Source organism: Amblyomma mixtum, chromosome 4 (assembly GCF_055824585.1).
Source record: "Amblyomma mixtum isolate Tamu chromosome 4, ASM5582458v1, whole genome shotgun sequence".
NCBI lineage: Eukaryota > Metazoa > Arthropoda > Arachnida > Ixodida > Ixodidae > Amblyomma > Amblyomma mixtum.
Window position 1 is genome coordinate 35,396,244 of NC_143015.1, and position 72,089 is coordinate 35,468,332.

The 72,089-nt window shown below is 46.8% G+C and overlaps 2 protein-coding genes, 1 long non-coding RNA gene and 1 pseudogene across 4 annotated transcripts; 3 read left to right on the forward strand and 1 right to left on the reverse strand.

Annotated features, from left to right (window-relative positions):
• The first annotated feature begins 3,624 nt into the window (after positions 1-3,624).
• On the forward strand, positions 3,625-12,458 carry LOC149346114 (A disintegrin and metalloproteinase with thrombospondin motifs like; annotated as a pseudogene). Its single transcript, XR_016292055.1, has 9 exons — positions 3,625-3,736; positions 4,804-4,881; positions 4,966-5,093; positions 5,152-5,195; positions 7,011-7,119; positions 7,816-7,965; positions 8,222-8,354; positions 11,450-11,572; positions 12,361-12,458. The product of XR_016292055.1 is annotated as an A disintegrin and metalloproteinase with thrombospondin motifs like (transcript).
• Positions 12,459-17,784: 5,326 nt separating this feature from the next.
• On the reverse strand, positions 17,785-20,960 carry LOC149346115 (uncharacterized). Its single transcript, XR_016292056.1, has 3 exons — positions 20,925-20,960; positions 18,812-18,869; positions 17,785-18,071 (listed from the first exon to the last, which is right to left on the reverse strand). It is a non-coding gene; the product is annotated as an uncharacterized LOC149346115 (long non-coding RNA).
• A 25,021-nt stretch (positions 20,961-45,981) lies between these two features.
• LOC149346116 (prolyl 4-hydroxylase subunit alpha-2-like) lies at positions 45,982-48,779 on the forward strand. Its single transcript, XM_089585350.1, has 2 exons — positions 45,982-46,953; positions 48,285-48,779. Exons 1-2 carry the CDS (start codon positions 45,982-45,984, stop codon positions 48,777-48,779), a joined length of 1,467 nt encoding a protein of 488 aa, XP_089441476.1.
• A 2,246-nt stretch (positions 48,780-51,025) lies between these two features.
• On the forward strand, positions 51,026-52,265 carry LOC149346117 (uncharacterized). The gene is made up of 2 exons (XM_089541257.1): positions 51,026-51,069; positions 51,233-52,265. The coding sequence occupies exons 1-2, from the start codon at positions 51,026-51,028 to the stop codon at positions 52,263-52,265; spliced, it is 1,077 nt and encodes a 358-aa protein (XP_089397383.1).
• The last annotated feature ends 19,824 nt before the right edge of the window (positions 52,266-72,089 follow it).

Consider the following 72,089-nt stretch of genomic DNA (forward strand, 5'->3'; position numbering starts at 1 on the left):
CAAAGACCCTACTGGCCGCCTTGGACGTTGGGCCTTGCGCCTTCAAGAGTACAATTTTTCAGTAGTTTATAAGTCTGGCCAGTTGCATCGAGACGCCGATTGCCTGTCCCGTCATCCAGTCGACCCGCCAAGCCAACCTGAATGCGACAATGACGATTTCGTGCTCTCTCTTTCTGACTTTTCCAACATTTACCGTGAGCAACGCCAGGACCCTCAGCTTCGCGAAATTATCAGTCGCCTCTGCGCCGATCGCCATGACCCTGCCCTTCGTTTGTTTGTGCTCCGCGACGGCACCTTATACCGGCACAATATGCGACCTGATGGCCCTGACCTTCTACTAGTCGTCCCTCAGCACCTACGCAAAGCCGTCCTTGAACAGCTTCACGACGTTCCGACAGCGGGTCATCTAGGCGTCTCTCGCACATATGACAGTGTGCGCCGTCGGTTTTTTTGGCCAGGCCTCTACCGCACAGTCCGCCGATACGTGGCTGCTTGTGACCGCTGTCAACGCCGGAAAAAGCCATTGGTTTTACCAGCTGGACTTCTGCAGCCGATCGACATCCCCATAGACCCCTTTTCTCGCGTGGGTCTGGACCTTCTAGGGCCTTTTCCGCTCTCCGCATCGGGGAACAAATGGATTGCGGTGGCCACTGATTACACCACACGCTACGCGGTCACACGAGCAATACCAACCAGTTGTGCAACCGATGTCGCTGCTTTCCTCCTCAACGACGTTATACTCGTCCATGGAGCTCCCCGCCAACTGCTCACCGACCGTGGCCTTTGCTTTCTTGCGCGTATAGTCGACGAGATCCTACGGTTGTGCAACGTTCGTCATTCTTTCACGACTGCCTACCATCCACAGACGAACGGGCTTACCGAACGCCTTAACCGGACATTGACTGATATGCTGTCTATGTACGTGTCTGATGACCACCGCGACTGGGACATCACGCTGCCATTTGTGACATTTGCATACAATTCGTCGCGTCACAACACTTCCGGCTACTCCCCCTTCTATCTTCTATACGGCCGTGACCCTCTGCTTCCATTCGACAGCCTGCTCCCTCCAGTCGCCACTGCCAGCTCATATGCCCGTGACGCCATAGCCCGAGCTGACGTTGCCCGCGTTGTTGCTCGCAACCGACTCACAGCCTCCCAGCACTCCCAGAAACGTCGCTATGATTCCTGTCATCGCAACACCGAGTATTCTTGCGGCTCTCTCGTGCTGCTTTGGACCCCAGCTCGCCGCGTTGGCCTCTCGGAAAAACTTTTGCCACGATATACAGGCCCCTACCGTATTTTACGACAAGTGACTCCAGTGACATACGAAATTGTGCCCTTGCATCCCGCACGCCATACCTCCACACCTCGCACTGAGACGGTCCATGTTGCACGCCTCAAGCCGTACTACACGGACCCTGGTGTGGACGCTAGTACGCACCGGGACGGTGCTTTTCAGCCGGCGGGGTAGTGCTACATTAGGCGGTGCATGCATAAGGAAGGAAGAAGAAGAAGCTCTTGAGTTTTTTTTGTGAAGAAAACGACGGTCGAGCAGTGTCGGCTGGTGCCTGCAGTAAACGCCTGTGGTTTTAAAGCCCTGTTTTCCGTGTCCGCTTTCTGCAATCCCAAGCGGAACTACCCCGTAACAGTATTATTAATAACTTAATAAGAAAAGTATTATTAAGTTTGACCTTGCAACGCTGAACAAAACAAGACATTTATTATCATGGTGAAGAAATTGGGCCAATTATACTCCTTGAGCGGCTTCGTAAGTTTTTTGCGGGAAGCAAAGCATCCTCATTTCAATGACATTTGTTTGCCTTAGGAGGCACCAAATTGATTTCAAGTATTTCAATCAGCCGCATTCGTAATCCACAATCTAGAAACCAGCGCTTCTTTTACCTTCAGTGAGCACGCGAAGTGGAAATAAAAAAAATTATCAATATTCACCAAAATATGAAAATGAGCCTAGCGGTTAAGTGATCCCTTTTTTTATGTCCTTGTAACCGGTATTCTTGACAGGCACACCATTCAGTGCATAGTAAACTAGAAGGCATCTCTCCTCAATGACTGTCTACAAGTGGGAGAGTTACAGGCGTTTTCCTGCAACACGCCATTCAGTGTCATGCACCTGTACACTGAATTCAATTTGCACATTTTCACGCGTATTACTCCTTTGGAACCTAAAGATAACAATGGCTCAGGAATTGCTTCCTTATCGATCCAATTATATCTGCCAGCATTAGGCAAAGAAGAACCAGTCGAAAAACGACATAAGGATTCCATAGAGACTGAAAGTTCCGTACTCAAAAACACAATACACTGTGTCAAAGCAGATACGCCTGTCGTAGGATGCGTATTTGTATTGCGTTGCAGGGTAGGCTCTCGACACCACAGAGTTGGCCGTGTAGTAACTACCCATAAAAAATGCCTTGTGAGTCTAGTTGGTCCATTGCATTCTCAGAGTTCTTCTAGCACACAAAAAGACGACATGTGAAGGCCTGTCCTGTCTTTCTTGCTTTCACTTGTCGTCTTTTTGGGCGCTAATAGAATTCTCATAATAGCCATAAATTTCTCGTAGCGCCAAAGACAGAGCAGCACAAAAGACATTTTTGTCATTATACGTGCCTCTACCTGAGCCAACGACCAGTTGCGCAACATTCGGCGTCGGATTTATCAAGACGTCAGTGGATCACAGGACGAATAGATCCTGGCATGCTGTTACAGTGTGCTCGCTACGTGGCGAAGAAGAGGGTCACCCGATGCACTTTTCACAAAAACTTCGTGAATGTACCCGCGAGCGCCAGTGATAACTGCTTCAAGATACGCAGTTGCGGACCCTAGATGAGTGAAGAAAGCGCGATTGGCGACAGAATACCGACGTGTAATCTCGGGGTGTGGCGAAGATGAAGCGCGCCAGGGTCTCTGGTTGCGCGCTCATAAAGCCCGAACCTCCAGACGCGAGAGACAAGATCAAGCTCGTGGTCCTCGAGCGTTCCAACGCTAAGTTAACTGCAATCCGATCGGGTTTTCATCTCTGGCTAGCGGCAAACCTGAAATATTCCGTGCTTTTCTGTGGTACATCTGCGCTTAGCCGCATTGATCATCACTAACTTAATAATTAGGCAACAGAACCTTGGTAGCCACGGGGTAATTTTTAACGCCACTGTGTACTATACGGACGATCTTGTCGCTATGCATTGCAGGCTATACTTCCAATTTGCAAAAATTGAGAGACAAGGACGGCACATCAGTGATGTAATGTCTGGTTTATTTTTGTGTCTGTTACCTTAGACAACAGGTTCTGACACTCAGAACACGTCTTCATGGTTTCGGTCCTTGCTTTCATTGTGGTCGTGAAGAATGATTACTCAGTAATGAACCCAAGAGCTTAAGTGATTTTCACCATCACAAAATGCAGATTTACTAATAAATTTGTGCTCGGCAATGAACACGCAAGCATCACTACAGCTACTACAGTGCGTTGTAATCACGCTGACCGTTGACTTTGCTGCATTGCAAAAATGTATTCCTGCGGAATTGTTGTCTGTAAGTGGTTTTGTTCAGCGTTGCACAACTGCCGAGTAAACAGTGATGTATCCTATTTTCAGGTGTGAATATTTCAGCTAGTGTGTTCTTTTATTACGACTTTGACTACGAAATGGAGGCCTACCTCCGAGACCAAGGAGACTGCAAAGACATTGAGCGCTACCTCAAAGCTCTTTTGAACAGCGTACGTATGCTTGTATTCTGCACACGAAACTATGTCCCGCGAACTTACTTGCTTCATTGCAATGTTTCGATATATTTGGTTCTTCATCTTTCTTTCTACCCGAGAGACGAAAAATCTCCTATCTGTGCTTTATATCTTTTTAAATTATATCGCCGTGCCATCATTCCCCTTAAGCCCTCGTTAAGTCCGCTGCTGGGACCACTGCCGCAACGCCGAAAGTAAATCAAATGCGTTTTGCCCAAGTCAGTATCACACCGTTGCTCTTAATGTTTTAAAAAAACTGAAACAGAGACGCCGCCCCCCCCCCCCCCCCCCCGGAAAAAACATGATGTATTATTGTCTTATTATTATCTTCTTTACCCTACACAATTATCGTCTACTATAAAATGCTTTTCCTCTAATAAAGTACATGAATTTTTGAAGCAAAAGCTTTTACTGCGGGACCTCGGGCTTCAATCATGGACCACGTAAATGAACTTCAGCTGAGTTAGAGCTCAACCCATGAAAAAGAGCAAAAGAAATTAAATCAATATTCATGACTGGGAGTCAAACCCCCGGCTGCTCGAAAAGACCTCCTTCAAGGGCTGCTCGGCGATACCACTAGAAAAAAAAACACTAGGCTATTGCCGCAGCCAGCGCGCCTCACGTTAAACTGCGCCATACTCTCGCACTGTGCACTGGAGAGCGTCGTTTTCGTCAGGTTCCATCTAATGATGATTATGATGTCCTCAGGCTTAATGGCACATACCGATGATGGGGGATTGGCCAGGGTGCATAAAACTTCCATCTTCTCCGTCCCGCGGCACTGCCTGTTCACCGTCGTCGTCTACGTAGCATAAATCCGTGCTTTCGCTCCGATTCGAATGTAATATGCATTCTCTGCGCTTTTTATTGTGGACTTTCTGCCAAAATACATAATATGCATAGCATGTTCCAGCAGGAATATTTTATCATGATAATGAAAACATTGCGCAGGTATTTATTCCTATCTGACTGCAGTCGCAGTGCATATGATGGCGGCACAATTTTTCTTCATGCATTACAGCTACTGATGGCATTTCTTGCAGGCCGAACTTCGGTTTAAACCTCTAGAAAACGGTTCGGTAAAGCTATTATTTGGCGGTTCCAAACTCCTATCAAGCCATGTGAGTGCTTCTCATATTCATAATCCCTTCCATTCTAACAACTGCATTCGCTTCTACCCTAGTAACCGTCCCTTTTTCTTCTAGGAAACCCAAGATATCAGAGTGTTGGAACAAGGCTCTTTGGTCGTGTCTACACTTTACCTGTTCAAACGATTCATCCAGTACCACCTGCCTCCTCGCCCCGTCGCTGATATATACGTCTATATCTCAAAGTAAGCCGACCGTTCTATCTTCGGCTTCTTACCCAATTAACCATGTGTGTCTTTTCAGCCGGACTATGATATCGGAATATGATGGCATGAACACTTCCGTAGGTGAGTTCAGGAAGCATTTATTCATACAGTTCAGTTCTCGTTTTTAATAATATTGATAATAACCTATAAAAATGGCTTTACATTCTGAAATAAGGTGATTCACTACTGAATAGAGGCCACACTATAAGCCCCGGTCGATTTAAAGTGCAAACGCTCTATTGCTTTGTCAGTCTGCTGGGAAAATGGCATAGTATCTGGTAGAATATTAATCTCTGCCAGGAAGCGCTGTGGGCGTAGTTCATTGGAGATGCTACCTAATTTAACAAGAGTTGTTGTCGGGATAATTGGTCAGATTCTTAATTCTCCACATGTTTTTTTGTGCAAAAAGACGACACGTCTTGTCCATGTGTCGCCTTTTTGCGCAATAACCTTATGGCGAATGAAGCAAGCTAATTATTACCAATGGTGAGGTCAAACTGGCATTTGACCTCACCGTTCACTGTCGGCATGAAATCAGTGCAAACGTTCCAGCGTTTGGAGTGGAGATACCGCCGATTCTGCGGCCATGTGGCAGCAGCGACTCTGCACGCAGTGTGTAAAACACTGTACCTATATAGGCTGTGTCTTTACAAAGCTTTATTTTCTGCGAGGCCGGAACGTCTCAGTGAAATATGTTCTACATAGCCTAAGCATTGGCTTCAAGTATTTCTTTTTACTTCGGAACGACGTTCACTCTATTCGTCTAATCATAACGATGAGATGGTCTATTTTTTATGCTTCTCTATACTGGAACCATTATACACCGTTTGTAAGGTTCCCCTTGTTAGAACAGTCAATCTGCGAGGAGTGCGTTGATAGTAAGCACCTACTTGTCACAAGTCTGAGAAAATTCTACCCGGCTTTATGCCATTGATATATACACCCTTTATGTCCTCGTATGTCTTCCGCCTTTTGATACGTTCAAACTTCAACTACTCCTACAGCCTGGGAAGTTTTATTCTTGTGATTTTCTCTTATCCCCCATGGCATTATTCAAACCTTGGTACTCAGCAGTAGTTCCTCTACATACTTTTCAATTAGAAACTTTGACCGGTACAGCCGTTACAAAACCATTCTTCGCAGATAAGTATGATATTAGGCGGAAAATGCATAAACAAGACATTGTTACAAAGGAAGAGAGCGTTAAGTCGTAGAGTGAAAGAGGACCGACCACTGGAGGCATAAACAGCGCGGTGCCTAGCGTATGCACAAGAAATCGCGGAATATTTTCAGGCCCTTATAATTTGATTAACAGCGCAGGCAAATGGTGGCATCACCATTCTTTCTCTGCGATCATATCATATCTGAGTGTGATGGGGAGTTCCTTAAATAAGTTTCAGTGCCCTCGTCTAGAATATCATTTATTTATTAGGCCGCCGCGGTGGCTCAGTAGTTATGGTACTCGGCTGCTGACCCGAAAGACGCGGGTTCGATCCCGGCCGCGGCGGCCAAATTTCTATGGAGGCGAAATTCTAGAGGCCCATGTACGGTGCGATGTCAGTGCATGTTGAAGAACCCGAGGTGGTCGAAATTTCCGGAGCCCTTCACTACGGCGTCTACAATAGCTTCAGCCACTTTGAGGCGTTAAACCCTGATAAATCAAAACAAATATTTATTTATTACTTCGAATGTTGCATGCCTTAATAGGTGGCAGTTCTTTCCGGTGCCCTGATTTGTGTTTTTTGTTCAAATCTAGTAGCTTCCCTAAATTGTGATACATTGAGTCTCTCCGAGACGTTAGATCTCCACAAACCGAACAAACCTGTTTGATCTAATCTTCATATAAATTATGCATATGCCAAAAAGGTAACTTCATTGATAACCTCTTCTTTTCAGGATACGCGTATGAGTCAGGAGCTTGCTCAAATGAGAACGTCGCGGTGGTGAAAGATAATGCTGCTGCTTACACTGGCTCTTCTGCGCTGGCTCAGAAGATTGCCATACTGTACGTACGAATGTTTTTATTTTACCGATGCGATGCCTCATTCACAATAATTCTTTCTTACACTGAGAGACCCTGAGTCAAGCTATTTTACCGAAGAACGTTTTTATTAGCACGCGATATCTTACGCCCCATTTTTACACCTTACCACTAGGTAACACAATAGGCAGTCTATTTCGGAAAGCTCACGGGGGTTATGAAAATAGAGAAGAGAATGTTTCACTTGTTTGCGACGTGTTTTTGTGTCCCCAGTTGACTAGTAGACTAATGCAAGCCTCCGTGCATGCCATCGGGCTCCGCGAAAAGGTTACCGTGCTATTTTCTCGGGTATATTGAAACATAGGGTGACCTCGAATGCGTACGCATTCACAGAAACAGAGACAGGGCGAAGTTCAGTGTGAAATTGTCTCAAATTATGCGAGAAGCAAGCCTTTCAATGAGAGCCCAAATCTTTCTCAAAAATCTCAAATGGACGCTCCAATGTTGCACTTCATGCAAATGGCTAGAGCTGCATGCTTGCTTCCATTTGAGCTTTTGTACAATTCACACCACCGCTTGGCAAAACGGGGCAGTATTCCGTCCTTACAATTTTTGTAACTACACACTGGGCATTCTTTTAATCTGAGCAGATGCGCGCACCACTGTTCAATATGCGCAGCTATGCGGCACACTAGTACATAAAGTGTTTATCTTCCACAGGCTCGGAGCGACATGGGACGTGAACAGAACTGAGAAAGGCTGCATGAAGGAAGACGGTTATCTCCTCTCTACGTACAATGCCTCTGGAAAGCACTACAACATGTCTAGGTGCAGTCAGCGAGACATGCTTGCAAACATTACAAATAAAAGGTACGCCTCTATTAACACCGGCATCTGCTTAAGCCTGTGCCTCTTTATGGGCTTTATATTTCACATTTGCCTATTTGTAGTAGTTTAATGAGCTGTTCGCAGGTATAATTATCTGCACTTTCTTCAGTCGATTGCAGTTTATACAGGTAATTTCTTTGCATTGCTGCTTCCTTCAAGACTAGTAAGGTAGTACGAAATTATTTTTCCGCACGGTATGATTTTAATACTGTACGGCTGGGGGATGTGTGTCTTTCAGAAAAACAAACCCAACCTGCCTCAACCAGACCGAAATAAAGCCTCAGAGCAAGAAGCTGCCATCTGAAATGTTCCAGTACCGGGAATACTGCAGAGGCTACTTTAACAAGGACCCATACATGCAAGATTGCTCCGTAAGTTCCGGCTGCTTTTTGGCAACCTTCTTTTTTTTTCGTTTACTGCTGAAGTTTGCAAAAGGATTATATTTCTTTCTTGCACTTCATGTGAAAATGCTGATAGTTCTGCGGTCACTGGCGAACTACGAATCTAATTCGTTTAAACTCCTCTTTTCGACGAAGATTTCCTTGTGCCAGGCAGCTAACTTTTTCTGCCCGTTCTGCTACAGTGCTCTGAAGAACACAACAGAGCCCTTTCCCGTCTTTTCTGCTCCATTCTTCGATTAGTACGGGTGCACGCTATTGTGTTTATTGCTGAAATCTTTCATTTGAAGTTATGTGACTGCATTATAGCCATCATATATAGCCAAGAAGACGCAGCACGTCCTCGCAGCAATGCATTACATACCGACCAAAGCTGTACGATCGACTTCCATGATATGGAACAGACAAGGCAACCAGTTTGCGTTACCTCAAGCATCTACGGCAGGATGGCTTCAAATATGCAGTTAATTAACCGTTCATTCTCACAGCTTCTTGCTACAGCGACCTGTATTTTCGCTCTTTAGTCCACGGCATACAAAATAAACGCAGGTTTTCAGGTGCTGCACATCGCCTTAGCCTCAAGCACCAGTCAGTCATTTGCGCGAAGTTAAGCTGTGTTTTCAAACCTGCCTAATCTGATATTCCTATGGGTTTTGTCACTACATGATCAATACCCTCATCGTCGCAGGCACAGCAGGTCAGTGGGTTATTTTTGCCCCCCGGGTTGATATTAGCCCGAAGCTCTTTATCTGATCCGCTGTCTCTCAGTTCGGGGCGCCAAGCCTTTCACACGAACTGTCGTCTCCGACAGCAGGGGAACGCCCTAATCTTTCCTTCTGTCTTCGTCAGAGCATTTCCTTCCATTACCCTAAGGAAGCCCTCATGCAAGTGGTTGTAAAAATTGTGTTCTGAGTTGAAACTGCCATATGCACGCCCAGTTTGCGCAGAGTGAGACGCCTGCTAAGTTTCGGAACCGCTACCTTCTGCCACGTTTGGTTATACGCTCCGTATTTCATAAGTAATATGAGTCTGAATGACTTTTCACATTGATAATACTAAAAAACAAGGTGCTGTACACATTGGTTACGCATACATTGTGTTAATGAATACCTGAGATAGATTTGCTTGATATTTAGCGTCAATGGTTGAGACGCGGAGGACAAAACAAGAAGTGCAGGCTAGAAAAAAATGATAGAAATTTACGTGCACTAAAATGATTACGGCGACAGGATGCGTTTTGATCCGCACATCTGAACTTTTCGGGCGGTTTCGCTGAACTTACGAGGTGAACACGCCATTATCATGGTTACATTTATTCTCGAAGCACTTCAAATCAACTGCGAGCCATCAGGTCTTTTTGTCCGATTCGTAGTCCACTATCCTTAGCATCCTGCACCTCCACTTAGGCCGTCCTGCGTCTATCCCATCTGAACCATAAAATTTTATTTCGTGTCCAAGATGGTCTTTTCAGCGGCATCCATCACTGACATAGCAATCCTTTTCTGACTAGAGAGGGAACGAAAGCGAGAGGATCACAGTCATTTCTCGTAGATGTATTCCTCTAAGTGTCAGTCCGGGAGTAGGGTTCGACTTTTAGACTTTTAAACGCACTTGGTTTAACATTAGAAAAGGAGCTTCACAGCGCCACGCTTTAAGCTTCGTCCTGCAGGCTTATTGCTTATCTCTACAGCAGCAAAGCTGTTACTAAACGCTTCGCTTGAACAAGCTTTCTCGTCTACTTCGTCACCCTTTGTCAGAGAAACCTTTTCAAGAATTTGCCCACAATGTCCTCCTATTTGCTTCTAGGCGCCGCGCAAGGAGGAAAGTGGGAGAGGAGAGTACGACGGTAGCGTGAGGGCAGGTTGCGCGGTGACCCATAGCAACAGAAAGGCGCGCGCCGTCGTCTGCTTGCCGATGACGTCATCGGTAAGGCATTCGGCGAGCCCGTCGAGAGGAATGCCAGTTGTGGCAGCCACTCGCTCAAAGATGGCGGCTGAGAACTGCGCACTGCCGTGCGCTTACGTGAGCAGAGGCTCAGCGGGGGCGGACTGCCATGCGCTCTGCTCATGCAGAAACAGAGCCGCTTCGTGCGGCACAGCGTGTTTCATGTGCGCTCGCCTACGGTTCAAATTCCACAATATCTGCGCTGAAAAATCGCGTCACCGAGAAGAACCACAGTCGTCTGGCAATTTTTCGCTGACGCGAAATAATGCATGATCAAAAGGTTGTGGGAGACCTCATTCAACCTCTCAATAGTTCGAAAGCAGAAAGAAAACACAGAACATTCAAATGCGCAACAAGTAGGCCGGACAAGATGGGCGCTGAATGCCAACGCTTTTTTTTTTTTGTCGGAACGCAGAAAATGTCAAACGACAATGACGAAATTTCTTGCGAACACTGTACAGTTCAAGCGGGTATATGAATATGGCCAACGTGTATGGTAGACAGTGACCGTCCCGCTATCCAGTGAGGCTGTGTTCATAAAACTATGAGCGCAGTAAACCATTTTACACTTCGTGCGAGTCGTGCAGTGTTGTTCTGTCGGCAACGACGAACGCTCTGACATCCACTCACGCAGTGAGGAAGCATTTCCAGTGCATGCTGTGCGAAAACATGCTTTTGTCCCAGCAAGCCGCGAGGGACACAGACTTCCGATTTGTTATGTCAAAATCAACCGATTACACTACCGCAACCTAGTGCTTCTCAACATCATCGTCATATAGGCACTACTTCTGTGCAGATTTCGCCGCGAACATCCCACTGTTTTTTTATCGCCAATCTTATGTGTCATCGACCTTGCTGCATTACATATTTCTATGATACAATGCAACAGTGGAATAGAATATGATTATTAAGGATGTTTCTCACATTAACGATGTTTCTGAGCAAGTGTTTTCAAGGTGTAGACTTATCGGGATAAAGTCTTAAAGGGATAAAAATATTGCGCAAGAGCATAAAGCACAAAAGAGGCCTCAAAAAGTAGTTTTAAAAAAGGGATAATTCAAGTACTAATGAACATATACGCTCTCTAACACTTATTTGTATTCTTCTTTCTTCCTACTCTTCAGAAAGAACAAAAGGCCACTGCACATTTAGGAGTATGCCGATCGTGCTGTTCGAATACCACCCTTCTTTACCAACCATACATCGATATTGTCGCACCGGATGGAACGAAATGCGGTGAAACGCAGGTATGCTGATTCATCCAGATAAATATGCTCTATTCTGTCTTTTTACAAAAAAAACCTCCGTCATGTAGGAATATGCTCTGCTCTTTTCGGGCATTGTAAGGTTACCTAAACCTTAAGCCCTGCGTTTAAGACTTTGATATTTAATATCACACTTTGAGTAGCGGACTTTCTTGTAGTTTTCAGGAAATTAAATGAGTAAACATTTATGGCCATCATTTCTGTTCAGAACGCATCAGTTCAAGGCATTAACGTTATTGACTGGAATTATTTCTTTTTAATAACCTGCCGACAGTGGCGTTGGTTGTCGATTTCTCTACGAGCTTTCAGTTAGCTCAGCGGTTTTCATTTTGAATATATATTATTGATTACAAAAATTTGTTTAAGGTTTTTTTTTTACTTTAATCTGCCATTCGACCCTTCAACATGTTATGTACGTTTTGTAAAAAAATATGCCGCCCTAGAGGTTTGCTTTTAAGCATTGTTGGAAAGGCATAAATGAGTCTCAGGTTTCTCAGGAGTGGGTAACTGTTATTCTCATCGTCGAGGTATTTTGAACACTCCAGAGAAAAGCCAGCTTCACGACGTGGATCGCAAGTGAACCTCAAGGGCTGTACAATAATGGGAACAGTTGCACATGGTACACTGCGCAAAGAACAGACGTGGTCTTTTCTCTCAGTAGACGCAGCCATTAGAAATCAATTTTGGGCAAAAGTGTGATGTTTCTATCAGTGCTTATCTCTTGTCTTCTACCTACGTTTAATACACTGTTCTTTGTCAAATTCTTACAGATTTGTATATCAGGAGAATGCGTCATCGATCCTCGCACATTGGGATACCAGAATGCGTCTCGTGTGCACCAGTGACAGCTGTTCCGACAACTTCATAAAAACATTCACGCTCTAGAGTATGAAAAAAATAATCGTCGCTCCTTACATCGTACCTTCCATTTGCTTCGCAATATCACTTTATGAACAAAATAAATCGCCTTTCAAATATTGAAAACTTATGAGCACAATTGAAATTATTTACGGCACCTGCATTTACATAGAGCACGTGTCTCTTCTGTGCATCTTTTTTGAAGCATTTCACGTGGTATTGGTGTTTTTAGCTTAATTTGCCAACGCTGCTTTAGAAGATTAAATTTTGATGAAGCACATATCGAAAGTCAGCCACATTATACTTTTAAATTGCGACACCAATGTCGAAAGACCTACAACGTGGCCTTCAGGTTTTGAGGGCTTCATACTGATGGGTGTCTCGCACCTCGAGTTGTGGCCAAAAGTACATCCGTGTCCAATGATTCTGATCAATGCTGATAATTCTAGACTGGAAAACGTGAAACAAAATTCAGGATTAATCCCTTAGGATCGCATGCGTTTTTCGGCTTTAGAACAAAAAACGCTTAAGAACACACCTTAGTAAATCTCTTTTTATTTTTGAATCATTTATTTACCTTCTGGGCCGTTTAGGTATTACACACAGAAGTGGTAAACATGCGCGAAGAATACAATACAGGGTGTTTGTTTAACCTAGGCGATGAAGGAGCGCAAATTTTCAGGCTTCAGATCCAGAGATGGAGACAATGCACGCGAGCAGGTGGTTTCAATCTCCGATGGTCTTGGAGAGGAAAGATTGAAAATTCTGCTTAAGTCTGCAACTTGAAATGCTTCTCTTAGTCAGTTATCAGTGCGTGATGATACAAAATTTAAAGCAGTAATAGCACTTCGTTTCAGTAATTCATAGGCGTAATATATTTTGTAGGAAGAAAGTCTAGAAAGATGACTCCGTATGGAAAGATCTGGAAGGTCTAGTGTTTTTTTTTTCTTAAGTGCGACGCTAGGAAAAGAAGAGCAGTTAGTCAACATAAAACTAAATAAACAATTTTAAACTGATTCCAAAGCTTGAATTAGGTGCCCATGCGGAAGACTAATATTCTATCTCCGATCGAACGCCTGTTATCACAGTAGTTTTAAATTTTACCTTCGATGGAATGAGTGTTTTAACAGAAGCCGTTTTAATCAAACGACTGCTTTAACAGAAGTTGTTTTAAGTTCTACTTTCGATCGAATGACCGACCGCTTTAACAAAAGTAATTTTAAAACAACGGAAGCAAGCGACAAGTTAGACTGATGAGAACAAAACATGAAATTAGCATTGTTAGCTATGTTTTTACATGAGTGTTCTATGAGGGGTCACTGCTAATGATTACTTCAAGATACTTGTAATACAAACAAAGGTTATCGGGGCGCCATGCAGGACATACGTCTGAATACCGGCTGAGCCAACAATAATTATATACAGGGCGTTTCGCCCAAGACATTACACATTTTTTATAAATATGCTTTTTGAGTTATAAGGGCGTTTTTTTTTTTGGAATAGCATTGTCAGCGGCTAATACATAAGATTTGAGCTAAGACGCGCTAATAGCAGGCAGGTTAACTAGTAATGAATACTTAACTTTTTAACTCCTATTATTAGGCTACTTATTTTGTTAGAGGACTGTAGACCACCATAAGTAATTTCAAAATCAGTTTTTCGAATTTCAAAAACGTGGTTACCCACTGCGCTACGGCCCAATAAATTTTTCCTGCCTCGCGCCAAAATACGCGCGCTTTTGAGAAACTTGTAGGCAAAGCAACACCTGAGGATGACGATGTCTTCGAAATTCTAAAAACTGATATGGATGTTAATTACGGTGGACTACACGCCTGTTAATAATCAGGAAGCCTAATAGCAATAATTAGAAAGTTAACTATTCAATATTACTTAACCAACCTGCTAGTTAGCAGTTGTTAGCTTTGTTATGATGTACTACAGCGCTCGCAATGGTATACCTATAAAAGCGCACTTCTAATTCAGGAAGTCCACTTTTTAAAATTGTGTAAAATATTAGGTGAAACACCCTCTATATTATTTTTCTTTCATTTTAGGCTAATAGCTTGTCGATTTATTGTTCTTTGTATACGTCGACAGATTTATGCTCTGAAAATGAAATAATTTCTTCTACACCCCGCCGCCGCGGTGGCTCAGTGGTTATGGGGCTCGGCTGCTGACCCGGAAGACGCGGGTTCGATCCTGGCCACGGCGGTTGAATTTCTATGAAGGCAAAATTCCAGAGGCCCCTGTACTGTGCGATGTCAGTGCACGTTCAAGAACCCCAGGTGGTCGAAATTTCCGTAGCCCTTCACTACGTCGTCCCTCATAGCCTGTGTTGCTTTAGGACGTTAGACCCCCATAAACCAAACCAAACCATCTACATCCACCATTTGTAACAATCCATTTGGAAAATGAAGCCCAATCAGACGACCAACGCGTCTTTTGCCTCATTTGTCTTCAGAGACGAGTGCATGAAGCACTGTTCAGTCCGGTGTTTGGATCGGATGTTTTTAATTTTCGACCTGAAATTGAATGAACAACATTAAGGAGGTTAGAGCTGCAAACTTTATTAAACTAGGAACTTTTCAAGGCTGTTTTGCGCAATATTTTTGTTTGGAGACCACTTGGGTGTTTCACGCCGTAGGCAGGAACGCGTTACCTGTACTCCCAGTCACGCCTCGAATCCTCTAAGACTGTACCATTTGACCACTAAAAACTAGAAAAATACAAAAAATATGGAAATATGGCAAATAGCATCGACATTCATTTAAGATAGATAAAAGACGAAACTGGCCTTCTATAACAATATTCGTCCAGTTATGAAAGAGTAGATGGTTTACAGAAATCGGATGTGTTTTTTTATACGTAGACCAAAGTCAGCGCGAGCATTTCCAAAGCAATACCTCTCTTGGAGTTCGAAATTTCACCTTTTTACATTTTTAGGTGCTGAGCAATGACAGCATATTTTAGACATGCCTGCAAAGGTGCCTAGATTGCAATTCTTCACTTCAAAATAAGCATCCTTTCAAACAAAATAAACACGTTTTTGCTTCTAGTCTACGAAGCGTGTCGAGAAGATGCCTGGATTGCTAGCTGAAAAAAAAAATAGCATTTTATAGCAGTGAAAATTTTACTAAGTCAAAAATCCGCAACATGGGCGCATGCCCCGAGCAGCCTTCATTATTTTTTTCGAGACATGAACTTTTTTTCTCGAAATTATGTTCTGATGTGTTTTTCTACATGCCCCGTAAGCATTATATATTTTCCCATCATGATTAAAATTATTTATGGTTTTGGGGAGTTTACCGTCCCAAAGCGATTTGGTCTATGAGGGACGCCGTAGTGAAGGGCTCCGGAAGTTTCGAGCACCTCGGGTTCCTTAACGCGCAGTGACATCACACAGCACATGGGCCTCCAGAATTTCGCTTCCATAGAAATTCCACCGTCGCGACCAAAATCGAGCCCGCGTCTTTCGCGTCAACAGCCGAGGGCCATAACCACTCAGCCACAGCGGCACCTTGATTAAAAATGTGTGCTCGATATGTGAGTTCGAGTTCTTGTGAAAACGCCCTCCGGGAAAAAAAAATTGGCAGTGGCTTAGCTCTGGTTAAGCCTGGATATACAAGCAAATAGCTGCAGTTATGCTTCGTTTGACGACATGGCTGTCGCAGTTCGCGCACAATGCACTGGGATCACCCCGATAGCTGTGTAGATTATGAGTCAACTCCCTCGCTACCACTTCTGGGCCTTCTTTTCTTCCTTCCATGGCGAATGTCTGCGCCTCTTCTACGGCCACCGCCGCCGCTCACGCGTGCGTTTTCGCAACGCCTTGCGAAAGAACCTTCTCCTCTTGGGACGGCGGCGGAGACCGCGCAGCAGCGGCAAGGCGTAAACCGGTGGCGAGGAGGAGAAAGGAGGGGGTGGCGAGGAGGAGGAAGGGTGCGCCGCGGCGGCGCCCGGGGGTGGCTCACGCGAAGCGCGGTGTTGACGAGCCTAGTGAAGCTTTTCGCTTTAAAAGCATCGACATGAAGGCGACTTCTTCGTTGTCGTCATGGTGGCACAGAGCTTTCCCATACAACAGTGCGGTGCCATGTCGAGTACTTAACCACCCCGCGACCATTTCGCGCTCTCTACCGTTAACTAGCCATTATCGTAAGGGGACACCTACCTGTGTCTGGCGTCCTGTACGCCCACTCGCTTGCGTCCGCAGCGAAGCTTAAGAGCATCGACGAGGTCAAGCCTCAGGCACCTGGCGAACTTGCTACGATACGCTAGAAGACCTGGTGACACGCTCGTATGACCAAACTTCTGACTGGGCTTCAAACATGTTTGATCATAGATGTTCTGAAAATCTGCATACGGCCCGCGTATCACACTCTTGCACGTTCATTGCACCTAGTTATAAATGATAGCGATATTCCCACTTTGGGGTTGTTGGGATGAGTTGCTCTAAGCTATTGGAAGCAAGCCGCCAAGCTCACCTGCTAACCTCCATAAACTGGTCGCTGGGTCTGGCTGGGTTTCGTGTGGACTTTGGAAACACCTAGGATTAAACTACTATCAACGCTTCCTTGACAATGCCATTACTGCTTGCTTTCCACTGCTTATTGTAATGACATTCAATAGTTAGCAACTAGGTCCTAATACTGCAGACAAACGAATGTTCAGCTAGGTGAGTATGTTCATTATTTGAAATTTCAACACCATTTTAAAATATATTTACGCCTATCCTGTAATTTATACATCGGGCATTTTAAATTTTGCACATATTAAGAAAGTGTCAGAACAGATCTCAACCCCAGTTTAAACTACCTTTACGCCGATCCTGTGAGATATAGATCATGTATTTTATCATTTACTTTGCCGGTAGCTGTTTGCATGCTTCGCACAGCATCGAAATGAAGTGTGCTATAGAAGCACCATAAACTCTTCGCTGTGTCGTCAGTCATTACTCCTTCATTCCAACCGTATAAGTTATCCCCGTTTGTTCGACCAACCTGCTCTCCCAGACCGGCCTGCTTACGCGCTCCAGAAAAGGCGCTTGCGTGTAGCCTGCGTAAAGCTTGTCTCTCATTAGCCTACTGCCAGTATTACCTTCGTACGGCTCCAGATATATCAAGAGACAAACCAGGAGTGCCGCCAGTTCATGGTCTTCTTAAGGAGGATGCCTGTTAACCTCTTCTATTGCCCGAAGCGCGCATACATAAACTCTTGCGGTCTGGACTACCACCATATCCCGAATGGTTTCAGCAGACTATCCTTTGGACGCTAAACTATAGCACAAACTCTGTAACAGCTAGTACACTGTCAATGCACTGAAGGGAGCCAAGATTACGTTGTCACAAAGAGAAAATTTATTTTGCCTTCCAAACTCGCTACTATAAATCATAGATACGCAATGTCATTGTTGACTCTCCTTAAAATCGCGGTACTAGTGTATATATGCGCCGCCGCAGCATGCATTAATTCTCCATTAATTAAAAGCGGAAACGCCGTAGGCTGGCTCATTCTTTCTGGTTGGGTTCAGGTTCGTTGTTCCGTCCGAGGGCGCCGGCTGCCAGTTTCACCACGGTGCCGAGTAATTCTCCGGCATTCACCGCCGGTAGGGCGACGAGAAGCGCCACTGTAATGGACAGCACGTAACGTATAGCTTGTTATGCCCAGTCGAAAAACACAACAGAAAGATTTCCGTCGTCACAATAGAGTTTGTGCAATCTTTTTGGCCAAGTTATTGTAGTATCAATAGAACTTTTTGTAGCAACAAAAGAATTTTGCCCAGTTACTACAGAAAATTACTGCACCACTACAGACAACAAAAAATTTCTACAGAAAACACAGAACTCCTATAAAAAATACTAGAAAACAACGTAAAAATATCTCGTTATCACAAAAACTCAAAATGTTTTGTCGTTTTTTTTTTACACAGTCCTGATATGCACACGATATGCACATGCGCCGACATGTACAGCGTGATTATCGCTGAAGGCAACAAAACCGGTGTAGTGTACTTCTGTGAAACGCTAATGCACCATTCAGCTCTTGAAATAGAGCAAGGCCTAAGCGCAGTTGCTCCACTGCAGAGGCAATACTTGTGCTGAAGTACAGCAACGTCGACTGAGAATCCACCTAAAAACCATCCTGTGCTGACAATATAATCTTTTATAGCCTGCTGCGCACTCTATCCGAGCTTTACAGAAGTTTAACGACTGTACGCAGCAGGGGACATTTTCGTAGTGCTCTTTACAATTACGCTTTCTTTCATACATCCGTTATGCGCTTAGCCTATACAAATGTTTGAAGTATAACTACTCAAACGCTTATAATTTGCAGTTGAATGATGTTTAGCTGATGCATAGCTCTTACCTATTATGAAACTGAGAATGCGAAGCCCGGTGACCACCGCCATAGTTTCTTCACTCGTCTGTGGATAAATAAGCATACATACGCGGCCACATATTGAAAAGAGCCACCATGAGTATTTTGGGCTTGCTACGTGAAGCCGGTTCTGTTTTGCTCTAACCATGAACCGACTAGCCCAACATCATGCCTTACTTCAATACATTTCTTCTACTCTGGGCTCTACCACTCTTCCTAGGAACAAGGGACATGCGGCAACCACCTATGTTAACCTCATCGCACTGCCAACGTGCCAGTCAAGAGTCTGCGCTTTGTGTGTGTTCGTGCCTTATTTTCTCCCGTCGTCTTCGCGCAGTTCTGTTTTGCTCTATCCATATGCAAAATGCATCATTTGGAGCAACGCTGGCATTGTAGCTCAAGAGATGAATCCGACGTCTTGCCTTATTCCCGAGTCGCTGCTAGTTAATACGATAGGCGACACTATCAATAGGGCATGGTAAAATTGATGAACGAGTACTATGCCGTCATCATTTTCGTCATGCTAATAGCATCCATTGCAGTTCAAAGGCATCACGCATTTAAACTGAATTTTCGATTTTTGAATTTAGAACGACTTTACGGGAGTAGACTGGCCGTAGCTAGCACAGGACAGACTAACTGGAGAGATATTGCAGAGCCCTTTGCCCTACAGTGGGCGTAGTCAGGCTGATGATATTAACGCCGATATCTACACTACATTTTTAGCCACATATTTTTTACTTAAACGGCTCACTACTGCCCGTCAGTTTCGCTGTACACAAGGAATCCTCATGTACTACGAAATGTGAATCTCAGCATCTCTGGTTCGCATTATGACACTTGACGACAAGATATGTCGCCTCCTGAGGCTTCCTCTTGACTTGCCACCTCATTTTGTTGCTGTTATCTTGTTTGGTCATTCTGTTTGTTGTTACTTGTGTGCTTTATGTTTCTACTCTCTGTACTCTTTTCCTAAAGAAAAAGGCTGTCAGAAAAAAGAAATAGTACCGCATTTTTGCAAGTCCTGCATTTTTTCAAGTTGCAAGTTAGTGCCTGTCCCGTCGATATCTGTGTCATCCCTGTCTATTTTGCGCTATGTTTTCAAAGAACTGCATTTCTCTTTCGAATTTTGCTTTCTCTCACCCTTATCACGATGTGCAGTTCCGAAGAATGTTTCGTTCGGAGGCATATGTTTTTCTATTTTGTCCTCAGTTAGCTACTTGCCCTAGCTTCAGTGCATTACAGCGACATCTGTTAGGAGCTCGTCCCTGGTTTCTAACAGTAGTAGTAGTAGTAGTAGTAGTAGTAGTAGTAGTAGTAGTAGTAGTAGTAGTAGTAGTAGTAGTAGTAGTAGTAGTAGTAGTAGTAGTAGTAGTTGTTAGTAGTAGTAGTAGTAGTAGTAGTAGTAGTAGTAGTTAGTACTAAGTAGTAAGTAGTAGTAGTGGTAGTGTAGCAGTAGCAGTAGCAGTAGCAGTAGTAGTAGTAGTAGTAGTCAGTGTGAGCGGTGGGTGCGCTTGCATAGGTACCACTCCAAGACTGGTTACCGTTAGAAGGACGAGTGCATGACAGCAGACGAATGCTCTCTAACTATAGAGATAGGAAGTCACTGTCATATTCTCCACATTAATATATCGTGAAATAAAATTCCTTAACAGCTGTCGCTTAATCCCTCGTTACAAAGTGGTAACCATCCTCTTAGTTTCTTCAGTCCTGTTTTTTTTAATGCAGTTGAATGAAGCTGAGCACTAACGAGCGCGGCACATTGGAATGAAAAACATCAACACGAGTAAACTTCCAGGTGGTTATGATAATAATCTGCATTCCTTTTTCTCCTCTTCTTGTTTTGTCTCTTTCTTGGGCTGCTTTTAAGTGGACGGCCAGATTAGGACTGCAAATTAAAAGAGTGGTCTCTCCACAGAGAACATCATTGCTAAAGTATATGTAATTCATTTGAACCATATCGCTGAATGTACCCAAAGCGTGCATATATACAAGCATTTCTTCAATCAGAATATAATATACAAATTCAGTAAGGATAGAAAAGGTTCAGAAACCACTTAAAGTACATGTTTCCACGTTTTGCAGAAAAATAAAACTTTACCTTCTTTTCTCGGCGTTGAAGTCAGTTCAGCCGTTTATAGAGATGTAATATGATATTCATACCTTCCAGCTTTATATAGCACTGTAGCCCAGCCCGCAATTTGACATCAACAACGCAAAAAAATGCCACCATGATGAAATATAGGTTTATTTTTATTCAGCTGCTGCTGAGCTTAATGTAGGACTCCAAGCGGGAAAAACATCACGTTCCTAATGAACCGCTCCGAAACGTGATATGGCACCGTGTCATTTTTATTTTGGAGAACCGGTAAAATACCAAAGTGACGTTTTTTTTTTTACCCATATTACTTGTTTACGAAAAAAGCTATTCAGGCCAGTTGCTGTGGTTGATGGCTGGAGTATTTGCGAAGAGCGTGAAAGAGTTCCCGAAAAGTGTTCATGCTACGTGAACTACGTACGTGGTGACTTTTTCTTTTCGAAGAACAGGATTTAAAATTTATTGCAAAGGCTCGGAAAAGAAAAGACCACCATGCTTTCAGTAAACGCGCATGACGCTCTCACCAGAGCATTCCCCTTTTTTTACGCACCCAGGTAAAGAGTTCCGAAGGTCGGCTATTGAACCTAAAAAACGTGATAGGGTTTTAACGTAGTTAAGCCGAGTAGACTTGCGAAAGCATGTGTTTAGCATAGTTGGCTGATGGTTTTGCTTTGCTGGGTCATTGGCATGCCTGACGACGATATTAGACTCAGGTTAAGCTCTGATAGATGTTAAGTTGAACAGAGATCAGGAGGAAACATTGCCTTGAAAGCCTCCGAGTGTACGGTAGGGGATATTTTCAAGCTGACAAGGATTAAAGCGCAACAAGACGGCACAACGTAGGAGAAAAAACGAGAGGACACTAGCGCCTGTCCTGTCGTTTTTTCTCCTACTTTGTGCCGTCTTGGTCCGCTTTAATCCTTGTCAGCTATGAACCACCATGCCACGGAGAGTGTTTTACTGAAGTATATTTTCAAGCGACGTACGCGGCTTTCCGTCTGGTTCGCAGGCCATTCTTTCTGAGGTAACCGCCAACAGCAAACTCAACCCGACGTCTGACTACAGTATACAGTGGAGGAGAACGCCAAGCGACCAATTTAATTCTTAGGCGTACACTTCTTTACAGGACGTCAATGGGCTTAACCTTGACAGAGTATCGTAAGCTGAGCACAAGGTAAAGTTCATCAAATTTCTTTCTTACTAGCTTCGCAGAATAAGATCCCTGCGGTTGCTTTGTCATTTTAAAGGGCATTGCGATTGTTAATTCTTTGACTATCCTAATTTTTTTGGCGTCCAAGTAATGGCAGACAACATAAACTACCGGCTGAGAAACAAATTTAGACGGACGCTACAACCCACTCATACTCCCTCTCCCACTCTGGCCAACACTCAAGAACAGACCACCCACAAAAGCGACAACACCCCTGAACAAACACAGCCTGCCCCCGCTAGGACCCAGGACACCTCCACACAGTTCACTCCAGAGACTCGCGACGCTGGCACACAGACGGTAACCGTGGATCCCACACCAGCGGAACAGCACGTAGGAATCACACCGAAAGTAGCCACTAAACAACAAAGCGACCACTTCACACAGACACCTAAGCGATTAGTGACGCACACTAGCACACAGATTGTCACCGACGCGGACCTCGACACCGATACCACCCCCAAACAGAAGTCCCCTAAACACACAACACCCGTCAAGAGGTCCACTCGGCACAAGAGCAGATGACCCACATCTGGCAGCACCAATCGCCCCGAACCCAAAAGACGAATTTTCCTGGTCGCCAGAAAACTAGCCACTAAACAAACTAACTACCGATTCCACCTACACACTTACAAATCCTACTCGCAGCACAGGACAATACCCAAAGGACTTCGAGTTAATGTTAGGTGCTCCCTCGGTGCGCTCAGGCCTGAACTCCTCGCTCGATGGGAAAAGGTTTCAAATGACGCATCCCTTTCATTCATAGCTATTTTAAAAGAACATTGTCAAGAGCAGTTAAATTCCCTCGATGATCAACTTAGTAAGATAGAACTAAATTCGGGCGAAAGCCAGGCACTAGCAGATTTTGTAGCCAGAAAAGAACGCAAGCTGCACGATAAACAACAGCATAAACAAATTAGAGATAAATTTCCGCTAGGTACGAATACATCTGGACAGTTTAACAACCGCCCTCCAATTTTGATACAGACAAAAGATACGCATTTTCCGCCGCAGTACACTGACATCAACATTGTCGATATTTCCAAATCCCTAAGTGATAGCGACAAACGGATTCTGAAGCATGGCCTTACATTTTGTCCAACTAACAATAATTTTAACGAGTATGAACTTCACAGAGACCTCACAGAATTTGCGCGAAGATTGCGAATTAAGGAATTCTTTGCCGAAAAAGCAAACACCCCGATTACTAACCTAGCTCTTTCCTGTAACACGTGGTCAACACGTGCTCACCCTACTGCAGTAACCAGCCTTAATCCCATCCCTCTCAAAGCCGAAAGCACGTGGATGCCGGAAGCGCAGCAGAGTCCCGAATTAGACTTGTACATTAAATCTGTCTCGAAAGAAATCATAGACCAAACAAAGCAAGCTCGAAAACGCAGAAACGTTACCCCAACGGAACAGGCTACTCTGAACCACTTAGCTTCTAGAACCGATATAGTCATTAAACCTGCAGACAAAGGAGGTAGCATAGTTATCCTGCCAGCCGAAAAATACAAAAAAGAAGCTTTTAGGCAACTTAACAACCCTTGTCATTATAGGAAATTAGATTCAGATCCCACTTCAGAGTTCTGCAAATTGATTCTGAACAAACTGGCAAACTTATTATCAAGAGAACTAATCACGCAGTCCGATTACCACTTCTTAAATCCGCTAAACAAACAGGCAGGACGCTTTTACCTACTTCCCAAAATCCATAAGGTTTCTGCAGAAGACTTGTTTACCGCAGATATCCCCGGCAGACCTATCGTTTCAAACAATAACACGCCCACAGAGAACTTATCAATTTTCCTGAACAACTATCTTGCAGATATTCCCACCCACCTCCCTTCCTTTGTCGAGGATACACCGCACTTTCTCCGCATAATAGAGTCTCTGAATGAGGCTTCCATTATCCCAGCAGATAGCATACTTGTCACACTTGACGTCGCCGCTTTGTACACAAATATTCCCATTAATGAAGGTATCGACGCACTGTTAAAAATTCTAACTCAAAGTCCTCACCCGCACGAAACTGAAGTGTACCTCACGCTACTTGAATTGGTACTAACACTCAACTACTTTGAATTCAATTCTTCTTACTACCTTCAAGTATTTGGAACAAGCATGGGCACTCCCTTCGCACCCACCTACGCGAACATTTTTATGGGGCTACTAGAATCTAAACTTCTAAATTCATTTCTAAAAAAACCACTCATATACCTGCGGTACATAGACGATATTTTCATGATATGGGAGCATGGGGCTGAGACCCTGAAGGCATTCGTCACACATTTCAATTCATGCCACTCCAGCATTAAATTCACCTTCAACTCCTCGAAAACGCAAGTCAATTTCCTTGACACCACTGTCCATTTAGAAAATAGCAAGCTCAAAACCACACTTTACAGGAAGCCTACTGACTGACAACAATACTTAGATTTCACTAGCCCTCATCCAAGACACTGCAAACAAGGTATATTCGTAGGACAGGCAACGAGACTAAGAAGAATATGTAGCGACGACGATGACTACCTGAAACACCTCCACTCGCTAAAAAACACACTAATCACCAGAAACCATCCACAGACCACCCTTAATAATGCGTTTCAACGAGCAACCACTTTGAAACGAGATGTAGTTCTTAAAAAACGAACAAAAGCTAACAGTCAACGACCTCCTGCCCTTATAACGAAATACTCAAACGCGCTTCCAAACATAAACAATATCCTGTGGAAATACCACCCCATTTTAACTGGTAACGACCGTCTCAAGAAAATATTTCCCGACGCACCAAGGGTAACATACAGACGCAACACAAACCTGAGGGACATCCTGGTGCATGCTAGGCTCGGTAAGAAACCACCACCGACAGTAACTTCATGCTCTCGACCTAGATGCAAGACATGCAAACATTTACAAAGGGACACTATGGTTAAAAGTACGGCAAGCGATTTCAGTTTCGATATAAAGACCAGTTTTGACTGCACATCGTCCAATACTATCTACATGCTCCAGTGCTCCTACTGCCAGAAACAATATATCGGAGAAACCGGACAAACAATGAGTGCCAGATTAAACGGGCACCGGGCTGACACAACACGGAATGAACAGAAGGCAGTGTCGACCCATTTTAATCAACGCCATCACAAATTCGACGAACTCAAGTTGTTCATTCTTCAGTCAGGCTTCAAATCGACTAGGGACAGAAAATACAGAGAAGCATTCCTAATCCACAAATTTAAAACACTGCAACCAACAGGGATTAACATGTCCAGAGGAAACCTGGAATCTCTCAGGTACATTCCAGAGTTAGCATAATTTTAAATTAACAAATGTCTTGCACGTGGTCAGACCATTTCCTAGAACCTCACATAAGTATATTGTCGCTCTTTGCACCCTTCCCGCGTCATATCTTCCACCACATTTCCGGCCTTGTCACCCTCTCCCTTTGTTCACTTTTTTTTTCTTTTTCTCCTAATCCCCTGCTACCAGTTCTCGGAAACCATGACACTCCTGTTACCCCCTCCGCCCCCACTTTTTGGATTTCTCTGAACACGAGCCATTCCCCCCCCCCCCCCCCCTGCCTTGTCCTTCTTTGGAAATGCCCCCCTTCCTTTCTCCTTCCAGTGCCAGCCCCCCCTTTTTTTTTTCCTTGTTCTCATTTCCCTGTACCACGCTGACTAATCCTCTTATCTGAGTTTTGCAGGTTCACCCAGCGCCTCCCCCCCCCCCGTCGCAGCTTAACGAATCAAGATTCACCTCCCACCCCTTCCTGACACGCATCCCCTCCCACACCACTTTCCTTCCCCACCCCCGGGGCCTTCCTCCTCGGAGCGAAGGCCCTATTTAATCCCTGCCGATGATGAACGCTCTGCCCAGACGAAGACAAGTCCCCTTGTCGAAACGTTGGCTCAAGCAACCTGAGGTTTTCCCCTCCCTTGTTCATTTTGTGATCGCCAAGGACCATCTACCACAACCTCTCTCTACCCTGTACAGAAGAGAGAAATTTAAAAGTTAAGAATGGACTGGCAGTGCCATTAGCCATCGTGAACTTTTTCAGGCAAAACAACGCACTTCTGCTGTTGCTTGTTCCTCTGTGTTACAGCTCCCTGATATTGAAGTTGCGACCAGCTGGCTGGCACGCTTCCAGTGTAAGCCAGCTTTCGTAGTCATGTGAAGAAAACAATGCCCACGTTGCGGATGTTCTATTGAAAGCAAGCAAAGAACTAAACGGCCTACGCGACAGAGGGGGTTATTTGTAGTCAGTTGAAGAGTTCTTCGGGGACAGATGTCAAGGATGAGGAGGTCAGCAGTTTCATACGATTGCAAAAGGACATATCCCAATGACATTTGTAGCTCACGTAGGCTGCTCCATTGCATCAGCCGCTGCTGTGTGCTTGCTCTGCTCGTGCACCGAAGGCGAGGAAGTGGACACGAGAAAGGATGGGATAGAATTTAATGAAGAATATTTCAGTAATATTTGATTTTCTGGTGGCATCATCGTGCAGGTAACTCAAGGAAACGATCTATAGAGCATGATGAGGACCTAGACAGGCAAAGTAGAAAGAAGGGTCTGAAAATAATATGACGAAAACTAAAGTAATGTTCAGCAGTCTCGGAAGCGGACAGCATTGGAAATTAGTATGGAAAATCATCTATTTAGGGCAGGTAGTGCCCGCAGATCCGCACCGCTAAAAAGGAGTAGCTAAAAATAAAAAATAGAAAGAAATAGCTAAGATATTCAAAATGTGATCATCTGCACTTCGCAGATAGTCTGGAATAATGATGTCTTTATTTGTGTCACAGATATCATACACGACAACAGAGGCCAACAGTAAAACCTGTCATCAATGACAGTTTGACAGAGCCGCATGTCCCCACAAACACTAATAAGCGACACAGCGACAGTGTTTCTTTTAAACAAGCATACAACAATACAATACGTGGTCACAAAAAGGATTTCATCGTTGGAACAAGGTACCCGCCGCGGCTAAGCATACTAAGATACCCGCCGCGGCTAGGCATGCTAAGAATTAGCATGCAGAAAACCAAAGTAATGTTCAACAGCCTGGCAAGGGAACAGCAGTTCGCAATTGGTAGCGAGGTGCTGGAAGTAGTAAGAGAATATGTCTACTTAGGGCAGGTAGTGACCGCAGATCCGGATCATGAGAGGGAAATAACTAGAAGAATAAGAATGGGGTGGAGCGCATATGGCAGGTTCTCTCAGATCATGAATGGTAGCTTACCAATATCCCTGAAGAGAAAAGTATACAACAGCTGTATCCTACCGGTACTCACCTATGCGGCAGAAACGTGGAGGCTAACAAAGAGGGTTCAGCTTAAGTTATGAACAACGCAGCGAGCTATGGAAAGGAAAATGATAGGTGTAACGTTAAGAGATCGGAAGAGGGCGGAGTGGATGAGGGAGCAAACGCGGGTTAATGACATCTTAGTTGAAATCAAGAGGAAGAAATGGGCTTGGGCAGGGCATGTAATGCGAAGGCAAGATAACCGCTGGTCCTTAAGGGTAACGGAGTGGATTCCAAGAGAAAGCAAACGTAGCAGGGGACGGCAGAAAGTTACGTGGGCGGATGAGATTAAGAAGTTTGCGGGGATACAGTGGCGGCAACTGACAAAGGACAGGATTAATTGGAGAGACATGGGAGAGGCCTTTACCCTGCAGTGGGTGTAGTCAGGCTGATGATGATGATGATGACCCGCCGCGGTGGCTCAGTGGTTAAGGCACTCGCCTATCGAGCCGGAGTACCCGGGTTCGTAACCGGCCGCGGCGACCGCGTTTCAATGGAGGCGGAGCGCGAAAGCTTCCCCTGTGCTGTGCGATGTCAGTGCAGGTTGCAGACCGCCAGGTGACAGAAATTATTCCGGAGACCTCCCCTACGACAACTTTTTCTCCCTTTCTTCTTTCACTCCCACCTTCCTCTCTTCCCTTGTGGCGCGGTTCAGGTGTCCACCGAAATATGTGAGACAAATACTGCGCCATTTCCTTTCCTCAAAAACCAACTTACCAATTTACCGTTGGAAGAAGCTAAGGAGAAACAATCACAAAAAACAAGTTCAGGCATGAAAAATAAAAATACAGTGATGTGGTGGTCTCGTGGAAGAAGGAACGAAACACAGTTACAATTTCACTCGTCCGGTAGAAATAACAGAATACGTATAAAATGATGGTGGAGCTCAGCAAAATGAATAACGCACACGTTCTCACTTGAAGTGAGGCAATACGGAACTCTTCACAAACAAGATCCACAATTCGGAATAACAGGATAGAGGTACTTGGAGGGCGAAAAAAATAAATGGTCAAGCATTTGTGTAAAAGGCAGCCTACGTTCTTTGAATGTGATACGTTCAAGTTTTATGCTTCCTTGGTTTAATCCGCTCAGTAACCTTGAAAATTCGTTCTTTTGGGGCCTTGAAGCCGTCAGGTGTTTTGAAAACTGTCATTTAACCGGCCTTAGTATTCACTGTCGGGCAGGTAGTAGTTTATGCTGAAAAGTGCCTAGATGGCGTAAAAATAAACAATTATATGTTTTTTTTTGTTTTAGGTGCTTTACGTAGATATATTGGAACAGTTTGGTAGCCTGGAATACATTTTATTTGTCAAACAGATGCTGTGTGTGATAGTCAAAAGGGCAAACGTACTAATACTCTCAGAAGCTTCTGCACTTATGACGCCTCAGCAAGTTTCATGTGTTGTGGCAGACCACCACAAATGGCAGTGGTTAAGTCCGTTGAAAAACGATGTATTATAAATTAACTTCACAATTTTAGAAGGAAGTACATAAATATTTTTGTATATTAACCAAATTAATTTTACAAGCTTATTTGGCAGGTAATCCACGTATGCATCCCATGACATAGTTTCTTGCAAATTAATGCAAAGGGTCTTAATACTTTATGTGGGATTAACGTCCCAAAGTGACTCAGGCTATGAGAGACGCCGTAGTGAAGGGCTCCGGAAATTTCGACCACCTGGGGTACTTTAACGTGCACTGACATCGCACAGTACACCGGCCTCTAGAATTTAGCCTCCATTGAAATTCGACCGCCGCAACCGGGATCGAACCCGCATCTTTCAGGTCAGCAGCCAAGCGCCATAACCACTGAGCCACCGCGAAGGCTAAGCCCGTTAAGGGTGAAAGAGTGTATCCCAAGTGAACACAAGTGTAGTAGGGGGCAGCCGAAAGTTAGGTTGGGTGATGAGATTAAGTAGTTTTCGGGGATAAAATAGCCGTAGCTAGCACAGGACAGCGTTAATAGCCGGGATATGTAAGAGGTCTTTATCCTGCACTGGGCGTAGTTAGGCTGCGGCTGATGAAGATGATCATGTTTTATCAACTACAACTTACAAAGATATGCTTTCCTTATCTGCAATTTCTAGGGGCATGCAAATAGTAGAAAATTCATAATACCGAATCAAATATCCTCCTTTTCGATTATTCGAACTAACCAAAGAGTGTATGTTCAAAATTATTCGAAGAGGAAGGGGAACCCTCCCGTATTGTATATTCCGATATTCCAAAGATAGGAACCATACACGCTGCGTACCATGCACCCTGATCATAGTCGGGATCATGCATGGCCTCAGACATTGAATGACGCGGCAGGGTCCAGGCAGGTTCAGCAAACGCGGCCTTTATGCTTGATCTCGGAGGTCATGCCTCATATGTAGATCTCATCCATCTCATGCACTGAGATGTGGCGATAGTTTATCTTCAGCAAGCAACAGCAAAGGGTCTGTATCTATGCGCATAACATGACAATGATAAATTTAATACACTTGGTGGTATGATCCCCACGAAAGGCAGATCAGTGTCGCGTCTTTTAACAGATACATCTATAACTACGAAAGCAGTGCTTTACCGTTTCTCGTGATTCCTCATTGAATATTCGTGAAAGTAACGAATACTGGTAAAAATAATATATTCCGATTAAATTCTCGATTCGTATTCTATTGGGTTTTAGCTAAACCATTCATATTGTGTTAAGTGTCAAAGCTAAAGTGTTAGAACTCGATTCGGTTTGGAAAAAGTACTATTCCCACTACCTCAGTCATTTCGGCGACCCTCCACCATCTACTCAATGCTCGGAATACCTTTCCTTCTCTGAGGTTAGGGTGCTTCTTACATGTAAAAAGGATCTCAAGCAAACGTGGCAATATTTGAAGAACTGGTCCCTTCCAATGAGTTTTAAGATAGCCTTTTTACCTTTCTGAATATTTGGGACCTCTAACCATTACATGACAACATTCCTCAGCCTCGTAGAGAACGTTAGACACGTGTCCCATTTCATGATCAATACCGTTTCAAACTTCCACGTATGCCATCAGCTGCTTAGGAATGTTTTGAGGAAAAAAAAAGTCCCAGGTAGTGTGGTGTTGTTTTGGCAGTTGTGGTAAACGTAGGGGATGAGTGGTTCCAAGTAAAAATATTAACGATATTAAACTGCAGGCTGGCTCTAAGTAACCCTATATCAGAAGAGTTAAGTGCTGAATTGGATTTGCCTGTGAAAACAATGCCTCTAAAGAGAGCCACATCGCTTTAGTGCTCCGAAGAAATTTCGAATTCATCGCATTCTCGAACGTTCACAAAAATCTGTGTCCACGGTACCATCTAAACTTTGCAACCTGCGTAGTGGAACAGCTGCTGCCAAAAACAAGGCAGTAAGTTCATCCTGGTTATTTCAAAGTTCATGAGCCAGAGCGGCGGGTGACATACACAATTTTAATCGGAAAGCGAAGAGTTGCCTACATTTTTCTCTGTGCAAAAAGAAATAAAAGTAAACGAGCGCGAGTGCGCAGGCGATTTGAAAGTTGTGATTTTAAATTACCGCTTGCAATCTAGGGGAAAAAACAGCGCCGCGACGAGGAATGCGCAGCTACAATTGTTTCCACGCGCTTCCATGAAATGTGTCACACATGCTATGCTCTATTGCCCTTGGCATATGTTGCGGACCTGTCACTCGTTTATGTGGCCTTTCTTTAAATACCCTCAGAAGTGCGCAATTGTTCCGTGCTGGGCGTACCGAGAAATTCACCGCCGACAATTGAAATAATTTTAGATATTCAAGCGAAAACGCTAAAGCATATACTAAAAGCACTGAAATGTGTAGCACGGAGAAGGCTCGTGGAGCCGAACTGGATTTCTACAGTGGCTCATTTTCCGGCGCTGGGTCATATGGTATCAAAGCATAAAAATCTTTGAATCGACAGGTGGACACTAATCTGCAAATTAAGGCTTGGTTATGCTAAAGAGCGATGTCGCAGCGCAAAAGTTAGCGGAGAAAACTACAAAAACACCGGCGTCGAACTTCCACCAACTTTGATAACAGGGGTTCAAAATGTGTACCAGCATATCCGTGATGCATCTTCGCGCATGCGTACTGTTTTTTTTTTTTTGAACCTGAGCGGATAATTAATTAGGAGCTACCTCACCGCAAATCCATCGGGCAATAGTTTCTAATAAATCAGTTCAAATTCAGCCCCTATAGCCCTCTAGATCTCTCTGCCGACTCTGCTTTGCTCTGCGCAGTCCAGCCATGATTGTTGCACAGCCGACACCTGACGCGTACTGGTGTGCGATTGAAATTGTGGGGGGACAGAAAGCGTATACTATACAGCCCTGTAATGAAACTATCTATGAAAAGTATGTATCTAATACTGATCTTTTTTTACTTATTATTTGGGCCAACACTTCTAAAGGGTCCCTCAAAAGGATTTTTGAGGTTGGGTATAATACGTTTGCATTATGTAGAGTATAGGCATTCATGCCACGCACAAGACCTCAAAAGGAACCCGATCATTTGCAATATATTTTCAAATATTTGCGCTTCTACGCCTCCGAGCGACAAGCGGTGCAGGGCTTTCGCCCGAATCCGCGCGCAAAGCGCCATGCAACGCTCGTTACATCAGCAGCGCAGGACTATCATTGTTTCGCCATGCCAACTCTCTCTGATGTCACGCAGCTACCACAGCCGCTGCCGGACGCTCTACCGCTGGCGAGGAATGGTGCCTCGCCTTTTGTTCGTAATCGCCGTACCGCTCTGTGTGGTCAGGAGCGATGGGAGCCAGGGCGCCCCAAACCAAAGCGCGGAATCTCAAAAGCGCACTAGCTATACTGTTAGCAGCACCACTGTCGGCGCCGCCTGCGTGCCTGGAGGCCCAATCCGCCAGCCGTTCAATTTTGTGCCGATCCTGCAGGGTGACAACTAAAAGCTGATTATAGTGCATTCATGAGTGCCGAACTGGCTACCTGCAAGAGCTTCGAGGACCCCTGCCTAGTCCGTACTTACCCTGGGCTCCTGCCTTACCTCTAATGATCAATGTTCAACCACGAAGTGCAAAGTCTCCAAGGAACACTGAGGACATGAAGTTCAAGACTTCTTGTGGTCGCGTGCAGCAGATACCACCAGAGTTCCTTGTACGAACACTCGTTATCATAGATTTAGAACCGCTTCTATCTAGCGTTGCTGAGCAGCTTCACGGCCTATGGCGTTTTAGTTCGAAGGCGTGTGTAATTGCGTTGCGCAGACAACTTACAAGCAGTGTAGTGTGCCAACTGTGAGAGGTTCCGCTATCGCCATGCGCCGACACTACGCTGCACCTGACGACGACGAAGTTATGCGCCGACACTACGCTGAGCCTGACGACGACGAAGTTGCCCCCGCTCTCTTGGTGCTGGCTACGCCCGTCTACGCTGCTAGATCCTGCACGGCGGTTACGTCTCTTGAGGACGCCTAATAAACACACCCCTACAATTGGTGGAGGTGCTGGGTTCGTCCCCTACCAACCTGGAACTCCGGAGCCGTACGCTGCCGCCTGTGTCAACCATGCCAGATGAGGCTGCCCCAACACCGGCGGCCAGTTCAACCACCGTCATTTGTTCTGGCGCCATCCGGCAGCGTGACCCTGCCCTCTTCAGTGGCACTGCCGACCAATATGTTGACGACTGGTTGTCATCGTATGAGCGAGTGAGCAGCTACAACAAGTGGGATGACACTATCAAGCTGAGTAACGTCATCTTTTATCTCACGGACGTGGCTAACCTCTGGTTTCGAAACCATGAGGCGGACCTACCCACTTGGCCCGTATTTAAGAAGAGTTTTGCGGAAGTGTTCGGCCGCCCTGCGGTGCGCAAGCTCCGTGCCGAACAGCGCTTACGGGACCGCGCTCAACACACCGACGAGACCTTCACAAGTTACATTGAGGACATCGTTGACCTCTGCAAACGTGTCAACGCCGCCATGCCAGAAGCGGACAAGATCCACCACATCCTCAAAGGCATCGCTGACGACGCATTTCAGATGCTCCTCGCGAAAAATCCTACCAACGTCAGTGAGGTTATTAAGCTTTGCCAGAGCTACGACGAGCTCCGCAAGCAGCGCGCTTCTACACGGCGTGCCGGTGTCTGCGACGAGGCCCTCTCTACACTGGCCCTGGGCGGTACTACTCCTGAGGACTCCCCCCTTTTCAACCAAATCAAAGCCTTCGTTCGTGAAGAGGTCGCTCGCCAGCTGTCCCTCATATCACATTTTCAAGACCCCGCCCGCCAAGTTCCTGACTCGACCCCGTCTTTGGCTCCTACCATTCGCCGTGTCGTGCAAGACCAAGTCGCTGATCTGCTACCGTCCAGCCCTGTGCTCCCGCCTGTGACAGCACCCCTGACGTACGCCCAAGCAGTGGCCAGGCCACGACATACGCCGGCACCCGATTCCTACCAGACCGCCCGTTCTTTCCGTCCTCCGCCGCCGTCTGAGCCCCCGTCTCAAGCTCCGTTCTCAAGAGTTCGCCCACATCCTACGAATCCCTGGCGTACTGCGGACAACCGACCCATCTTTTACGCCTGTGCTCTGCCCGGCCATGTCGCGCGGCTTTGCCGCCAGCGCCTTCGGCCTTCTCGACCTGATCTGCGCTCCTGCCCGTACGATGCCGAACTGTCCTCACCGAGAAGGCCACCTGGTCCCCCTTTTGTTTCCCCTGATCACCAAATTTACACCACTCGCCGATCGCCTTCCCCTCGACGCCGTTCCCCTTCCCCGATGCTGCGACGTTCTAGCTCCGCACTTGAGGGAAACTAACAGCCGCAGTTCCGGGGGCAAGAACTGCGCTTGTTTCGAACTCCTCAAGTCCTCCGTGTCGTCCCGCTAATGTAATCGTAGTGTTCGTGGAAGGTTCCAAGGTTCTCGCCCTCCTCGACACGGGCGATGCAGTATCTGTTATAAGTGAAGCTCTCTGCCGCCGACTCCGCAAAGTGACTACCCCACTTTCTGACTTTTCGCTTCGCACCGCCTCATCACAGCGCATTCATCCCTCAGCCGCATGTACGGCCCGTGTCCTCATTCAAGATGTTTTGTACACCATCGAGTTTATTGTGCTCTCACTGCTCACACGACATCATCCTGGGATGTGACTTCCTTTCGACCCATCGTGCCGTTATTGACTGCGCTCGAGCTGAAATCGCCTTTTCTCCGCTGTGTGACGCTCCCTTTTGCAACGTACCTACGCAGTCTGCCAAACTTGTGGTCGCGACTGATACCGACATTCCTCCGTTTTCTGCTGCCCTCGTACCCCTGTCCTGTGCCGGCATCACTCATTCAACTGTTTTCTTCACGCCTTCCGAAACCGCTTCCCGCCATCCCTGCCTCCTGCTTCCCTTTGCTGTTCTGACGATCGACCATGGACAAAGTGCAATTTACGTCTCGAACCCATCTTCGTGCCCATCAGCAGTACTCCGAGGTGAATGCCTCGGGCGTATTAAAGAACTTGATTCCTGCCTTCCCTACCCTATTCTTGATACCGCCGCTTCCTTCGATGTCGATGTACTCAGCTCTTGTAATGTTAAGAATGATCCACCGCCCTCCGACGTCTTCCACCGGGCCATTGACGCTGACCTTCCACCCGCGCTACGTGATCAACTCGTCGCCCTCCTCCAGCGCTTCAGGTCTTCTTTCGATCTTCCTCAGACTGCCTTGGGCCGTACGTCTGTCGTTGCGCACACCATCGACACCGGTACACACGCCCCTCTTCGCCAGCGCCCCTATCGTGTCTCGGCTTCTGAGCGCCGCGTCATTTCTGATCACGTGGACGACATGCTCCGTCGGGGTGTCCTACAGCCCTCTCACAGTCCCTGGGCGTCTCCTGTTGTGTTGGTAAAAAAGAAAGATGTTTCCATCAGGTTCTGTGTTGATTACCGCCGGCTCAACAACATCACACGCAAGGACGTCTATCCCCTATCCCCTGCCACGAATCGATGACGCCCTGGACTGCTTGCAGGGCGCTGAGTATTTCTCCTCGCTCGATTTGAGGTCAGGTTACTGGCAGGTGCCCATGGCTGACACTGATCGCTCAAAAACTGCCTTCATAACCCCTGACGGCTTATATGAGTTCAACGTCGTGCCGTTTGGCCTTTGCAACGCCCCGGCAACTTTCGAACGCCTGATGGACACTATCCTTAGTGGACTTAAGTGGGAGAGTGTCTTTGCTATCTCGATGACATCGTCGTCTTTTCTGCGGACTTTTCTTCTCATCTCATCCGCCTGGAGCGCGTTCTGACTTGTCTTACTGACGCTGGGCTCCAGATGAATTTGAAAAAGTGCCGCTTTGCTGCCCGACAACTCACCATTTTAGGACATGTAATCTCTAAAGCCGGCATTCTTCCGGACCCCGCCAAACTTCGTGCAGTTGCCGAATTTCCGAAGCCCACCTCACTGAAGCAGCTCCGTAGCTTCGTTGGCCTTTGCTCGTACTTCCGTCGCTTCATCTTGAATTTCGCCTCGATCATCGCTCCCCTGACCCAGCTACTCGCAGGCAGCTCCAACCTCTCCGCTTGGACGCCTCCTTGCGATGACGCCTTCGACACCTTGCGCCGCCTTTTGGTTTCGCCTCCTATCCTGCGCCACTTTGACCCGACTGCGCCTACTGAGATCCACACTGACGCCAGCGGTATTGGACTCGGTGCCGTTCTCACCCAACGCAAACCTGGCTTCCGTGAATATGTGGTCGCCTACGCCAGTCAGACCTTGAGCAAAGCGGAGGCCAACTATTCTGTTACCGAACCAGAATGTTTGGCTATCATTTGGGCCATTGGAAAATTTCGTCCCTATGTCTACGGTCGCCCGTTCTGTATAGTAACCGACCACCATGCCCTGTGCTGGCTGGCCTCTCTCAAAGACCCGTCAGGCCGCCTAGCTCGCTGGGCTCTGCGATTACAGTAGTATGACATTCATGTCATTTACCGCTCCGGCCTCAAGCATAATGACGCGGACGCTCTTTCCCGCTCGCCGCTACCTAGTGCTTCATCGCCTGCTCCTGTGTCTGCTTACGACTCGTCCTCGCTTGCCACTGCCGACATGTCAACCGAGCAGCAGAAAGACCCTTGGATCGCCACTCTTATTAACTTCCTTTCGAGTCCTACGACTGAAATTCGTCCCGCTCTCTCTTACGTCAAGCCCGTCACTTTTCTATTCGGGACGGTCTTCTCTATCGTCGCAATTACCTGTTCGACGGACGCAAATGGCTCCTATTGATCCCCCGCCATCTACGCACCGACATTTGCGCCGCTTTTCATGCGGACCCACAGTGTGCCCACGGCGGCGTGTTGAAAACCTACACGCGTCTGCGTCTCCGATTCTACTGGCGTGGCATGTACCGCTTTGTTCGCCACTTTGTGCGATCTTGCCCATCTTGTCAACGCCGTAAATGTCCGCCTCACGCCTCGCCTGCTCCACTGCAGCCGTTACCCTGCCCTGCCCGCCCGTTTGACCGCGTTGGCATAGACCTCTACGGCCCCCTACCTCCCACTCCCGCTGGTCACCGCTGGATTATCGTGGCCGTGTATCATCTCACACGTTATGCTGAAACGTCTCCATTACCATCTGCGTCCGCCCGCGACGTGGCTTCCTTTCTTCTAAAGAACCTGATTCTTCGCCATGGTGCTCCTCAAGAACTGCTCAGCGACCGTGGACGCGTATTCCTGTCTGACGCTCTTGAGGCCCTCCTCAAGGAATGCCGCATTATCCATCGACCCGCTTCTTCTTACCACCCTCAGACCAACGGCCTGACCGAGCGTTTCAACCGAACTCTCAGTGACATGCTGTCTATGTACGTCGACGCCAACCACTCCAACTGGGACCAAGTTCTTCCCTTCGTCACCTACGCATATAACACTGCGACACAAACCACCACCGGATTCTCTTCCTTTTTTCTTCTGTACGGCCGCGAGCCCCCCTGCACGATGGATACTCTTCTTCGCTACCGGCCCGACATTTCCGAGTCCACGCCACTCTCCGACGCTGCCAGGTACGCCGAAGAATGCCGTCAGCTTGCTCGCTCGTTTACCACACAGACCCGGTGGCAGCAAAACATGACCGCGACACTTCCGCGGCCTCTACCTCCTACCCTGCCGACTCCCTTGTGTGGCTCTGGGTGCCTACCACAACTCCCGGCCTTTCGCGGAAACTGCTGCATCGGTATCATGGTCCCTACCGGGTTCTCCAGGAAACCTCCCTGGTCAATTATATTGTTGAGCCCGTTGCACCCGCTGCAGACTTGCGTCGCCGTGGCCGCGAAACCGTCCACGTCAACCGACTGAAGCCGTACTACGAACCCTCTGTTCTTCCTTCCCCTTAAGACGCCAGGCTGGCTCCTTTTCACCCGGGGGAAACTGTAGTGTGCCAACTGTGAGAGGTTCCGCTATCGCCATGCGCCGGCACTACGCTGCACCTGACGACGACGAAGTTGCCCCGCTCTCTTCGTGCTGGCTACGCCCGTCTACGCTGCTAGATCCTGCACGGCGGTTACGTCTCTTGAGGACGCCTAATATACGCACCCCTACAGCAGTTTAAAGGGCACAACGGCAGCCGTGCAACCGCAACGGGTTAGGTGGACACAGCCGCCACTTCACAGCGCAGTTGTGGTGTCCACTCATCAAGTGAGCCAGATGTGTACCTCTCCTCAAGCGCAATAGAGGGTTGAGACTGCGAATAAAACAACAGTGGGAACTAGACCATTTGTTTCGTGCAAGCGGGCTCTGGAGTCCATGAAGTCAGCCGGGAACGCGATCGAAGCGAAGACCGCTAGAAGTAGTCATACCAAGCCATATACCTTCATTGCCGGGCTTTCTTTTTTTAATGTGAAAGCATTATATGCCTTCTCGGCCTGCTTGACAGCCAAGGTCAGCATGACGCACCGCGATTCTGCTCCTCCATGTACTATGCAATCCCAAAGTAAAGACAAGATCGTAAGGAACGCAACCCTGGTTTCCATTCGGGGGGTATATAATGCCCTGGGGTGAAGGAGCAAAGTAAAAAGGATATCCCAGAAAAAAAAACCGTGTCCCAGCAGTCCAAGAAAACATGCCAAATTATTTCATTCTTTTTTTTTTTTACAGAGAAAGCATTGGGTTCCCCCGGGTATAAGTAATAATCCTTTCTCCTGCAGGCATGTTTTTGCTGCCAAAGTAACGCTGCGTATACAAAAAAGAAAGGCTTTGGCTGCAGAAGAAATCATCATTTTCTTAGCCTTCTGTAAAACACCTTTCAATGGACCTGCCCCGTACATGTATAAAAAAACGAAAAGCAACGCATTGGCTGCAGGAGAAATCATTATTTTCTTAACCTTCTGTAAAACACCTTGCAATGGACCTGCGTAGCGCATGTGTAAAAACGGGTTGCTTCTTTGAATACGCGTTGATCCCGGTTGCGGCGGTCGAATTTCGATGCAGATGAAATTGTAGAGCCCCGTGTACTGCGCGATGTCAATGCGCGTTAATGAACCCCAACGGTCGAAATTTCAGAAGCCCTTCACTACGGCCTCCCCTATATTATGAGACTAAAAATGATATAGACTCCATACTATGCGCTCACCCTCGCATCGTAGAGGATGTGGAGGTCCGTCCTCGGTAAGGTCCGTTGTAGCGAGCACAGAATTGTAAGGTCTCGTATTAGCTTAGATTTGAAAAGGTAACGGAGGATATTAGTGAAAAGGAAGTCTATTAACGAGCTAGCATCAAGAGGGAAAGTAGAGCAATTCAGGATTTTGCTGCAGAACATATTTTCCGCTTGAACTGAAGATGACCGTAATGTTGAAACAATGAACGATCATCTCACAGCTATCATTACGGAGTGTGCCGTAGAAGTAGACGGTAGGATGGTTCGACAGGATACCGGGAACCTATCTCAGGAGAATGAAGATCTGATTAAGAAACACCAAAGTATGAAGACGTCTATCTCCACAGACAGAATAGAACAACTAGAGTTGTCGTAGTTAATAAATAACCGCAAGGTAGCCGACATCAGGAAGTTTAACGTGAAGAAAATCGAGCATGCTCTAAGGAACGGAGGTAGCCTAAAAGCAATGGAGAGGAAACTAGGCATAGGTAAAAGCCAGATGTATGCGATAAGAGACAAAGAGGGCAATGTCATTAGCAATATGGATGAGATAGTTAAAGTAGACGAAGAGTTTTGCTCAAATCTGTACAGGAGCGATTGTAATCAGAATGTTACTGAGAGAGGCAGTAGGGCATACCAATGCTAGATCCCTCCAGTGACGGACGAGGAAGCAAAGAAAGCCTTAGGAGCAATGCAAAGGGAGAAGGCAGCTGGTGAGGATCAGATAACAGCAGATGTTTTGCAGGATGAAGTGGGGATTGTGCTCGAAAAACTAGCCACCCTGTATACGCAATGCATTGTGACCTCAGACGTACCTAGAGCTCGGAAGAATGCTACTATTATCTTAATTCATAAGAAAGACGACGTGTAGGACTTGAAGAATTACAGACCGATCAGCTTACTGTCTGTCGCCTACAAGGTATTTACAAAGGTAATCGCTAATAACGTCAACACAACCTTAGACTTCAATCAACCGAATGATCAGGCAGGCTTTCGTAATGAGTACTCGACAATGGACCATATTCGCGCTAACAGTCAGGTGATATAGAAATGCGTAGAATATAGCCAGCCGCTATATATAGTGTTCATTCATTACGAGCAAACATTCGACTGAGTTTAAACATCAGCAGTCATGTGGACAAAGCGGAATCAGGTGTAGAAGAGTGTTATGTGAAAATAATGAAAAATATTTAGAACGATTGCACAGCTACCAGAGTTCTCCATAAAGTCAGCAATAAAATTGCATTAAGGGAAGGTGTCAGGCAGGGAGACACTATCTCGCCTACACTATTCAACGCCTGTTTACAGGAGGTATTCCGGCGCCTGAAAGGGGAACAGTTGAGGATAAGAGTTAATGAAGAATACCTAAGTAATTTGCGAATCGCTGGTGCCATTGCTTTGCTAAGTCGCTTAAGACGTGAACTGCAAAGCATGGTCAATGAGTTAGACAGGCAGAACAGAACGATGGGGCTAAAAATTAACACGCAAAAAACCAAAGTTATATTCAACAGTCTAGCAAAAAAACAACACTCCGCAATTGGTGGCGAGGTGCTGGAGGTAGTAAGAGAATATACTTACTCAGGACAAGTAGTGACCGCTGATCCGGATCATGGGAAAGAAATGACCAGAAGAATAAGAATGCGGTGGAGCGCACATGGCAGGCCCTCTCAGATCATGAATGGCAGTTTGCCGATATCGCTCAAGAGAAAAGTATACAACAGCTGTATGTTACCGGTACTCACCTATGGGGCAGAAACGTGGAGGCTAGCAAAGAGGGTTCAGCTTAAGTTAAGGACGACACAGCGAGCTATGGAAAGAAAAATGAAAGGTGTGACGTTAAGAGATCGGAAGCGGGCGGAGTGGCTGAGGGAACAAACGCATGGTTAATGACATCCGAGTCGAAATCAAGAGGAAGCAATGGGCTTGGGCAGGGCATATAATGCGAAGGCAAGATAACCGCTGGTCCTTACGGGTAACGGAGTGGATTCCAAGAGAAGGCAAGCGTACCAGGGGGCGGCAGAAAATTAGGTGGGCTGATGAGATTAGGAAGTTTGCGGGGATACGGTGGCTGAAAACGGCTAAGGACAGGGTTAATTGAAGAGCCATGGGTGAGGCCTTTGCCCTGCAGTGGGCGCAGTCATACTGTTGATGATAGTGATGATGATGATGAAAGCAAAGCGAAGGAAGGCTTACTACTATATGCTAACAAGTAGGTGTCTAAACTACAAGAGAAAAATCTAAAACAAAAAGGGCACGAAAATAAAAATCTATGCTTTTGCATTCAAAACAGGTCAGTGGTCTCAATACCCATTCGTAATTTGTTTTTTTTTTTGTACAGCCGCTAGTTTCTTATTAAGCCTCCCGTCTTGGCGAAACAAGTTAATCGCACCGCTGTCCGAATTGATGGCAGCGATGGAGCCACGTAGGCGAGAGCTCGTACGCGGAACGCCTGGTCTCAGGCCGCGTCGGGGACTGCAGTCCCTGGGTCACAGTTTACCGTCGTGGCTCGGTGCGCCCGCGCCGTCCCATGCTCCTCCTGCTGCTGTTGTCTAGTGCGGGGTTTGTGGCAACGTAACCACAAGTCTTCCCATGCTGGTAGGCCTAATGAAACGGAAGCATTGCCCTCAGGTGAGGTAGCCATATGCACCCTATCGAGAGCCAGCAGCGACCCAGCAGGCCCCTAAGAATATCCGCCCGTGAGAGTGGCCCTGCTCAATGCTTTTGGTGACCTGTTGAAGTTTTGGGATGTCAGTGGGACGCTAGAACCACACGATGCGTGTGTGTTTCAAGAAGCTCGCTGCACACCCTTATTCCCTCTCGATGCAGACGTTCGAATTTCTCTAGCTTGGCCTTCGTCAGCTGGGGCCTCGCTGCGTTGTAAAATGCCTTCGAAGAAGCGGTTGCTTGATTATTGGGAGTATAACGTCCCAAAGCGACTCAGGCTATGAGGGACGCCCTAGTGAAGCGCTTCTGAAATTTCGACCACCTAGGGTTCTTTGACGTGCACTAACATCGCACAGAACGCGGGCCTCTCGAATTACGCCTTCATCGAAATTCGACCACCATGGCCTGCACAGAACTCGGGTTTTTTGAGTGAGAAGCTGATCGTCATAACCACAGAACCACGGCGGTGTCCTCTTTCAGTATGCGGGGTGTACTGTACAAATTAACGGCCACATTATTTCCCTCTAAACATGCCAAAAACGCCGAATCTTTAAAATAGCTTTACCTTCTTCAGTAAAGGTTTTATTGTGAAAATGTATTAATATAATACTTCTTGGTTGGAATTAACATAAAAATTTAAAAACTGGTCTTGAGGGCAGATTTGCGTTGCATGCCATATAATAGTTAGAACGTGCAGAACGGCGCCGGATTTATTTGATACGCTGTAACAGGCTGCAAAGTTCACAAACATTGCTTCGTCCTTAAACAAGATTTTTACAGCAGTAGCCAACATCCACCAGTGCGGTCACCGTCGTCGTCGGGACCGTTCCTCTCGTCGTCATGTGAAGCGTCTGCAGTTCAAAACTGAAGTCAGAAACAAACTAGATTATCAGCAAAGCTGCTGTCAGAACTTTCGCAAGAAGTAGCTCTTGTTCTCTGAACATCGTCGCCACCGGAATTTTTTTCGGGTTATGCCATTATAAAATGACTGTTGTCAGGCTTAAAGCATGCCGTGAAGGCGCGCAACGCACTTTTGCAGTAACAACTCCCGTCCTCCAGTGTTCAAACCAGGCAATTCCCGTCCATCAATTCCCGTCTTTGGCGGTTTGAGAAACGCAACATAGATTCGGACGTGTGTCACTCGCCATTAACGAATCCGGTACCATCTCAGAGCGGGTACCGCTCGTGGTAGGCGGTTAAAGAATTAAACCAGCACGACTGTGCTGTATGTGATCCATCGGACTTCGTTCAGTATCTTTTGCCATTCGGCCTCCAGTGACTCCATTAAGGGCGAGGCTCAGCTAGGTGTCCACTAGGTGAACACGGAGCTTTCGGCGTGCTTCCGTTACCCCTCCGAGGAGGATGTAAAGTCTTTTCAGGCGGTGATTAATGCTCGTTGTGGGGATGTAGGCCACGATGATGTACAGTCGCCGTCAAAAGTAAATGGAAGGCGACTTTGTAAAAAAAATTCAGTTTCTTTAAATCTGACGCATACTGGTCCATGTTTGTTGGTGCACAGTGCAATTCTCACAATCACAATTAGTCTGCACATATGTATTCAAGCATGCATGAATTGAGCGGGCAATGATTAAATTTTTTCGTTAATGTTACCTTCTATTTATTTTTGACGGCACCACTACACGCACTGGGCTTCTGTAGTTGACTGCAGTGTACCGGTCTTCGTCGCAACTGTGTTGTAATCGGTAGACAGAGTGCAAAGTGCAACTGTCTGTAGCTACTCGTCGCGATTCCACGGCAAGGCAACACATGACCAGGTTAGAGAGAGCCGGCGTCAATGCTGCCTTTTCGGAAATTCCGGCGCACTTGCTGTAATCTAGAACTTATCACCGCTACCCCGGATTTCGAAGCTGCGGAAATCGAAAATGGCCTTCACGAAGTCTATCCCTATGATCCTTTGGCCTGCGTCTAATAGTGCTTCAATGACGGCTGCGAGAGTCACAGTATCAAAGACCTCGATTAAATTCACCTCGAAAAGAATGCCAGGAATTCGGGGAAGACCAAAACGAGTGAAATCAATGCGGCACAGCAGGTAGTACATGAAGTCGACTGTACAAACGGCCGTGCGCTCTGCGTGCCGTGGCAACTGGCCATTGTGACTTGCGAATGATCTACTGAAGCGTGAGGCTTCATCGCACAAGCAGTGGACTGGCGCCTCCGTGGGAAGTAACCCGCCGACTCGACGCTGTAGTCTTAACCTTAGATGTTCAATTAATGGGTGAGGCTAATCGCCAAAGGGGACATTTCTCGGTGCCGACTTCTTTAGCGGAGAGGGGGAATGAGATAGTCGCAGCCGTCGCCTGCGACCTGTACACCCACGGGAGACGCCTCCTTCCTTGGGTCATTCCTATGGGGGTTCCCTTTGTGTAGCGGATGTCCGGTTGGCCGCAGTACCGGAGTAACTTCGGCGACCTCTAGGAACTTTCGACTAACAGTGCTGAGTCTTGTATTCCTTTGCTGTCTGTGACCTCGGCTCGCTCACAGGTTCCTCTCAGCAGAACGGCCTCGCTACTCCAGAATTCGCAAGCCGAGTGGCGCGCGCTGTCGACCCAGCAGCTTGTTGGTCCAGGGTTCCCACTGTTGCGCGTAATGAGATGTTCCGGTCTGATAAACGCAACATCATCTCGCGGTTAGAACTGCCAGTGGTGATAATACATATATAGTGAGTCATGGCGTGACATCCGTGGCAGTTGGAGCAGCTAGGCGCAGACGATTTGCACACAGCCCCGCCGCGGTGGCTCAATGGTTACGGCGCTCGGCTAGTGACCCGAAAGACACGGGTGCGATCCCCGCCGCGGCGATCGAGTTTCGGTGGAGGCGAAATTCTAGAGACCTGTGTACCGAGCGATATCAGTGCTTGCTAAAGAACCCCAGTTGGTCGAAATTTCTGGAGTCCTACACTATGGCGTACCTAATAGCCTGAGTTGCTTTGGGACATTAAACACCAATCAAACCAACAAATTGCATTCAAGTAATCGTGAACTGGCCGCCGCAACATTCTCAGCGTGGAGGAGCCTGACAGCTACCTCTGGCGTCGTCGACACGACTACAGCGAAGGCACTGCAGATGTCTCTTGATGCGCAAAAAAAAGACGACGCAGCTTGAAGAAGTACGCAAGATGCTCTGCGTTGCGACGTACTGAAAACATCGTTATTAATGAGTGAAGGCTGGTGGCCATCTTTTCTATGCAGAAATCAGTCGACACGCCCTACACGGGGCTCGAGCTAGCATTTCAGCACGAGGGCCCAGCGGCATGCTCTGCGTTGCTTCAAATCTCTCATGAGAACGTCCGTCCATACGAAAACTATTTACGATAAACGAAAAAATTTTTTCACTTATACCAGAAGAGCAATCATTACTTGAATGCGAATAATTGGTTCCCTTCCTTCATGTAGCTATCTGCACGTACACTTTGGGGACAGGGACTGACTAACGTACCACTGCAATCGTTCGAATCGCTACACATATTTCCCTGAAACTTATGTGCCCTATAGTAAATCGTATTGGGTTTTGGGTTTTGTGGTCCTCTTCTGGCTTTTGTTCTCTTCTCATTTTTCATACTACCATCCAGCGTATTTGATTCGTGCAGCTCAGTGTGACTTGGGATGATCTGAAGAGACCAAAAATTGTTTTGGTACTTGGCGCGCCCTTTCGACTAATCACTTTCTCCTCTGCCTAATCTGTATACAAAATGAACCAAGCAAGCTAACGGAAGCAGTGGGAAAAACTAGGCACAGCTGCTTGTTAGATGACCATTTAAAGCATCGGTTGTAGCTGTATTAGTGGAAGAGGTCGTCAAATAATCTTTCACTGAACTGTTCGCTGTAGCCAAGGCCAAGGAATTAAAATTCACAAGAAAGCTACTATGAACACCAATTTGAACAGATGTAGCAATGGCGTAAGTCCGCTACACTCGCTAATTTCCAATGTTCAAGGGATCTACCACGAGTTCTACTAAAGACAATAAATGCCGATGGCTATAAAAGAAAACCACAACGAAAGGCAAAATAGCGGCGAACTGCACAATTTTAACAGTCGATTAACTATTAAATTGAGTATAGGCTCATTTTAAAGAAAACAGGAGGTGCCCAATGGGCAAACTGCATTTTTTTCCGCGTCCCTATTCTTCCTCGTTTTCCGTCAATGTTGTTGTTCTTGTTGTTGTTAACCTCGTACAATGGCGCATGCCCAGTCAGGGGAATCGTGCTTGAAAAGCTGGCATGCGAAAGCTTCGAAAAGAAGAGGAAGTGTGCGGTGATCAGAACGATGCATCTTCGGCCGAGCAACCTTATTTTCATGAACTTAGCGTTCAGACTCTCAGCGTGCTCCTCGCATCTCTTCAGGTCTACGAATGAAATGCAAGAATCGGTAAGCACCGAACGCATCACCCTCGAAGACGCACGGTTTTTTCTGCTTCTCCAACACCGTCGCCTAGGCGCGGCGATCGTTGAGCATCGTAGACTGCAGGGCGCCATACTGCAATTGGCGAGCCACGATGTTCTGGGCGCATTCCTCTCGATCAGCCGTCTCCTAACCTTTCTCTGGTACGTGCCTCGGCGGCGTTCCGCCTTCAGCAGCCTTCGAGCCGCCTTCAACTCTCCTTCTTCAAAGAAGTGGTGGCCTATGGATAGTGACGTCACCGGAACAGCCGCCGGAATTTGCAAGCTGCAGCGGGTATACCACATCTCTGCCACCAGTATGGCTGCCATGAAGTCCCGCTTGATGCCCTCCGCCTCGGCAGAAGACCTCAAGGACGTGGCCAGGGGTTGCTTCATGGCCGGGCCGTTCGGCAGCACCGTGGCCTGGTCCGGTGCGGCACTCGAACAGACATCCGTCACCAGCGGCCCATCACTGAAACTGCAGCTTGGCCTTGTGAGTCTGAAGGACAACGACAAGCGAAGGTCGACGATGTCCAAGTCCTCAGTCCGTTACCCTCTACCGCCGCAGTCGGATGTCTACAGGTACAAGTCCATCTGCACCGTAAAGGGAGACTTGCGGCCGTCTAGTGGCCACTTATTCTGTACTATTTCGACGAATTTCGGAGACCCACACCTCATACTGGCTCCGCACAAGATTGAAGTGCTTTCACTGAAACCCCGAATCGTACTGTTCCCCGGCTTTCTAAGTTCGTCGGAAGTCAGTTACATCCGAGCAGCGGCGCGAGGGAAATTTCAAGGGGCCGGAATCTACGACGCAGTGAAACGTGCAGATACCAACAGCTGGAAACGAGTTAGCAAGGTAAGACACCATCTCGAGCGCGGAACGCAAACAACCCTGAAACCCATTTCCGTACCGCAGTCTATTTTCTCTGGATAGTTTTAGAGCGTTACCCTCTACTTCTCGCTTTTCGGATCTCAGCGTTGTGCGTTATGACGAAAATCTTAAACAAGTAGTTGCTACGGTGACCGAGGAGATTACATAGAGGAATACCAGAATAACAGTCGAATAAAATTAATTGAAAATCACGAATACGTACCTTGCAAGGATTCATATTTGTGTCGAGGAAACAAGAAACGGGCAATGCTGAGATAGCGTAGTACGGGAGAAAACAGTCTCGAAATTAGAAATTACAACTATGCCATCACATCATATGGCCGTTATTCAAACAAATTTAAATGAAATGAAACGAAATGAAATAAACTACAGCGGGGGCTCCGGCCACACATCATATTTCATACTGCGCAGTAAGCGGTCCTTTGGGCTCACAATTACAAGACGTAGCCCTGAGAGTCACAAGTAAAACAAAATTAGCTGTACAGGCTCGAGTTTCCAACACACACTATAGGTGGGCTCAGAAAAAGTCGCCTGAAGTATGGCAATGGTCCTTAAGGACCCTTAAGGACCAGCGGTTATGTTGCCTTCGCATTACATGCCCTGCCCAAGCCAATTTCTTCCTCTTGATTTCGACTAGGATTTCTCTCACCCGCGTTAGTTACCGGACCCACTCTGCCCGCTTCCGGTCTCTTAACGTTACCCTATCATTGTTCTTTCCATAGCTCGCTGCGTTGTCCATAACTTAAGCTTGTCCTCCATGTTTTTGCCCCATAGGTGCGTACCGGTGAGGTCCAGACGTTGTATGCTTTAATCTTGAGGGATGTTGGTAAACTGCTATTTATGATCTGAGAGAATATGCCATATGCGCTCCACCACATTCTTATCCTTCTAGTTATTTGGTTTTCAGCCTTCACGGGCCTTGCCGCGTGCTTCTGTCCGCACGAATTATTTCTTCCGCTCGTAGAGTTCACAACACCACACGTGCTGCTCTTTGCTTTGGCTATCATTAGCTCTTTAAGCCAGCATTTGCCTCCGTCTTCTCAGGACGCCACCATTCTTAGCAGTGAGTGTGCTCACGCTCTTGCATGAGCGTATTCGAACGAGAGGGGGGGGGGGCACTGTTTGGCCGAGGTAGTGCTGAGTGACACGCAACAATATATATAGTTCATTACGCCTTCGATGACGCTTTGAGTGCCACTCATTAGTTCTTGGTAATGCACAATTTCCACAGATTTGTTCTCATTGTCATTACGTTCATAGAATTTGGTCACTATCAGGTGTTTTTTATTCTGCAGGTGGCTTGGCTTAAAGACAATGAGCATCCCAAACTTCAGCGACTCACTCGCCGCATAGAGGTGGTGACGAACCTTTCACTGGAATCGGCCGAGTCCTACCAAGTGGTCAACTACGGCTTGGGAGGGCACTACACTCCCCACACAGACGCATGTGATTTCGGCAAAATTGCTTCCGTATTGGATAAAAAGAACGGCAACCGGTTGGCAACCATGCTGATGTACCTGGCGGACGTGGCCGCAGGTGGCGCCACCGCCTTCGTCAAGCTGGGTATTGGCGTACAGCCGCGCATCGGTGACGCCCTCTTCTGGTATGACGTGGAACCGTATGATGGAAGCAAGGCTCCTCGGACTTTCTCTTTCTGGCATCAGAAAAGGAAAGCGGACGATCTGACTCTGCATGTGGGTTGCCCCGTCTTATGGGGCTCCAAGTGGATCGTCACCAAGTGGATTCGAGAGAGGAACAACGTGGTCGTCGGCTATAACACGCCAGGTTGAAGAGGGGGCCCGGGTGCAGCAACCAGGCAGCCTGGACAGAGATGCTCTATGGTCAAACTATTTTGGAACATGTGCACCTTTGCTGGAGTTTTTTTCCTTGTTGATGGAGTCCGAAGTCCAGTACTGCGCAGAATTCTTTCTTTCCCCTCACTGTCGCAGTGGCTAAAGCACACATCGTTTCTGCATGGTACGCTTAACTCTTTCCCCACATTTGGAAAAAAGACCTTATTTTCTATGCTTTCGACTCTGTTTAATATTTATTGCGATACAAAACAAAAGATGCGGATTCAACACTGAATTTTTGTAAGCCTCAATAAATTGTGTTATGAGTTTTAATCAAATTTTATTATCGGAAGCAATGTTCTTCGAGAAAATCTGAGCCAAACTTGGAAAGATGTGCTTGTATCTAAAGAAAGAATCAAAGTAATTTTGGAACAAAAACAATGTGTGGCTATCCAAAAAATATGGGGGGATAACTTAAACTCGGTCTTCGGGGTATGGCGCGATAGAGTAATGGGTTAATTTTCCGTATATGCAGATGGTCATTCTCTACGTTACATTCATAGATCCCTGAAAGTCCTCATGACCCTCTTGGCGCAGTGATGCAACCTTTAAGTGATGCGCCACTGCCCTGCGATGGAAGGTGCTCCCAGCGGTGGGCATTCTGCTACTTAGACTCCCCTTCCCTAGCGGCCAATCATTAACTGCCACCTGTCACGATGGGAAGTTTTCTCACTATCCGGTGGGCGGGTTGTGATGTCGCCGCAGGGTCACGTGACCTAGGTGGCGCACCTGCCTCAGGCTGCTCTCTGCGCGCCACCTGCTAGAGTCACGCTAGTGACTGTCGCTCACCTTGCCGACGCTCACACCGCCAACACCGGAATTTCTGGTGAAGGGAGCCTTCAACGCTATCGCGTTAAAATACTTCTAAAAAAATCTCTTTTTGTTCGCACAAATTTCCGACTAGAAAACATTCACTACATGCCACATAGTATTGGGCAGGTCATCGGGCTAAAAAGTCGGGCGTACATTAACGCAAACTTCGTGCTGTCACATCCTCCCGAAATGATGTGGAAAAACTACAGATGAGACAATTACCCTCGCTAACGGCAATATCCTTTTTCATAACAGCCGAGACCTGGAGAAAAACTGGTCCAAATAAGAAACTAAGGCTCTGTCGCCGCACTCTGGGCTATGTCCTCGGGTATTCACCCTCTCAACTAAACCCGGGTAATGAGGCAACACACCCTCAGAGTCACTGCTTCCTTGATGGTCCATAAAGTAAACCGCGGGCACAGCTCAATCACTTGCACTCTCGCGTTTCGAGGCGTGCGCTACTCTGGCAGAGAAAGCCACTCCCAGCTTCCATATGCCCTAAACTGATTGTTTTCTTGCAGGGTGGCAAGGCGGCCTAATTGGAGGACTTCTTGAAAGTTGGGTACTGCGCTAACAAATACTGACAACAGAATAAGAAGCGCTCAAGGCGTGCGCTGTCTTACAACTGCTCTTTATTGGATGAAAGATGACAGATACAGCGAACAAAAAAACCAGATGCTAAAAAACTATCTAAAATATCTGCTCTCACATCCTCGCGTCTGTGGACCACCCCTAATAATCAGCAAGTACAACCGAGGGATCGTTAACAGATAGAGGTGTGTTTTTTTATTTGTAATATACACCTCGAACAACTCCCACTAACGACGGTTGATACGCCTGTATAAAATATTTGTTTTATCTAGAAGCGGACGGCAGACCATACTTGTCTTTTTTTCACAGGCCCTGCAGTGTTTTGCGACTTCGCAGGAACGCCTTAAAAATTAGTCTTGTAGTCGGTTTTTCCAGGCTGCAAAACATTGCAGTGTTTACGCTGCGCAGTAACCTCTTTCAGAAGAGTATTGCCTCGATTAGGATACACAGCGTATGTAAACTATTACCACCACTGTAGTGAGCGAACTGTCCGACCGGGGGCAATATTTGCTGCCACTGTGGCTCCAATGACTTCAGCAAGGCAGCCCCAACTTCTAGCTCCCGAAGAGGTGCACTGAGGATTCCCACCACCCCATTAAGGGAACGCTTGAGCTCGGTACCCCCCACGAAAGGATGGAGCTTTTGCCGTTCCTCCGGCATCAATCCGGGAAAAACTTGCGCAGTCTTTTCAGGCTGGAAAGAGGAGGTGTACCACGGTGATGTCCAAGCACTAGGTTTCGGTACTTCACGGCTATTCGCCGGGTTTCGTCGAATTCGTGATGTCATCGTCATACATATTGTACCCGTCGCAGTTTCACACAGGGTAACTCATGTCCTGGTTGAAAAGAGACGGCGGAATGGTTGCCCCTTGGGGAACTTCCGCGCAGTTTCTATAAGTGTTTTACTGCTACTTCCCCGGATTTCGGTGGTGAGGGAATAGAAAAAGGCCTTCATATCCTTTATCACTCTATATTGGCACTGGGCAGGCTTTTATCGAACCGGCAGCCGGCAGCCAGGATTTCTGCGCATGCCCCGACTTCTAGGACGGCAGAGCACGTGGTTCACCAAGCCTTTAAAAGGAGCCCTGCATCTGCGTTCATCTTCAGTGGGCTCGGCAGCAGCGCATCGGAAACGATGTTAAGGAGCCATTTTTGCTTCATTCTTCAGGTTTGTTCTTATATGCCTACTAAATGCTTCCGCAGCGATAACCGCTGCCTATTGCTGCTGCCTTGCCCACTATGCATTGCGTACTTTTTATCTGATGTCCGGTCATTCACAGAAGATCTATTGTCATGCGCTGACATTGAATCTAACCCCGGTCCAACACAGGAGGAAATGTTACTTCAGCTTGTTTCAGGCCAAACCAATATGACTGCCTCTATTAACCAGTTACTGGAAAAACAGAATACGCTGGAGGCTAAAATCGGAGGTTTAGCTGTTCGCATTACCAACCTGGAAGACAAACTATACTGTCTGGCATCAATAAACAAAGTGGTCAGTGATCTAAAAGAAACGGTAGCTCAACTTGAGCAAGATAATTCATACATGCTAAAAAAAATTGATGATTTAGAAAACAGGAGCAGGAGAAATAACTTGATTGTTTATGGTTTGGAGGAGGGTGACGAAGAAACTCCTACCAGTCTTCAGAATGCGATCCGGAAAGAACTCTTTGAAGAAAAATTGGAAGTTGAAATCAATAGCATAGAGAGGTGTCACAGGCTGGGAAAAAAGAAGAAAGATCAAAGCCGCCCCGTAATTACGAAGTTTCAGGACTACAGAGCAAAACTTGCGGTGTTACAGGCTTGTTCGAAGCTGAAAGGAACCAAATTCTCTGTGGCTGAAGACTTTTCCAGCCGAGTTCGTGAAATTAGAAAAAAGCTGTGGCAAAGCTGTGCACAGGAGAAGGCTAACGACGCTAAAGCCAAACTGATATTTGATAAGCTGGTTATCGACGGTGCTATGTTCGGATGGGACGACGTGAAGAATGAGCGCTATCGTATATCTAAAAAGAGGGAATGACAGACGCATATTATGAACAAAAGGTTCACACTGATAAACGTCAACTGTCGAAGTATTATCAGCAAAGCTACGCAACTTGAGGGCCTGCTGTTGACGCATGATGTAGAAATAGCTGCACTCACTGAAACCTGGTTGGGAAAAAATATTTTTGACAGCGAAATCGTACCACAAAACTACAAAGTTTTTCGCAAAGACCGAGATGGAAGGGGCGGTGGAGTGGCCATACTGTTCAAATCTTCACTGCAAGTCTTTAGAATGCCAGATATTGACGATGTAGAAGGCATCTTTTGTAAATTTTACAAAAACAATGTTCGTTACATTTTAGGAGCCGTGTACAGGCCACCCAATTCCTCTGTAGCACTCCTAGTGAATCTAAAAAAATATATTGAGCGCCATATAAAACAGAATGATAGGCTAATCTTGACTGGCGATTTTAATTTACCAAACATAGACTGGACTGCCTTTTCGTATTCTAATAACATCATTGAGCAAACTATGCTTGATATTTCTATTGTCTTTGACCTGCTTCAGGTAGTTAAAGATCCTACTAGAGTCCACACAGGTTCATATTCAATTCTTGATCTATTTTTGTAAATGGTACTGTCAAAGAAAACGTCGAATGCTATGTAACGACCGGTATTTCTGATCACAAAGCTGTTGTACTGACATTGATGAATGCAAACTTTGATCGCCGAAATACTGTCAGTTTCTTTCCTAATTTTTCTCGTGCACATGATGAATCTATTCTTGATATGCTCGACTTTCATTATGACCGCTTTATGAATTTTAATGGAAATGTGAATGACTTATGGCTATTTTTCAAAAGTGTTGTCTTTCAGTGTATTGAACGCTTCGTTCCAAAAATTGCAAAAAAGTCCCCCTTGGATAACACGAGAGACATTACGCTCACAACGAAAGCTAACAAGAATGAAAAAAAGGTTAAGAGCAGGAGACTATTCCCAAACGATCATTGATGAACAAACAGAAAAAGTAAAACAGCTGATTACCCATGACAAGGAAAAGTACTTTTCTACTCAGCTACCTACCTTCATTAAAACATGCCCTGAGAAATTCTGGAGGCAGATAACTCCAGCTTCACGATCTCATGATACTTTCAAAGTAAATGGAATATGTGAGCGTGATGATGCTTTTGTGTCCACGGCTTTCAATGACTACTTCAAATCGGTGTTTACCCAGGATGACAGCTCTCTTCCTTGCTATTCCGTGAATTTGCCTTCAATTCCTGATGTTGTGATTTCCGAGGCAGGTGTTCTCAATTTATTATTGAAGCTTGATGTCAAAAAATCTCCCGGACCAGATGACATTCCCAACGCATTCCTGAAGCGTTATGCAGAATGGTGTGCCAAGTACTTATGCATCTTATTTAACAAATCATTAAATGAAGGATCATTACCGGATGACTGGAGAACGGCAAGAATTAAACCAATTCACAAAACTGGAGACAAAGCATCTATTCAGAATTACCGTCCGATATCGTTAACATCTACAGCATGCAAGGTTTTGAAACACATCATTCGTAAACATATAGCAGATTTTCTTGAACAAAACAATTTTCTAACTAATGCACAGCATGGCTTCAGACGAGGATTTTCCACTGCCACTCAGCTAGTACAAACTATACATGATTTTGCGCAGGCAATAAATGAAGGAAAGCAGACTGAAGCTATATTTATGGACTTTAAAAAAGCATTTGATAAAGTTTCGCATAACAAGCTTCTTCACAAATTAGGTAATGTACTAAAAAATGACAAATTACTCGCATGGATTACAGCCTCCTTAAGAAACCGTCGTCAGTTTGTAGTAGTAAATAATTCCCCTTCCCCTCCAGTTCCTGTTGATTCCGGCGTGCTCCAAGAATCTGTTCTTGGGCCACTCCTCTTCTTGATTTTTATTAATGATATTGTCCCTAACATCTCAGTTTCTGTTAGATTGTATGCTGACGATTGTGTGTTATATAAAAAGATTACTACTACTGAGGACCAAGTACAGTTAAATAACGATTTCACTAAGATAATAACATGGTGTGACCAATGGCAAATGTGCGTTAATTATGATAAAACAGTGTTCATGGGTATAACTCAGAAAAAGAAGCCTCTTTTGTTTAACTATACTGCTAAAAACAAAGTTCTCTCTCAAGTGAATACTTACAAATACCTAGGTCTGCGGATCTGCAATAACCTCTCCTGGACAGAGCACGTTGACAACGTTACAGCTAATGCCCTACGCAAACTATTTTTCCTCCGACGTGCTCTGAAGCTCGCCCCCCCCCCCCCCCCCAGTGTACGTTCACTTTCGTATAACACTATTATTTGCCCTATGTTCGAATATGCCGTCATAATCTGGGATCCTTTCACTAAATCTAACATTGCTAAATTAGACAGAGTCCGAAAGAAAGCAGCACGGTTTATTTACAATTCATATAACCGCACATCTATCACTGCACTTCTTAATCAAAGTGGTTTGCTTCCAGTCTCTCACAGAAATCGCATCTGTCGTCTAAAATTCTTTTTTCAGTTAATCAAAGGTCAGTACAATATTGACACATCCAATATTATATCGTTCTCCTCAGGGTACAACAAAAGACAACGCCATGATTTTACAGTAACACCATTAAACGCACGAATTAACACCTTTAAGTACTCCTTTTTCCCCAGAACGATTACAGACTGGAATAATCTAACTAATGAGGCAGTAACCCAAACTTCGCTAAAAAGGTTTGAAAGCCACCTTTAACTTTTTTATAATGTCGTACCGCTACATTTCTGTGTTTCGTTTGTACTTTTTGCAATTGTGTTCTTGATCTTAAATTGTTGATCAATTGTTCTTGTATTGTTTGCTTGTTCCTGAGGTCGTTTTGTTGTTTCCAGAATTTATGTATTGTGTGCCCACCCTGCGAAGGTCTTGTAAAAGATCGCAGTATCAATAAATAAAAAAAAGTTTTAATGACGGCTGCGTAAGTCAACGTATAAAAGGCCTCCTTTAAGTTCACCGCCAAAAGAATGCAGGAGATTCAGCTAAGACTACGACGAGTGAACACGATACGGCGCTCCACGTACATGCTCTCGACTATCTAAACGCCAGGCTTGAAACCCATTTGGACTGGTTCAAACACTAGTACCGCCGTACTATCTTACACATGAAAGCGTGTGAGGATGAGCCGCTCGAAGCCCTTTTTCTACCATGGGATCGCGGGAGAAATTCGTCTCATTCTGGACGTTTGGATCAGAGTCGCACAGGTACAACGATCGAGGACGCCATTGTGCTGGACGATCGCCAATTTCTCAGATGGCATCAAACTTCACGAGCATACATACGAAACACGAACTTACCGAAACGATGCCTAGATGGCCATAAAATCCCTTCTCCTCTAGGGCACTTCTTGATGGGATTGGTCTTTGTTCGGTGAAAGTGCTGTAAATAACTTATGCCCGCCCAGAGAGGTTTTTTTTTTTTTGGCAGTGAAGAGAATTGCTATTACCTTCGTCAAGGAATTGGCGCGGTATTCTGAGACTATGTTTTTGATGCCCAAAGAAATATTTTAAAGGTGGCCTTTTGTATTAGTTTTGATTTTAACGGTTTTATGGGGTTTAACGTCCCAAAGCGACTCACGCTATGAGGGACGCCATAGTGGAGGTCTCCGGATATTTCGGTCACCTGCTGTGCTTGTGCACGGCATCCCACAGTACACGGGACTCTAGCATTTAACCCACACCGAAATGCGACCGCCGCGGCCGGGATCGAACCCGCGCCTTTCGGGACAGCAGCTGAGGACCATCAGCCCTAATCCAGAGAAAGCTCTGGAATTAGTTTTGCAATTATTTAGCTCTTAATGATAATATTATGTGTATTAGTTATATTTAAGAAGGCATATTTCATGGTCCTCTGCTCTCATTCCAGATTTTCTTGAACCTGCTGAGGTCTGGGAGCCTTTGAGGAAAAGCGGAAGTGGTACTATTAAAAAAAATCTCTGCCTCTCCCGTAACCGAGAGTAGAGTAAGCATGAAATGTTTACGGGCCTAATGTCATCTCGGTGGACACCCTAACCGCACCGTACAGGAAGGGAGGAACGCCACCACCCGTTCAGCGCGATGCCTTGCCATTTGAACGCAAGGTTTTGAACGCAAGAGCCCGGATGACTGGAATTCAGTGCCCGGATGAGTGGATTTCAGTGCCCGGATGATGGCTCTCGGTCTCGGCGTGACGTCACCACACTGCCGACAACGGGGGCTAAAAGCATTTCATGCTTAAAACTTATTGCTGCGCATTTGATTGGTTTGGTTTGGTTTATGGGGTTTAACGTCCCAAAGCGACTAAGGCTATGAGAGACGCCGTAGTGGAGGGCTCCGGAAATTTTGACCACCTGGGGTTCTTTAACGTGCACTGACATCGCACAATACACGGGCCTCTAGAATTTCTCCTCCAAAGAAATTCGATCGCCGCGGCCGGGATCGAACCCGCATCTTTCGGGTCAGCAGCCGAGCACCATAACCACTGAGCCACCGCGGCGGCTCTATGCAAATGATGCATTGTAGATTAAGGGCAGTAAGTCGTGAGCAGCCTTGTCTAGAGCGCTTGAGCAGTTCGCACTTGGTAACAAAAACCGAAATTAGAGAGCAACCCCTGATTACAGGGCAAACTTTTCGTTCCTGCTTTGTTTACGAGGCTATCTGGCGCTACTTCCGTGCAAGCGTTTCAGCTGGACCCTAGAGGCTGCCACAAAATCTGGATTTGTTTGCAAGGAAGTGCACCGCCCGAGCGCTCTAGACAAGGCTGCTCACGACTGTACATATTACTGTAACACAATCGCGACCTTCAGAGGGACGGTGATGCAGGAAGAATAAAACCCGGGTGGAGATGTGACCTGAGTAATAAGCCGACATAATCCAGGCAGGCAGGTCCACACAGACTGAGGATACAGCCCAAGTTGCCGCCCCCGACACGTACCGCTACCATTTCACACCCTGGAAATAAAGACCATCGCTGTGGCTATACCATAATGCACCAACCACTCACCGCCGCCAGCACGCAGCATGGCACCAGCACACGGAACCTCCTACGAACCATTCGAGGAGATGTTTGAAAAAGTTTATTAATCCATAAAACAAGCGCCCTGAGGTGTGTGTGAAACGAAGGGGGCGCACCCACTCAACAGTGCATGGCAGGACCAACCAACACGGCGGGACGAGCGATGCAGGTCGCAGAGTAGAGGGCGCACATTGTCGCGGGAAGGAAGCCGACCGAGAGGTGGTCGTTTCGTTGTGGCCTACCGGTAGTTGTGTAGCAGCGCAGTGGCAGGTAAATGAGCCGCTGAAGAAGCAGCTGCGGCCGGGGCCGCGGTAAAGGTGTGTCCAAGGGCGGTCGCCCACGTAACAGAAGTTGCGCGGGAGACCGAGGTCCCACGAGAGCGATCGTCATGGCTGGCGGGCAGGGTTACCAGATATTCCTGAGGACAAACCTACAAATTATTTGTAAAAGTACCCGAAATGTAATCAAATGTCAAAATCTTATCTAGCCCACAAAAAACCAAAAAAACATCCTATATTTTGAGAGGCGATATTGCGCGCTTCGAAACTGAAAAGAGGATTTAAGATTGGTTCGTGCTTCGTCTCTTTTCCCTGTATTTTGCGTTCTTCCCTTTTTCGTTGGGCCCAGTATGTGTACATAACTGCTGGATGCACAATCAAATTGGTAGCTAATATATTTCGTTTGGTAGCTAAGATCTAAGAGCTTCTAAGATCTCTCTAAGATATAGTTGATACTGGATCTTAGACAAAAAAAATTATGGCTAAGGCTTAGCTAAGGTTAAGCCTAGTCAGATGCGAAGCATATTGGTGGCTAGGCTTGGTAATACGTGGCTTTCCTTGGTTGCATACTTGGTCATTTTAATACAACCACTAGAAGCCTCGTCGTGGGGGAAGACAACGCATATTGGTGGCTAGGCTTGGTAATACGTGGCTTTCCTTGGTTGCATACTTGGTCATTTTAATACAACCACTAGAAGCCTCGTCGTGGGGGAAGACAACGCCATGGCTTGATCTGTTCTCGCTTCGGCGAGCGCGGCTTCGGCCGCTTCTTTTTGAGTAGCGTCCGCTCCGGCGGACGCAGTTGTTGCTGCGACGCGCGTCTTTTCTTTCCTTTTCTCTTTCCTCTGATCTTTTAACTCTCCTCTATCTGCACGTGGCAGCGGTGGTGGCTTGGCTCGAGCCAGTAGCAGGCCCGTGCAATTTCCTCTTCATCCTTCTCTCAGTCACAACAACAACAACAACGCCATGGCTACAGCGGAACGCCGACTAACCCCGAGACGCGCGTTGGGTGAGCGCCTGGATTGCCACGGAAGCCGCGTCAGCCTGCCCGGTGGAGCGAGCGTTTCACCTACACCGAGTGTGAACGCGCGTTCGAAATGCGCGGGAATGCTGCTCGAGGACATTCCGGCGTCTGTGCGATGGCATCGTCACGACGACGTCACGGTGTCACGTGGCGTGACGGCTAGGGGTCCCACGGCGACGGCGCGAGGTGGAGGCCGCCTCTCTCATCCGATGTCACGTGGTGTGACGTCACGGCGTCACGTGATGTGACGTCACGGTGTCACGTGCTGTGACGTCACGGTGTCACGTGCTGTGACATCTAGGGGTCCCACGCCGACGGCGTGAGTGGTAGCTCTAGCAATATGCTTCGCATAAAAAGAAGACCAGGGATGCAGAAAGAACAGAGACCACAAGTGCTGACTAGAAACTGAGCGTTTCTTCACAAAACGCGGAATACGCACCTTATTTGCCAATAATAACCATGCAACGATCGTTTGTTATTAGCCGCGTAGTGCAGCACTTATAGAAGCCCTTAAGCTCTGGATGTCTGTAAAGTAAGGTAAACCGTCGCCCTCACGTTTTCACACCTTTCGGTCTTTAGGGGTGCCGTAAAGGCTCCATTATGCGCTTGAGAAGCAAAAATCCATTCCTGAATTACTTTTGGCAATGGAGGTACTACATACTCCGGAAAAATGTGTGCGCGAAAAAAAAAATTACGAGGAACTTTAGCGACTAAAGTGGTGAAAGGCGAAAGCCTGAGTGCTGCATTCTGCTACGCGATTGTTCACATCGCATTCTGTTGGTGCATTAATTAGCTGCCAATTAATGACGCTTCATCTTTGCCTTTTGGAGTGGAACGCCACAGCGTGTTGTAGCTCTGCCAGAGAGTCCACGGAACGCCACCACCCGTTCGGCGCAATGCGTAGCCCTTTGAACGCAACGCTTTTTGAGGAAAGGAAATGGCGCAGTAACTGTCTGTCATCTCGGTGGACACCTGAACCGCACCGTACAGAAAGGGAGGAAGTGGAGCGAAAGAAGAAAGAGAAAGAGGGGCCGTAATGAAGAAAATCAAAATTGATTTGAGGAACGAAAATTGCGCAGTAACTGTCTCACATATTTCGATGGACAACCGTCAAAATTTGCGCTCTGTGACGTCACGACCATTTCCACCAATCTGAAACGCGGACAAATTTGCTAACACGTATTGGTCACAACAGTATGAGCCATTAAAGGCTTTCGCCTTAAAAACGGAAAAAATCATTCAGGTGCATCGAGGTATAACCCTCTTCAATCCGGGGACAACTGATGGGTCACTAAGCCCCATATGCTTGTTCTTCCATGTATGGTAGGCCTCCGACAGAAAAGAAACATTCTTTAGTGACAGCATTGCCTGTACTTACAGCAACAAAAAACACGTTTTCGAGGCAGAGTTCTTATTCTTAATCTTTTTACTATTAGTACAAAAAAAATGGCTGGGGCTAAGCTAAGAATAAGCCTGGATTTTTGGAAGCAAAAAGCTGCGGTGATCCGCGATAAACATGCGCTTGCGGTGAACGTCAAACGATGACGTATAGCGCGCGGCAGCGTGCGCCTGTTCTATGGGAAAGCACGCTTTATATACCCCTCCTTTCAAATGCGCACTGCGCACGGCTGCGGCGAAAGGTCAAATGGTGGCGAGGAGGAGAAACGGCGGCGCACATGCGCAGTAGCCTGCGCCGTGCGTGACGTCACTCGTGCTCCGACATACGCCGACTCACGCGAATCACGGTGTTGACTAGCGTAGTGAAGATTTGCGCTTCAAAAGAAACCTGAAATCTATGACACGTCCTCCGACGGGTCATTGTTGTTCGAAATGCTGAGCGACAGAGGTCCTACACCAGGAGAGTGCCGTTCTCGGTTTTTGTGCCGCGGATTAGAGGACTTCCCGAGGGACGACGGACGAGATGGGGGAGAAAAATTCAGGGGGCACTTTGACTGTCTAAAGTGGGTAGAGGCGGAAGCGTTTTCCGCACCACCTTCGCTGTTTCTGTGGCACTGGTGGCGTCACATATAATTGAGTACAAATTACTAAGTGATGACAAATCACCAATTAATGATTAATTACTGATTAATGCCTGAATACTAATTAACTGCTAATTAATGACGCTTAAGCTTCGCCTTTAGGAGTGGAACGCGACAGCGCGTTGTAGCGCTGCCAGGGAGTCCACGGAACGCCAGCACCCGTTCGGCGCGATGCCTTGCCCTTTGAACGCAACGCTTTTTGAGGAAAGGAAATGGCGCAGTAATTCTCTGTCATCTCGGTGGACACCTGAACCGCACCGTAGAGGAAGGGAGGAAGTGGGAGTGAAAGAAAGATAAAGAGGAGCCGTAATGAAGAAAATGAAAATTGTATTTGAGGAAATGAGATTACACAGTAACTGTCTCACAAAATTCAGGGGGGCACTTTTTTGACCTAATGTGTGGTCACTGATGTGTGTTTAAGATGTTAAGCTTCGCCCCTAAGAGTGGAACGCGACAGCGTCTTGCAACGCTGCCAAGGAGTCCATAGAACGCCATCGCCCATTCGGTTCTACGCCTCGCTCGTCGGTAAATTGGTTTTTGAGGAAATGAAATGTATCTGTCTCTCATTTGTCGGTGGACACCTAAACCTCGCCGGAAGGGAATGGAGGAGGATGAGAGTGAGTGAAGACACCGTATTCATTAGACGCGCCTTTGTTCATACCAAACCATCGAGCTGGCATGGCGGAGTGGATAGCGTGCTCGTCTCTCACGCCGAAGACCGGGGTTCGATTCCTGAGCTCGACCAATTTCTTAATCGGTTTTATTTATTTATATGGCCTGACTAGTAAAGCTAATTAGGCTAATTGGGCAATTAAGCAATTATCTAAGCTCAATCCCACTTGGAGCATCACTATACGATCCCTTCAATTGGTTGCATGGTTACTAGCCAAAGTACAATTTGCCCCATTTGAAATTCGCGCACTGTGACGTCACGACCGTTTCCACCAATTGAAAAGCGTGACATTTTCTGTCGACAACTGCTGCTTACAACGATGAGACATTAAAGGCTTCCGCCTTAAAACCGCCGTGACGACGGTGACCTGGAGTGGCGTCGTAGCCAGGGCGCAGGTGGGACGTACGCCGTCAGGTACTGATTGATGTCCAGGGGTCATTTGCCATAGCTTGGCCCAGGTGCATCATGTAAAAACCCTCGCAGGCCCATCCGACGCTATGGACATTGACGGTGTGTGTGGCTGGCCTCAGTGCAATGAAAGAACAGGGGTTGTTCGACGTGCGCCACACGTGGGCTTCCCTGAGGTGTGGTCGGGAGTCCAGCACAGCAGTCGAATTCTGCAAACGCTGAGACGGCGCGGGAGGAACAGGACAACAGAATGCCAGTGAGGCTGGCGCTGGGCTGCGTGGTGCGTCGCTGTAACCCACGACACATTACGCAGGCCGTGGCTGGGGTGATAGCATGGGCGGCACCGCTTGATGTAGTTATTTATGAACGACATCCGAAATGGCACCACTCTCGGGATTTGCTGCACACAGTGAAGCTTCTGCAGCTCTTAGCGCACAGCCATACGAAAGGCGTCACTCTCGATGCCAGCCATAGGCATGTGGAAGTCCAGAGTAGCGATATTCGCCGGGCAGCCCTAATGCGCAAACCGGTCCTGAAAGGCGCCGTCCATGGTTTCCGCGTCCCGAGCAAATTCGACCAATGTACTTGCAGGGTCGCGGCCTTTAGGGCTGAAAACTGGCCTTGAGGGCAGATTTCCCAGATTGCATACAACAGAAATAGTTACAACATCCACAACTGTGTCGTATTTATTGGATTCGGTACGCTGTAACAGGCCACAAAGTTCACAAACGTTGCTTCGTCCTTAAAGAAACAAGCTTTTGTTAGCAGTAGCCAACATGCACTAGCCAGTGCGTCACCGTTGTCGTTGCGGCCATAGCTCTCGTCGTCATGTGAAGCGTCTGCAGCTCACAAACGAACGAAGTTAAATCACTGTCCGAAGCGAACTCTGGATCATCAACAACGCTGCTGTTAGAACTTATGCAAGATGTAGGTCTTATTCTCTGGACACCGTCGCAACCGGCATTCTTCATGGGTGACGCTATATTGATTGTAAAACATTTTATTCGCCGGGAAGAGCTTGGCAAGAGGACGCTATAGTTAAATTACCATTGTCAGGCTTAAAACACGCGCTAAAAACGCGAAACGCAATTTTGCACTGACAACTACTGTCCTCTAGTGTTCAAACTACGCAATTGCCGCCCACGACTCGTATTTGGCGGTAAAAAAAAGTAACATCGGGTCAGACGAGTGTGACTCGTCAATGGACAAAGTGGTACCATCCACGAGAAATTGGTACCAGCACGGTAGATCTTTGGCAGCTCTGGCGAAACGCGCGGAGAGGGTCTTCAGTGTTGCCGCGCGCCTAGAGCTGCCGAGTGGAAAGAAGAGCTGGAAGAAAGACGAGTATGCATGGAAAATTAAACTGGCCGCTCTGGAACTATACTGATATGAATTCGCCTTCGGATGCTCTACCTCAAAATATTGTTACGGCCATCGGCTTGGACAAGAAAGTCACGAAGTACGGTGCTTGTGTGTTGTGGACGACGAGGACGAAGTGTTTTCGGGCGCTCACTCAAATCAGCTCTCACAATCTATTCGGGCCGAAACACCACGACAAGTTCCGAATGCAAAGCTACACATATATGCACAAGGCACGCGCAAGGCAAAAGTCTCAGTTCATTGTCACTGGATCTAAGGATGCAATCACCAATAATTGGTGGAATGCAGAGTGCAACCGTGCCTATAGATGGCGGAAAGCAGCCTCGAAGAGACTCCTCCTAAATCAATGCCCAAAAAATTGGTTGGATTATAAGCATGTCGCAGCAACATTTCAGCGCACTATCTCCTGCGCGAAGGAGGAGTATATTAAAAGTCATTATGATTTTCTTTCTCAGTGAGGAAATAAACGGGCCTTGTTTAATTTTATGAGGAGAAGGAAAGTGATTCCACCGGCTGTCAATATTGAGTCCCTCGTTCAATCCCCTGCTGACATCGCTAAGGCCTTAGAGGGAATTGCGAGTGGCCTAGAACGTCGATTTACATCTGCACTTCGTTCTCCACCTACATTCACATGCATCTCAAGTGATTTCATTGAGGTCACTATGCCTGAGCTTTCGCGAATTGTTCTGCGCCTATCACCAGCGGCTCCTGACCCCGATAAGGTTACTGCATCTATGATTAAAATTTTGTTTACCGAATCTCCTGAAGACCTATTGACTCTGGTTAACCATCCGCTTAAAGGTCCATGCATACCCCATGAGTGGCGTCTTGCGGAAATAGTTCCACTACTTAAAAAACAAGGGGAGGGTTTCACTTCTGACAACATACTCCCGATTTCATTAACACCAGATTTAGTGAAATTGGTGGAACGGGTCCTGCTTCGTCGTATCATGTATTTCATTTCTACAAATGATATCTTGAATCATTGTCAAATTGGTTTCAGGCCGGGCTGTTCGATTTGGTGTGCTCATACTGACTTTGAGAGCCGTATTAAATTAGCTTGCAGCACTAAACAGTTTGCCGCGCTTGTCACTCTGGATATCAATAAAGCCTACGACAGCGTAGAGTACTCGACGCTGTTACACAGATTACAGGACCTTAATTTTCCAAACTATTTCGTAGCCCGGACCTTTGCTATCCTGGAAAACAGAGAATTTTATTGCTGCCGAAATGGTGTTTCTTCTAGGAAATTTCGACAAACAAGAGGTGTACCGCAAGGCTCAGTTCTTTCCCCTGTTCTTTTTAACATCTTTCTAAGCTCTATTCCATGCATCCATAATGTGACAACTTACGTGTACGCTGGCGACACCGCATTTTTTGCTTCTGCAAAAGATATTCACACTCTGTATCAAATCTTGCAGGATGACCTCAATATTCTTGACAACGGGTTAGAAAGTATTCATCTGTCCCTCAATGTGAACAAATGCGCCTTGTTGGTCTTCCCGGTTTCTCATCCTGTAAACATCTGCGTTGCATATAGAAATCATTAAACATTAAGCTCATAGATATCCATCCACTGTATAATATCTCACATTCAGTCAAGATTGCATTTCATGACATTTTCCCATCGAATGCCAAGCTCCAGCCCTTTCCTCTCCTTCATGGTTTGTTGCAGGACCACCTAAGTAAGGTCCTTTCCTTTTCATACTCTCATATCTACCGATGCCTCGCAGTATCCGGAAAAGGAAGGTGTGGGAATTTTTTCACCTGCATTGGGATGGTCCTTTTCTCTCCGTCTCCCTGACTTCACTCCAATTTATCTGGCCGAATTATTAGCTGTCATTCTAGCCTTACGTAAATTAGATCCTGCCGTTTACCAAGTAATGGTTATGACGGACTCTCTTATCTATTTGCTCTTTGTTATCATCACCCACTGAGTCTCGGGTATTACGCCTCTTTAAGCAGCTGATCCCGTTCCATCTCAATTCGGTGCGGTTGCTTTGGGTACCGGGTCACGTGGGCATTCAGTTAAATGAGGTTGCTGATTCCTTAGCAAGGGCCTCTCTCCGTGGCCCAATAATTGCTGCCCTGCCAACCTGCGCATATACAGCTGCGGTGAGGTTTCACAGTTACACAATGTTCATGAATTTTCAGCCTCGCGCTTACATCATCTCCTGAATATCACCACCTTCTGCACTCTTGGAGTAGCAAAGACTAGCGCTCGTGCAGGCTGCAGGTCTCTTTCACGCGCTTGCGATGCTGAGTTCCTCTGCTGAATTTTTACCTTCACAAATCTGGTTTGGCGGTTTCTCCACTGTGCCCATTTTGTGCCGAGCCTGAGACAGTGGATCACTACCTGCTGTTCTGCCGCCGATTCTCTTCTTTGAGGAGGCGCCTATTAGAAATTCCGTTTCACCAGCTGGGTCTGCTTGTGTCCACTGAGGTTGTTCTTTCCTTTGGCGCAAGTTCGCTTGGACGAAGCGACAGGAGTGCGCGCTGTGCTGTTCAAAAATTTCTTCTAGAAACACAGCGACTAACATGCTGATATTAATTTTATTTATTTATTTTACTATTTGTTTTCATTTTCCTTATTATCAAACAGGTCATTTATCATTTATTTTTAATTTTTTTCCGGCCCCCCTCTCAGTCAATAAAAAATCGTACGATTACATGTGTTGCATTCGAATTTCCACATAAAGCCGTCGTCCCATCTTCGATCTCCCAGCTAACAGGACCCCGGTCGTTGCGTGGTCCAATCTGTCAGCCTATATCCTATTACTACCCCTTTTCCTCTAAAACTGCTCATCTTTCCAACAGTTCACCGCCTTTGTCTTGGCCACTCCCCCGTAGTGGGTATGTGCCATTTTACTTGAGGCCAACCAATTGCCAACCAACCCCTTCTGTATGACTCCTTGGCTGTCTCTTGCTGTGCATATCTGCAATCCCATTTTGTAAATATAAATTTCTACCTGTTAGATTATCTTAAAATAGTGATACCTTGAGAGCATTCACTGAACCTTGCTTTAGACAGTGGTAACTGTCTCTTTTTTCGACCAGTGTCCCCACAGTCCTTCAACAGATCTGCATTTGCCTGGTCCTTACGTCCTGGAGGGGCTGGCCAGCCGGCATTCCTCGTCTCTCCTCGCTCCCCTTCCCCTCTCGCGCATGCATATTTGTGTGCCTACTAAAGCTCTTCCTCAAACGGTCCTTGGTGACATCTTGGAGGAGGTACTGGGTGTTTTCGCATGTACGAAGAGCTCCCAGGAGCCTCCGACGCCTAGTCGCACACCGTGGAGATGGCACCTGTTCACAAGGATCGCCGTCGTTTTAGGGATTTAGATCCTCAATCCCGTCCTCCAACCGCACCTCCTAGAACCATAGCGTCCACGACAGCAAGCCATACCATCCAGCACTGCGTGAGCTCCCCAGTGCTGCTTCTCCATGCGCCTTATACGGCCACGTCATTTCATGGCTAAAGTTTGAAGACGTCGAGGATTAACTAGACACTTAACCGGGTCGCTCCGCTCAACGTGACGAACAAAGACCAGAAGCTGCGGAGTGTTTATTTTACCCTGCAAGACGCCGCCAAGGGATCGTTTGATATCCACGAGTCCGCATTCGCCACCTGGGTGAATTTCTGGCGGCAGTTGCTGAAAACGTTCGGCAGCAACGAACAGGAGAGGGCCGAACTTGCCTTCCAGTCCCAGGAACAGCTGCCAAATCAGAGCGATACCATGTTAGCGGAGGACATGACGCGGCTCCTGAACCGCGCGAACCCTACAATATCAGAAGCGAAGAAAGTACGTCATCTTATGCGAAGACTCTGTGGGCTTGTCCGCGACCCTGCAAGTACAGCGGTCGAATTAGCTCGGGAAGCGGAAAGCATGAAGGGTGCTTTTCAGCACGGATTTGCGCATTACGGCCGCCCGGCGAATATCACTGCTGTGGACTTCCACATGCCAATGGCTGGAATTGAGAGTGAGGCCTTTCGTATGGTTGTGCGCTAAGAGCTGCAGAAGCTTCACTGTGTGTAGCAAACCCCGAGAGTGGGTGCCATCTCGGATGTCATTCGTAAAGAACTAGATCAAGCGATGCCACCCATGCCATCACCCCAGCCACGGCCTGCGCCGCATGTCATGGGATACAGCGACGCACTACGACGCCCTGCGAAAGCCTCACTGGCCTTCTATTGTCTGGTTCCTCCCGCACCGTCTCAGCGTTTGCAGAGTTCGACTTCTGTGCCGCACGCACGACCACCCCTCAGGGAAGCCCACGTGTGGCGCACGTCGAACAACCCCTGTTCTTCCATTGCGCTGAGGCTAGCCACACACACCGTCAATGTCCATAGCGTCGGATGGGCCTGCGAGGGTTTTTACATGATGCACCTGGGCCAAGCTATGGCAAATGACCCCTGGACATCAATCAGTACCTGACGGCGTACGTCCCACCTGCGCCCTCGCTACGACGCCACTCCAGGTCACCGTCGTCACGGCGGTTTTCTCCCCCACGTCGTCCGTCGTCCCTCGCGAAGTCCTCCAATCCGCGGCAGGAAAACTGAGAACAGCACTCTGCTTGCGTAGAACCGTTGTCGCTCAGCATTTCGGAGAACCTCCGCTCGGTGACTTGATCCTATGACCCGTCGGAGGACAGGTCACAGGTTTGAGGATTTTTTGTTGTATTAACAGTAAGAAGACTAGGAATAAGAACTGGCGCTAGAAAACGCGTTTCTTGCTGTTGTAAGTACATGCAATGCTGTCACTAAAGAATGTTTCTTTCCTGTCGGAGCCCTACCATACATGGAAGAACAAGCATATGCGCTTAGTGACCCATCAGTTGTCCCGCACTGAAGAGGGTTATACCTCGACGCACCTGAATGATTTCTTCCGTTATTAAGGCGAAAGCCTTAAATGGCTCATACTGTCGTGGCCAATACATGTTAGCGAATTTGTCCGCGTTTCAGATTGTTGGAAATGATCGTGACGTCACTGCGCGCGAATTTTAACGGGTGTCCACCGAAATATGTGAGACAGTTACTGCTCAATTTCCTATCCTCAAATACAATTTTCATTTTCTTCATTACGGCCCCTCTTTCTCTTTTTTCTTTCACTGCACTTCCTCCCTTCCTCTACGGTGCGGTTCAGGTGTCCACCGAGATGGCCGAGAATTACAGAGCCATTTCCTTTCCTCAAAAAGCGTTGCGTTCAAAGGGCAACGCATTGCGCCGAACGGCTGGTGGTGTTCCGTGGACTCCCTGGCAGCGCTTCAACACGGTGTCGCGTTCCACTCCTAAAGGCAAAGATTCACCGTCATTAATTGGCAGTTAATTAATGCACCAACAGAATGTGAAGTGAACAATCGCGTAGCAGAATGCAGCACTCAGGCTTTAGCCTTTCACCACTTTAGCCACTAAAGTTCTTCGTTATTTTTTTTTATTTCGCGCACACATTTTTCCGGAGTATGTAGCTCCGTTGCCAAAAGTAATTCAGGAACAGGTTTTTGCTTCTCAAGCGCATAATGGAGCCTTTACGGCACCCCTAAAGACCGAAAGATGTTAAAACGTCAGGGCAACGGTTCACCTTACTTTACACACATCCAGAGCTTAAGGGCTTCTATAAGTGCTGAACTACGTGGCAAAAGCAAAGGATCGTTGCCCGGTTATTATCAGCAAAGAAGGTAAGTGTTCAGCTTTTTGTGAATAAAGGTTCAGTTTCTAGTCAGCACTTCTGGTGTCTGTTCTTTCTGCGTCCCTAGTCTCGTTTTTTTTTTCTAAGATGCGTGGTGGCGGCGGTCGGTGGTTTTGGTGCTTGGTGCATTCTGGTACAGCCACAGCGATGACCTTTATCTCTGAGTTCGGAAATGACTGCTGTGCGTGTCGGGTGCGGTAGCGTGTGCAGCGTCCCCGTCCTGTGCGGACTTACCTACCTGGATCATGTCGCCTGATGACTGAGGTCATATCTCCACCCTGGTTTTATTCTTAATGCATCATCGTCCCCCTGAAGGTCGGGAATGTGTTGCGATAATGTGTACTATCCTTAATCTACAATGCATCATTTGCACAGTAATAAATTTTCTTCAGTAGTACCACTTCCGCTTTTCCTCAAAGGCTCCCAGACTGCAGCAGGTTCAAGAAAAGCTCGAACGAGAGCAGAGGACCAAAATATATGCCTTCCTAACTGTAAATAATTCCCATAATCTTCTCATTAGGAGCTAAATATTTGTAAAAATATTTTCAGAGGTGCCCTGGATCAGGGGTGATGGTCCTTAGGTACTGACCCGAAAGGCGCGGGTTCGATCCCGGCCGTGGCGGTCGAATTTCGGTGTGGGTGAAGTGCTAGAGTCCCGTTTACTGTGGGATGCCAGTGCACAAGAACAGCAGGTGGCCGAAATATCCGGAGACCTCCACTACGGCGTTCCTTATAGCGTGAGTCGCTTTGGGAAGTTAGACCCCATAAAACCATTAAAATCAAAACTAATTCAAGAGGTTACCTTTAAAATCTTTCTTTGGGCATCAAAAACATTCCCTCAGCATCCCGCACCAATTCCTTGTCGGAGGTAATAACAATTCTCGTCTCTGCCGAAAAAAACCTTGGGCGGGCACAAATTATTTGCAGCACTTTCACGGAACAATGACCAATCCCGTAATGAAGTGTCCTAGAGGAGAAGTGATTTGATGGCCATCTGGGCATCTTTTCGGTAAGTTCGTGTTTCGTGTCTATGCTCGTGAAGCTCGACGACGTCTGGGAAACGGGCGATCGTCCAGTAATATGGGTTACTCGATCGTTGTACCTGAGTGACTGTTATCGAAACGTCCAGAATGAGGCGAATATCTCCCGCGGTCTCATGGTAGAAGGTCTCCGAGAGGTTCATCCTACACTTGTCAGCTTTCATCTGGAAGATAGTACGGCGGTACCAGTTCTTTGAACCAGGTCAAATGAGCTTAAAGCCGGCGCTAAGATAGTAGAGAGCATGTACCTGAAGCGCCGTATCGTGTTCACTCGTCGTAGTCTTAGCTGAATGCCCTGCATTAGTTTGGCGGTGAAGTTAAAGGAGGCCTTTGATACACTGACTTAGCAGCCGTCATTGAAGCACTGATAAAGACCGGTCCAGTGCATATATAAAGTGATAAACAATACGAAGACCTTTTTCTATTCCCGCAACTCCGAAATTCGGGGATGTAGCGATAAGACACTTAACACTTAAGCAACTGTGCTGAAGTTCCCCAAGGGGCAACCATTTTGTCGTCTCTTTCCAAACTGGTCATGCGTTACCTTGCTGTGACACTGCGACGGCTACAATATGTATGAAGATGACATCACGGCTCCGACGGAACCCTGCGAATAGCCGTGAAGTACAGAAGCCTAGTGCCTGGACGCTATCGTAGTCTACTTCCCCAAAATACCCCTGCCTTCCTCGGCTGAAAAGATTGCGCATGTTCTTCCTAGATGGGTGCCGGAGGAACGCCAAAAGATCCATCCTTTCGTGCGAGCACCGAGCTCAAGCGCGCCCTTAACGGAGTGGTGGGAATCCTCCGTGCACACCTTCTCGAATGAGGCGGTTGTGCTACCTGGTTGAAGTCAGTGGAATCACAGTGGCACCGAATATTGCTCCTGGTCGGACACTTCGCTCACTACAGTGGTGGTAATGGTTTACATAAGCTGGGTATCCTAATCGAGACAATACTCTTCTGAAAGGCAGGTTAATGCGCAACGCATATTGCAATGTTTTCCAACAGCAAAAAACTCAGTACGAAACCAATTTTTAAGGCGGTCCTGCAAAGTCGCAAAATATTGCAGGGCTTGTGAAAAAAAGACAAAGATGGTGAGCCTTCCACTTCTAGATAAAACCAATATCTTATGCAGGCATATAGACCGTCGTTAATGAGCGTATTTCGAGGCTTTTATTATAAAGAAAAAACACGTCTATCTGTTAAAGATCCATCGGTTTTACTCGCTCATTATTTGGGGCGGTCTACAGATGCGAGGGTGTAACGGCAGCGGTTTTAGATAGTTTTTGAGCATGTGGTTTTCTTGTTCACTGTACCTGTCACCTTTTATTCAATAAATATCAGTTGTGAGACAGCGCGCGCCATGACTGCTTCTTATTATGTTGTCAGTGTTTGTTAGCGCAGTAACCCACTTTCAAGAAGTCCACCAATTAGCCCGGCTTGCCAGCCTATAAGAAAACAATCACTTTGGGGCATACAGAAGCTTGGAGTGGCCGTCTCTTCCAGCGTAGCGCACGCCTCGAAACGCGAGAGTGCAAGTGATTCAGCTCTGCCCGCGGTTTACTAAAGCGAAAGTATTTAATGCCTCGTCCTTGTCGACAGAAGTTCGTCAGCAGAGGTGTCACGCTTTTCGGTCACCCATGGGTACCTGTCGCCCCCTTTTGGAGTACACGACAACTAATAAAGAATAGTTGTCGTCCGCTCCGACAGGGGGCGTAAGGCATCCGTGGTTGACCACATTACATATCTCATTACTGCGAAGAGAGCTATGGATACAACCGAACTCATCGAAGCAGAGAGTAGTGCTAAAGAAGTAGTCAAAGTCGGAAGTCAAAGTGTGTAGTTGTAAAGTGTAGTCAAAGTCTGTAGTCAAATGGAGGACGGACGCCGGCGTCGAGGAGAGTGGACGCATCCTATGTGCGCTCCGCAAATTTTCGATGTTTTCGTCGGTTTTGTCGTTTGTGCTCGCAAACTACTGAGCTATTTGAACGCCGGAAGTCTTCGCGACCACCGGGATACCACTTTTTCGGCAAGTGAAGCCCTCTTTTGCAATTTCTACAGACATTTGGACTCACGCCACCCGGCCAGGCTGCTAAGCCCAACCTGGTGAGCGGCTCTTCGAGCCGCCCGCCGAGCGGACGCACAGGCTGGCTTGTCGCGGGGTAACTCAGCTGCGCCATGTCTCGCATGGAAGTAACTGTGGAAGGAGAGAGTATCCAGCCTAAAGAGCCTAAAGCCTAAAGCTCTCAAGT

Excerpts from the sequence above, each read along its gene's own strand:
- LOC149346116 (XM_089585350.1), top strand. The coding sequence starts at position 45,982 with ATGCATCTTCGGCCGAGCAACCTTATTTTCATGAACTTAGCGTTCAGA. Across the intron at positions 46,954-48,284 it reads GCTGGAAACGAGTTAGCAAG|GTGGCTTGGCTTAAAGACAA; the intron begins GTAAGACACCAT and ends TTTATTCTGCAG.
- LOC149346117 (XM_089541257.1), top strand. The coding sequence starts at position 51,026 with ATGTCATCGTCATACATATTGTACCCGTCGCAGTTTCACACAGG. Across the intron at positions 51,070-51,232 it reads CCGTCGCAGTTTCACACAGG|GCTTTTATCGAACCGGCAGC; the intron begins GTAACTCATGTC and ends GGCACTGGGCAG.